We start from the raw sequence: 72,089 nt of genomic DNA on the forward strand, positions 1-72,089 counted from the left end.
TTTTATTACAACCCGTAAGACTGAGCTCTCTTTGACTGTCTTTTGTGAGACTTCAGTTTTCCTTTTCTTTTTTCTTGTTTTTCACTTTCACATACACTCTCACACAGAAGGTATATTTAAAGGAGTGTATTGATCTTAATGACCTCTCAAAATTTATCCCGGGGCTAATCAGAGGCTTGCTGTGTGGTGCTGGCTAAATCTATCATGGTGCTGAATAATTCACAGCCTGCCTTAAAGGCTCCAGACTAGGTGATTTACTCCATATTAATGTGATGCTTTTGCATTTTAATAGGCTTATGTTAATGTTTTACAAAATGATAAAGCATTCTTCTGAACTCTCCAGCGACAAGGGATGATGGTATGAACCACATAATTCTTGCAAAGGACAGCCAATAACATCAGATTTATGAGTGCTGCTACAGCATCTGTCACAAGCTCGAGCCAGACCAAACCATTTTGTCGAGACTTACCCCTGTACTGACTGCACAAGTGGCTTTTCCCAACCTGTCTGACACTTTAATGAAAGTAGTTAGGCACAGGAGAAAAGGTAGTGCGTTCTGAAAGCAGAACTAACCTTTCCAGAACTGTTTTAGCACGGAGGTTTTAATATCCCTTTGAGAAAAGACCTAGAGGAGAACAAGAGGGATTTCATCCCTCTAAGGCTGGAATTTCAGAGAGCAGTGCTCACAAGTGGGGTCGTATTTTTCCATTTGAAAGGGAGACTGTCAGCAGAGCTCAATGTGTTAGGCATATGTTGAATGCTGAGAACTGTAAAATGCGGGTCAGGTAACGAGAACACTCACACCACTTCCCTCCAGCTGTACTGCACCTTTACATCTCAGCTGCTACACAGATCACAGGAGTGCTTTCCCCAGCCTCTCAGGAGAAAAAACGAATGACATTTATCTCTTAAAACCTGCTTATGTGCTTATGTGAGAAGGGAGTTGAGGGTGGGGGGGAAGCCACAACGTCTCTTCAATAGCTGCTTGTAGTGGCATCCTTGTACTGACACAGGTTGGAAACAAAAGGGGAAAATACTCCAGCCCTTGGTCTTTTGGTAGATGGCAAGGCGGGAAATGAACTCCAGTTCTGCTAAATGGAGGCTAATGTATGTGAGAGGGTGGGGCAGGTGAACTGATTACCCTGCTGACACCAGTCAACTCAAGCCTTTGAGAATGGGACTTGCTGGCAGGTTGCATGGAAGATGGTGGCTTCCCATCTTCATGAAGGCTAGAGAAGAGGGAAAAAAAGGAAAAAAAAGACTGAGAAATGGGAATGAACAACAGCACAAAAACTCAGCATAAAACAAAGTGTGCGGCATTATCTGGAGTGGTGTACTATATCCTGCCACTGACAGGCAAAACAATTGCATTTATTGATTTAAAAACATTTTTTTTTGTTGCAAAAGGCAAAAAAGAATTTCTTACATGATTTCATGTTTCATTATTCCTCTTACAATACAGGGCAATACTTCACAGAGAAAGCCATGTAGAAATGCTAAGATATTGAAAGCTCAGGTTCTCATCTATCAAACAGAAAACACATTTTTAGCATGTGGTTTGCAGCAAAGACCTGTAATAAAAACCACTGTCCAAATTCAGTAAATCAAAATTTAGAATTTTATTTTGAGACTTGAACACAGTCTCCGATAGCCACAATTAAAAGGGACAGCGTCGAATCCCGGGATTTCGGCACTGGGTGAACACAGTAACCGACTCTGTCAGCCTGTTACCCACTCTGTTCACAAATTGGATCCAATGCTGCTGGTTTTTTTATACAGTCCTCTGCTGAGAGTGGACCGAGACCGTAAGACTCTTGCATCGGGGTAGCTTCATTAGGTATTCATGTTCGTGTCCGGGGTCTGTTGAATGGGTTCTCGAAGAAGAACAATATCCTGATTGCCGTGTCCGGAGAAGGTTTGGAAACGTTAACACCGGGCCGGAACAGATAAGATATCGATCTGATGTAATCATTTGATCGTCAGGGCACCCATCTCCTTTTCCCGTCTTTTTGTGTTTTTCCAAAACGGTTCCGGCAGGGATTCCTCGTGTCCCCAGCCCGTGCGGCTTTTCGTCTCAGTTAACCCTATACACACCGTTTTAGGTTTACTGATCTTACACCAAACTTAGAGTAGATGAATTTTACATGGTATATTATTACATTCAGCAGTGAATCAATTACATATCATATTGCTTAACATGAATTAACTTTAGTACATATACCACAGACCCAAGCCTTCACCTCACATACTCAATCCAGTTCCTCAAATGCCATGATGTAGAAAACTTCTCTACCACAATGAACATGCAATGCAGAGTGGAACATCTGCTGCTGGTTTTTAAATGGACTGCTAGCAATTATGAAATACACCTGAGGATTACAAAACCCAGGTTTTCATTCAGTGTTAATTTAGATAACCATGTTAGCCTCTGGCTTACTGGCTGCTATGAGGTGGGGCTGCTTGTTTCCAGAAAATTCAGTCCATACATGAGAGATTTTCATGACAGCTTGTAATAAATACGATAGACCAAATTCAATAAATCAAAATTTAGAATTTTATTTTGAGACAAAATAACAGTCTCCGATAGCCACAATTAAAAAGTCAGCGTCGAACCCTGGGGTTTCGGCGCTGGGTGAACATGGTAACACACTCTGTCAGTATGTCACCCCCCAAGTTCACATTTTTGGTCTGGGGCTGTCGACTTTTATACACTGGTTCGCGGAGAGAAAATCGGGATCCTAAGCCTCCCTCTTCTGAGGCAGCTTCATTAGATATTCATGTTTGGGATTTGAGCTGAAAAACAATGTCGTGATTGCTGTGTCCGGGGACGGTGTAGAGATGTTAATGTCGGGTGGGGACAGTTAAGATATTGATCTGATGTAATCATTCGGTCCTCCGGGTTCTCCATCTCCCTTTTCCGTCCTTTTGTGTTCTCCTCTAACGATTCCCGGCAGAAGTCTCCTCGTGTCCCTTTTCGTGTAATTCTTGGCATAGTTTTCTCGTGTCCCTCCCGTGCAATCTTTTAGCAAAAGAATTCCTTTTGCCCCTCTCTGTGCTGTTTCAGTCCCAGTTAACCTGTTGTGTACTCGATTAGAAATAAAACTTGCAGTTTACAGAGAACGAATTACATATTATAACATTTAACACGAATGAACTTTAGGACATATATCACAAGCTGGACAGTTTTGTTAAGATTGTGATAGATATTTTGGGATAAATTCATGTTCTATATGTTATAAACTATAAACTGTATTACAAGCAGAGGGATTCCACAGCTTGGTGGAAACTCTCCTGTTTGCCAAGACTGATTTGCAAATGTAGAGACTCCAGACAATAGCAGGGCGAAGCCCAGATTAGCAACCAAAAGGAATGGCCAAGCAGGAGATGTCCCATCCATCAAGGAAGAGCCACCTGCCTCCTCCGGTGATTAACACATGATACCAGTCTAGAAGAGGAAGACCCAGAAATGTCCCATCAGCATCCAAATACAGATTTCCCAGAACCCCATTCAGGCGTCCAACTCAGCCGGGAAGGAGCATTCAGGACGAAGCAGCCGGAGAAAGAAAACACATGAATAGGTATTTCAGATACAAACTAACAATAAAACTGCCTCAGGGGAGAAAAGCTGTATAAAACCTGACCACTGGATCTAGGCAATCGTGAACGAGGGAGAACTGGTTCATTCGTGACCGTCTCTACGTTCACCCAACTTCGATAACTCAGGATCAAGGTTGTCTCTTTAATTGTGGCTATTTCAGACTGTTATTATTTTAAAAATGGCAAAATAAAATTACTTTATATTAAATTGACTACTGACTTGTCCATAACAAGATTGTCAATGTTAACAATCGCCACTAAAGTATTCACCAGTTCTTCTGGACACTTCTAAAAAGATAATACAGAATTATTTTTCACACCACATGCAATATGTGGAGAGTGTGGTTACAGTTCAGAAAATTACACAAGAAGTGACTGAACATTTAAAAGGATAACAATACCATCTGGAATTTAAATTATTGCTATTAATACAGAAGCTAGAAGAAACACAACTGCATGCTTCAGATTTTAAGCCAATCTTAGCTACTAGATATTTGCAGCAGATAATCCTATCACTGCTCAATTTAGGGTCTCAGGAATCTGTACTGGAGCATCTGCTGCAGTCAGACGGGAAACTGAGGTACGAAGTCATGTTGGTATTCACATTCTTCTCTACCTATAGCATGTGCAAAACTTAAAAACAAGCTGTGAGAATCAAACCACGCAGGTGGCTGATGAGAACATTGTTACATATGCGCCTCAGATTAATACTTACATTTGAAAATGTTTGCCATAACATACATCTACCACTGTAACGAAGAACCCATAAGACCATTCAGGTACAATAACATCCTGAATCACAGAAAAGAACCTAAAGCAATCTCAGTGGAGGTCCTATTCCACCTCTTAGGCCCTGAGTGTGGAGTAGATCAGAAAGAGCAGCTGATGTGCCTTCTCAGGCAGGCTCCTTGTAAGCGGCACTAGAGCATTTTCCTTTTTTGCAACTGTTACCTCACGTTCAGCATGTGATCTACTGCATCTGCCAGGTCCTTTTCTGCAGAGCTGTACTAATGTTCAGATCTATCCTGTGCTTGTGTAGCTGATTCTTCTTATGTAAGAGCAGAATCTTTACTCATCCTTACTCCAACACAACCCACTCAGTTCTCCAAATTCTCATCTTCTCTCTCTGTTCTTCGTGGTTTCTCTTAGCGCTGCCTTATCTGCAAATGGAAAAGAAAAAAAAAAAAAAAAAAAAGCAGTTTCTATCCTAAAGGCCCATGACAAAATCATCTACACCAATATGGACACCTTATAAGTGCAAAGATGAACTAAAACTTCAAAGTTGAGTCATCACTTTCTTAGCAACTGCAGTCAAACCAGCTCAAACTTGCAATTTGGAAACACAGATTTTTTTTTGTTCTTCTGCTTGCTAAGCACTTGTTGCAGTTAAAAATCAAGCATTCACTTCATTCTAAAGTCAAATTGAGTTAATATCAGGAGCAAATGATGTATTTCTCTTTGAACACTAGCCAATTTAAACATCAGTCATACAAAAACAGATTTACAGCAGAAATGAGTTGCTTTCCCAGAATAAATGAAGCAGAAAGCCTGTTATTTCCTCACTCAATCTTTTGCATCCAACATATGTATTGTAAATATAACCCATGATTTTCAGGGTCTGCAAAATTTAAATGCATCCATATTTTGCAAAAGTATCCTTAAAACTTACTTTCAAGACAGATTGTTCTGGAGTAGGAATCATTTGGGAGTGTATTAGACAATAGGAGCCTGCAATGAGGAAGAAATTTTAGTCCATAGTTCAAAGATTTTTTTATCTTTTCTAACACCAAACTTTAAGGAAGTAGTTCTTCTCCTCATGGTAAACACATTTGACTTTGGAAATAAATAATTTTATTTCTTTACACTTATATAAAATTACAAATCCTCTCCACCAAGCTGGATAGAAAGAATGCTATATGTTTTAGATAGAGTTTCATAAAGTAGTAGAACAGCAACCATCATTCTGAAAGAAAAGTCAGAAAAATGGGAGTTTAAGAGTACAAGCAAAAAAACCTTCTTACTGGATCTTGTGTTCCTTGCTGATAAGAACATGATTAAGAATTTCTTTCTGTTCTATCTTTGCAAGTTCTCTTCAAGTGTAAGAATATATTTGGTGTCTCTGTACTTTTGCAGTCTTCTAGAATATTTTTTTCAGTATTACAAGGCTTAAATGAGAGATGCTGTAAAAGTGGAAAGCATGATGACAATAATTTTTGTTTTAATATCTCAAAAATGATGACTTAATACTATTACTTCACTCAATTTCTTCAAGCACTTGGTAACACTGTTCAATCATCTAAATAGTAAAATTCCTTATTTACAAAAATAAAACTTATCCAAATTGTCTTTCTTTAAACAAAGATGAACGATTTTCACTGTGGGTCTTCCACACTTTGCTGAAATATAACCAAGCAGACATCAAGAAATGGCAAGAAGCATCTGAAGAAGCTACTAAAGTTATGAGTGGGTTTGTGTAGTTTTAAATTTTGCATCTCTTCCATTCTGAGTGGCAACAGAGTGGAGACTTATTCCTGTTGCACGGATTATGCTGTAAGGAATCTATTTTTCATAGGGCCCTCCAAAGTAAAAGATGACTTCATTTAACACTTTATGTAAAACAAAGCCTAAATAGGATCACCAACTACTGCAATTACACTGCCCCATCATGAGCAATGGTTGCTTGAGAACCTGAAGAGACCTTGCTCTACAGCATTACCGAGCAGAAGGCCTTTTAGCTGTAATACCCTTGGATAGCTGTGCTGGCTTGTCTTGCACAGAGAACCTTTAAGTTATGCCTGGTGTTTTTTAAGTCCTACCACAGCAGAACATCAAAGATAGTGTTTTTTAATACTCTGAGTTGTCACTTCAGGGCAAGGACCATTTTTGTGTCACCTAATAAAACAGGACGATAATTGGATTAAAAGGTCAAAGAATTTTCAAAAACAAAATGATAAAAAATAACTGCTGTAGTAATGTGTTTCACAGAACCAGCCTACAGACCCTAAAGAACCTGGCTAGAATGGCTGAGCCAGTAGAGAGCAGGTGTTAATTGATTTCTTATGTATGCCAAGTTCACACTAGGACTTAGAGAAATCTTCTTGCTGCAGCTTTATCTCAGTATTCCTTTACTTAATCGCTGTGGCCAGGGAATGGATCATCCTTTTTCTTTCTGAAGCAGCCTTTAATGCTCTTGAAGATTGTTAATTCAAGTGTGTTCAGTCTTCTGTTTCTTGCTCTCAGCAATACCAATTCACTTGGTCTTTCTTTGAAGGTCATGCGTTGTAGACTTGTGCTTATTCTCATTGCTATCCCCCAAAAGACTTTTAAGTGTTCTTTTCCTTGAATTGCAATACTCTCTTCTTGACCTAGCAGGAACATTGCAGCATACTGTTAGCTATAAAAGGTTTCCAGAAAGCTGATAAAATACATCCTGTTAAAAGTTGAGCAGCAAAAGGAAAGCTAGAGGAAGGACAGTCCTTAGCAATGCTTAGAGTACTTTTTACTAATATTAACACAGCAATAGGAATATAGAACAATAAAATTTTTAAGGTTGGAAAATCTCTGTAAAATCATTGAGTCCAACCATTGACCCAGCACTGCCAGGTCCACCACTGGACTTGTCCAGTGTCCCCAAATGCCAGATCTACTCGTCCTTTACGTACCTCCAGGGATGGTGACTCCACCATTTCCCTGCGCATCTTGTTCCTATGCTTGATGACCCTTTCCATGGTGAAATTTTTCCTGATATCTAATCTAAACATCCCCTTGCACAACTTGAGGCCATTTCCTCTCTGTCACTTGTTACCAGGGAGAAGAGACCCCCAGTTCACTATCACCCTCCTTTCCAGGTGGTTGTGGAGAGTGATAAGGTGCCCCTAAGCCTCCTTTTCTCCAGGCTAAACATCCCCAGCTCCCTCAGCTGTTCCTCATCAGAAATGTGCTCCAGACCTTTTCTCAGCTCCGTTCCCCCTCTGTGGACATGCTCCATCCCTTCAGTGTCTTCGTTGTAGAGAGTGGACCAAATCTGAACACAGAATTGGAGGTGTGACCTCACCAGTGCTGAGTACAGGGGGACAATCACTGTCCTGGTCCTGCTGGCCACACTATTGCTGACACAGGCCAGGATGCCACTGGCCTACTTGGACACCTGGGCACAGCTGGCTCCTGTTCAGCCACTGTTGACCTCGCCCCCAGGTCCTTTTCTGCCAAAGATTGGCATGCTTGTGTGAGAACTGTCAGGTAAACACTCTGTCTACTCTGAATAATTTCAAGCCTCCTTGGGGGCAGTAAAGATAAGAAACCAACACTCCTACCCTAAAAGTAGACTCCAGCCAATTCAGTTTAATAGGTAGATCTCATCTCTCCAGTGCCTCCGTCAGGACTTGGTATAATGAAATGAGTCATCCCATAACCTACTTCTAATGCTGCCACCAAACTGCGAAAGCTTAGGTAGCTCAGAAGTTTCTTTCTGATGTTTTCCTAAATTTAACCATCTTGGAATTGCCTTTCAATGGGAAAAGAGTACAAACTGAAGGCTTCCTAGCAATATTTCAGTGAATAACAGAGGGAATTACTGTTATTTCCAAAAGAAGAAAAGTTTAATGAGATAAAATGAGTCTGGAAATTAAAAAAAAAAAAAAAAAAAAAAAAAAAAAAAAAAGCTGTTCCAGAGAGGCTACAAGTGAGTTTATAAATAGTATTGTTCATTGTATGCCTACTGGACAAGTTAATACAGCAAAAGATGTCTGAGGAGAGGAAAAGAGCAGAAGATTGAGATTGGTTGGCAGACATTTGAAAAAAACAGTGTCATAGCGAAAAGCCAGCATGACAGTCTGCTTTAAAATATGTAATCAGTGCATTTTTGTTTGTTGATGATAGTGATGTAAGTGGACAGCCAAGCTCACATTGGCTCAAGTGACTGTGAAGTTAATTAATACTTCAGATACCTGAGGCGGAGCAAAAAGAAAGGCAAGATGTAACTAAGAAAACAAAGAACACGAATAGTAATGCTTTTCATACCTGGTGAGAAAGCACGCATTGTTGACATAGTGTGATAGCTATAGATGGTACCTGGAGTAGGAAATGTGTGAGAGATAGTGCCAAAATGCAAGCATTTGTAGGACTCTTGTGGAGAAGACCTGATTTTCGAAGGTGCTTTCAACCCAGGAGTATTCAACCCTGTAAGTCAATTGGAGAAAGTGGGAGATGAAATTTTGGTCTTTAATTACAACTATGTTAATGACTACAAAAGGGAACTCACTAATTATTTAATCAGATTACCACTGCTCTAATATAAAGGTGTACTTTGAGATTATGTTAGGTAGTTCTCTTGTCTTAAAAATGAATTAGCAGTAAATTTCAATCTGTCTCATACTTTACTTCACAATTCCGGTAGATATTTAAGCATAGCTAAAAAAAATTGGAACAATGAGAACAATAATTAGGAACTTGAATTGTCTGAGAAATTATATTCTAATCTGCATAGAACACAAGCCAAACAGAGGGAAACAATTCATGTGTAACACCTATCAATGCACGCAATGACGCAATGTATATATCACTATGAGACAGCATTGGGGGTTCTATGCCTCTATGATCCCACTTCAGTTTTGTTTGCCTTGGAGTTAACAAAATATTAAATAAGAAGCTCAGTAAAAAAACTTGCATAAATACCTGCTCAAACTTTTATTCTAGAAAAAAAGGCCGTGATCTTTTTTGCCATTTAGAAAGGAATAAGGAACAACCTTGATAAAGCAGTAGCTTCTGCTTTCATGTTTGAGACCAGTGGCATTTAGCAGAGTCTCTAGATAGCAAACTAAAAAAAGAATTGTTGTTATAATTGCAGTCACCTTCAGCAGCACTTCCACCACCATCTCTTTTAGCCACCACCTCAGTTATCTCTCTCATGTATTCCAGCATCTGACAAGCAAGCAACCCCACAACACACATCACAGTCCATGCTTCCCATTTAATTTTCTGAATAACACTTAGATCTAGGTATGGTATAATAGGATGTTATGGATGTTGCCTCCTCAGGGAGGGAGTTACAGGCCTCAGAGGAGCAAAAATATCTGTGAGAAATAATTTAATTTGAATCTATGTTTTCCTGAAAAATGAACAGTTTGCTGTTTTAATGGACTACCAGCTTCTTTCCACAGGATCATTCTTAATACCAGTCTCTCAGCCTTGACAATACAGCAAATCAAGCTCCCTTTTGCTCCCTGCTTCACAGCAGCTCAGGGGCAAAAAGCATAATCTTCTTGAGCATTCAAAGGTGCTCCATTCCCACAGCACTTCTAACCTCTTATGAGAAAGAGGTTATTCCTCTTCCTCTATTTATTCCGATGACACCTTACATACACCACGTGCTCTAGTGTGGAGACAGGAACTAACCCATTAGGCTCTGATGCCCTTCTCAATAAATCAAAATGTTAGTATTCAGCCTTATTCCTTTTGCAATTCAGGATGAAATAAGTAATCCTGCAACAAAACCAAGCAAAGTTGTTGGAGTAAGAAAATTTCATGTGATTTTTTGCTCTCAAGAGCTGCTATATTGTGTGACTAGGGAAAGAAGAAGGGATTTTCAGGAAACAAAGGCTAAGTAAATATAAGCATAAATAACATAGCAAGCAAATGTCAGTATTTGTTGGCTTATTTCAACACAGGAATTTAAATTGATGACTTCCTGGGCTGCAGATTAAAAGGTTACAGAGGATGCAGATAATCCTTCATGCAGAGCATATTGGAGGCTGGGAATTTGACATACCAGAGTTAATCCTCATGTTAGCTCTTGGGAACTATCCAACCCAAGGTAAACAGCCTGCTTGTCTCTTAACGAGCATCTGGACAACAATTTACAGCAATCTCAGATTCCTGTAGGAGGGATGTTGCCTTAAGTAGGTGTGCTATTTTCTGGATGGAACACTGGAGCAGATTTAAATAAGTTTTACCAAATGAAATTAAACAAATGTTTTCAGCAAATTATAAAATTACTTAAGTAAGTTGAACGCCATCAGATAACTTCCCTAATTGATCATACACTATAAATTATTTTCATGCTTAGCCAAATCTGCATTTATACTTTCCAGGTATCACTCTCAGCAGTAAATACTTACTATATTCCTACACATAAATCACCATTTTTACTTTGCATGTTTCAAATTGCTTTGCATAATTTTTAGAACATTCTAGTGACATTTTTTCTTAACAGATACTTATTTCATACAAGAAACGTACCTTATGTGAGTGTCACTTATCCTGTAAATTCTGTAAACTAGTATGAACATCTAAAAATATTTAGTCCCTACTACTTCAAAACTAGCTCTTAAAATTACGCTGTTCATAAGAACCTTCAACATTGGATTCGGGTACATGGGTTAGAAAGGAAAGACCATTCTTTTCTCCCTTTCCTGGTGGATATATAGATCCTTTCCCTGATACTGCCTAGTTGGATTCTAGTTCTCTCAACTCATTTTATCTGGCTGCTATTGTCCCCAGAAACCAACATGCTCATAAACTCTCTGTTATTGTATCACTATTTTTTTTTTTTTAAGCAGGACTTGAAATAAGTTAGAATTTTAAAAATGGAGGTACTTTACTATTTAGCTGAAACTGGAAGGGATTTTCACCAGGCAGAGTTCATACCAGAATCCCCACTCACTTCAGGAAAATTAAATTCAGCAAGGACATAGTAAGATCTATGAGAAATCTGTATTTACACTCAAAACCACTGAAATTACATTCTTGCTGCCTTTATAGGAGGAATCAAGTAAACACAGAGAGAAACTCTAGATAAAAATACTCCTATGAATGCAAAAGTTGGTGACTATGATTCATAATTACTAATCACTTCTTTAACATATGCCTGTAATTCTTTTAAGGACTAAAGTTAACCATGGTTTGTAGCATTTCTTGTTTCCGGTTCTTTCATGAGATTAACAACTGAATAACATTTGTATCATTTTAATTGGCCAAAAAAGAAAACCATGAAGATTGCTCACCAAATACTTTTTTTCCCAGACTATAAGACAAGTAAGGTTCAAAAACAGGAGGAAAATTAAACAACAGGTGGAGGAGTATGAGGCACTGTTTAATGCCTTTGGCATTATTTCTTTCAGCAGTGAATGCTAAGCAATGCTTCAAACTGAGATTACAGTTGAGCAGACAGAAAAAGAAAATATCATTTTGTCTGTGAAGTTCTCAGAAGGATGAACCTGTCAAGAGATAGAGAAATAGGTCACATGAAAGTTAATGAAAAGTAATAAATGGAATACATTGTGCCACAACGCTTCATCTCAATTAAAAGTTCACTTGCTGACTGCCATTTAAATTGACAGATACCCAGCTCTTATCAACCTGCCTATTTATTGTCTTTGCATTTTTAAAGGCTGTTGTTTATTCCACTGGGTAGCCTCTGGAATCCTCCTGTTGCACTTCTTAGTCAAGAATAATTGAAGTGTAAAGAAGTGAAATGCCAGGATTCATAGGAAAATGCTTCATGTGAAAATGTTTTCTTATTACAGATGTTTGTGTGTGTCCTAGGTTACAATGTAAAATGTGCCCAAAGTATGTATTCTATCACCATCTACATGAAATGTTGTTGTGCACCACTGTTTCCCGTGCCCCCTCCCTCCAGACTATCTTCTGTTAATGGCCCATCAATACCGTCCTGCATGACTCATAGATAACTCTCCCCAGGAGCTATCTCTGTTTAATAGGCAATCAAGGACCCATTGCAAAACTGATAAAATGATATCAGTCCATTGTGAGATGCTCCGCCCAGGGGGAGGAGCCAAGCATTCCCACCTGGATATAATCGGGGCCTTGGGACAGCACAGGCAGCCTTACCCACTGGATTCCCAGAGGACAAGAGCTACCAGACCTTTCTGCAAGAACACTGCTTCAACAAGACCACCTCATCTGGACTGCCACCACCACGGTTTCAGGTTGTATTCTGACTCTGTCAGTGATCTTTTGTACCATTGCATGTGTTTTATTTTATTTTACTTTTTTTTTCCTCTCCTATTAAATTGTTTTTTCTGACTTGGAGTCTCTCGCTGGTTTTGCCTTCAAGCCAGCACATATATTTTGGCGCCCAACGTGGGGCAGGAGGTACTGAGAGAAGTCAGAATTACAATTTTGTAGTGAGGAAAAAAGAAACAGCTGTCCGCTATGATGCTCAACATGCTTTCATATATCTTATACCTAGCTCTCTACATTTTCCCGCACATGGGGCAGTATTTGCCGGTCTTAATGCTCATGTGTAGACCAGGGTATGGTACCAGAATTGCTGTATTGGTCTATTATGTTTATTGTATGATAACCTCTGAGGCAATGAGCATCATTCGGAATATATACTCTATTTTGTGTTCTTGTCCTGGTCCAGAATGCTACATCTGGGCTCTCAATAATCGCACCAAGCCCCTGTGGGGAGGGGTAAAGAATGATTTTTTCCAGTCTTTTAGGTATGGCACAGCAGTTTTCAAAAGTATTGAGTTCTCTCTAGGTGCCAAGGACAGCATAATATTGTTGTTAGTTCTGCTTTGCCTTCTCTGCACGGCCTGCACCATGCTCACCATGTTTAGAAATCAAACACTACATGGGGTGGTGCAGCGTCTCCTTGAGGAGGAGGGAAAAAGAAACAAATGCAAAACAACGGCATCCGTGTCTACACAAACTGTCGTAGAGGAAACAGGAACCGCATCTATGCAGACTGTCACAGAAGAGAAAAGAACCAAAAACAAGGCAACAGTTTCTGCATCTACTCAGACCATCACAGAAGAGAAAGGAACCAAAAACAAAGCAACAGTGTCAGTGTCTACACAAGCTGTCACAGAGGAGAAAGAAACCAAAGGTGCCATCAGCATCTCCACACAAACTGTCACCGAAGCAGAACAACCTAAACCAGTGGCAGTTGCCCCTGTTCAGAAGAAGAAATCAAAGAGCAAATCAGTCCGCATAATGACTGATGAGGATGTGGCAGGACCTTCACACTCAGCAGAAGAGACAGAGCCAGAGATCATCACCCGCTCTCTATCCCTGGGTGAACTGCGTGACCTGCGGAGGGAATTCACCCGCCAGACAAACGAGTCCATCCTGACCTGGCTGCTCCGCATCTGGGACGCTGCAGCCAATGACACCATTCTGGATGGAAGTGAGGCCAGGCAACTGGGATCGCTGTCTCGGGATGTGGTCATTGACCAGGGGATCGGGAGAACCCAACAAACTCTCAGCCTCTGGCGGCGACTGCTAACAAGTGTGAGGAACAGATACCTTTGTAAAGAAGACCTCCAGGTGCACCAAGGAAAATGGAGCACAATGGAACAAGGTACCCGATGCCTGAGGGAATTGGCTGTGCTAGAGATCATTTTCTCAGAAGACGAGAGATTTCCTAAAAGCCCAGATGATGTCCAGTGCACATCGCAGATGTGGTTGAGATTTGCACGGCTTGGACCAGAGATGTACTCCCGTTACCTGGCAACGCTGCAATGGAGGGAAGGTGAGGACAAGGTGGGCGTCTTGGTCAATAAACTAAGAATTTACGAGGATACTGTCACCGCCCCATTTCGTACCCATGTCTCATCCGTGGAAACAAGGCTGGCTGAGCAAGTCCGGAGCTTGATTGAAGAGGGCCATCAGAAACTAAAAAAGGAACTTAAGGAAGAAATTTACCACATCTCGCCAGAACCAACAAGAGTCTCTGCCATTAGGAGCAGGTACCCACCAGCCAGGGAGAGAGGATACACTCCACGGGGTAACCTCTGGTCTTTTCTTCGGGAACATGGAGAAGACATGAGGAATTGGGATGGAAAACCCACCTCCTCCTTAGCAGCCCGGGTACGTGAACTGAAGAGAGAGACACCTACCATGAAGAGCTCATCTAGAGCCAACACTGCTCCAGTCTCAAAGGCACAGAACCCCAGACAGTATAAGAAGAATGATATGACTGATCCACTTGAAGGGACCTCAGGAACATATTTACAAGAAGAAAACAACGTGTACCATGACCAGGAATAGGGGGGCCCTGCCTCTAGCCAGGTAGAGGAAAGGGACAATCGGATCTATTGGACTGTGTGGATCCGATGGCCTGGCACATCTGACCCACAAAAATATACGGCTTTGGTTGACACTGGTGCCCAATGTACCCTGATGCCATCAAGGTATGTAGGAACAGAATCCATTTCTATTTCTGGAGTGACAGGAGGGTCCCAGCAGCTGACTGTATTGGAGGCCGAAGTGAGTTTAACCGGGAATGGGTGGCAAAAACACCCCATCGTGACTGGCCCAGAGGCCCCATGCATCCTTGGCATAGACTACCTCAGAAATGGATACTTCAAAGATCCAAAAGGATATCGCTGGGCTTTTGGGATAGCTGCTGTAGAGACAGAAGACATCAGACAACTGAGTACCTTGCCTGGTCTCTCAGATGACTCCTGTGCTGTGGGACTACTAAGAGTTGAAGAACAACAGGTACCAATCGCCACAACAACAGTACACCGACGGCAATACCGCACCGACAGAGACTCTGTGACTCCTATCCATGAGATGATTCGGAAACTGGAGAGCCAAGGGGTGGTCAGCAAGGCTCGTTCACCTTTCAACAGCCCTATATGGCCAGTGCGTAAGTCCAGTGGAGAATGGAGACTGACTGTGGATTACCGTGCTCTGAATGAAGTCACCCCACCACTAAGTGCTGCTGTGCCAGACATGTTGGAGCTTCAGTACGAGCTAGAGTCCAAGGCAGCAAAGTGGTATGCGACCATTGATATTGCCAATGCCTTTTTCTCCATTCCTTTGGCAGCAGAGTGCAGGGCCCAGTTTGCCTTCACCTGGAAGGGCGTACAGTACACCTGGAACCGACTGCCCCAGGGGTGGAAACACAGCCCCACCATCTGCCATGGACTGATCCAGACTGCACTGGAAAAAGGTAAGGCTCCTGAACATTTACAGTACATTGATGACATCATTGTATGGGGGAACACAGCAGGGGAAGTTTTTGAGAAAGGAGAAAAGATCATCCAGATTCTGCTGAAAGCTGGTTTTGCCATTAAGCGAAGTAAAGTGAAGGGACCGGCCCAAGAAATCCAGTTCCTGGGAGTAAAGTGGCAAGATGGACGGCGGCAGATTCCCACTGAGGTCATCAATAAGATCATCGCCATGTCCCCACCGACCAGCAAGAAGGAGACACAAGCTTTCCTAGGCGCCATAGGTTTCTGGAGGATGCACATTCCTGAGTACAGCCAGATTGTGAGCCCTCTCTACCTGGTCACCCGCAAGAAGAACGATTTCCACTGGGGCCCTGAACAGCAGCAAGCCTTTGCCCAGATCAAGCAGGAGATCGCTCATGCGGTAGCCCTTGGCCCAGTGAGGACGGGACCAGATGTGAAGAACGTGCTCTACTCAGCAGCCGGGAACAATGGCCTGTCTTGGAGTCTTTGGCAGAAGGTGCCTGGGGAGACTCGGGGACGACCACTGGGATTCTGGAGCCGAAGCTACAGAGGATCTGAAGCCAACTACACTCCCACAGAGAAGGAAATCTTAGCCGCCTATGAAGGACTTCAAGCTGCCTCAGAAGTAATTGGCACTGAAACGCAGCTGCTTTTGGCACCTCGACTACCAGTGCTGGGATGGATGTTCAAGGGAAAGGTTCCTTCCACGCATCATGCCACTGACACCACATGGAGCAAATGGATTGCCCTCATCACACAGCGCGCCCGTATTGGAAACCCGAATCGCCCTGGGATTCTAGAAATTATAACTAACTGGCCTGAAGGTGAGACTTTTGGATTATCTTTTGAAGAAGAAGAAGAACAAGTGACACGTGCCGAAGAAGCCCCACCATATAACGAGCTACCGGAGACTGAAAGACAATATGCCCTTTTCACTGATGGTTCCTGCCGAATTGTAGGCGCTAACCGGAAATGGAAGGCTGCAGTATGGAGCCCCACACGACGAGTTGCACAAGCTACTGAAGGACAAGGTGGATCAAGTCAAATTGCAGAACTTAAAGCCATCCAGTTAGCTTTAGATATTGCCGAACGAGAGAAGTGGCCAAGACTCTATCTCTACACCGACTCGTGGATGGTAGCTAATGCTCTGTGGGGATGGCTGAACCGCTGGAAAAAGGCCAATTGGCAGCGCAGAGGGAAACCCATCTGGGCTGCTGAGATTTGGCAAGACATCGCCGCCCGAGTAGAGAAGCTGACCGTTAAGGTTCGACACGTGGACGCACATGTGTCCAAGAGTCAGGCTAATGAAGAGCATCACAACAACGAGCAGGTGGACAAAGCCGCCAAGGTGAAAGTATCACAGGTGGATCTAGACTGGCAACACAAGGGAGAAGTATTCTTAGCCCGTTGGGCCCATGATGCGTCTGGTCATCAGGGGAGAGATGCAACATACCGATGGGCCCGTGACCGAGGGGTGGACCTTACTATGGACAACATCTCACAGGTCATCCACAACTGTGAGACCTGCGCTGCAATCAAACAGGCCAAGCGGGTAAAGCCTCTGTGGTACGGTGGACGATGGTTGAAGTACAGGTATGGGGAGGCCTGGCAGATTGACTACATCACCCTTCCCCAAACCCGCCAAGGCAAGCGCTATGTGCTAACTATGGTGGAAGCCACCACTGGATGGTTGGAGACCTACCCTGTACCTCATGCTACTGCTCGGAATACTATCTTAGGCCTTGAAAAGCAGGTCTTGTGGAGACATGGCACTCCTGAGAGAATCGAGTCAGACAATGGGACCCATTTCAAGAACGGCCTTATAAATACCTGGGCTAGAGAACATGGCATTGAATGGATATATCACATCCCTTATCATGCACCAGCTGCCGGGAAAGTTGAACGGTGCAATGGGTTACTTAAGACTACCCTGAAGGCGCTTGGTGGGGGGACTTTCAAAAATTGGGAACTGAACTTAGCAAAGGCCACCTGGATGGTCAACACTCGAGGGTCAATCAATCGAGCTGGTCCTGCCCAGTCTGAACCCTTGCACACAGTGGATGGAGATAAAGTCCCTGTGGTACACATGAAAGGCATCTTAGGAAAAACTGTTTGGATTAATCCCACATCAAGCAAAGGCAGACCCATCCGTGGGATTGTTTTTGCTCAAGGACCTGGTTCCACTTGGTGGGTAATGCAGAAAGATGGGGAAACCCGTTGTGTACCACAGGGAGACCTAATTTTAAGTGAGAACGGAGTGTAGGGTTTCATTCTGTATATGTGTATATTTATCTATCTAGCTGTAAGAATGTATTAATTTAGGTATAATGTAGATGGTCATAGAATAAGGGGTGGATTATGTCCTAGGTTACAATGTAAAATGTGCCCAAAGTATGTATTCTATCACCATCTACATGAAATGTTGTTGTGCACCACTGTTTCCCGTGCCCCCTCCCTCCAGACTATCTTCTGTTAATGGCCCATCAATACCGTCCTGCATGACTCATAGATAACTCTCCCCAGGAGCTATCTCTGTTTAATAGGCAATCAAGGACCCATTGCAAAACTGATAAAATGATATCAGTCCATTGTGAGATGCTCCGCCCAGGGGGAGGAGCCAAGCATTCCCACCTGGATATAATCGGGGCCTTGGGACAGCACAGGCAGCCTTACCCACTGGATTCCCAGAGGACAAGAGCTACCAGACCTTTCTGCAAGAACACTGCTTCAACAAGACCACCTCATCTGGACTGCCACCACCACGGTTTCAGGTTGTATTCTGACTCTGTCAGTGATCTTTTGTACCATTGCATGTGTTTTATTTTATTTTACTTTTTTTTTCCTCTCCTATTAAATTGTTTTTTCTGACTTGGAGTCTCTCGCTGGTTTTGCCTTCAAGCCAGCACATATATTTTGGCGCCCAACGTGGGGCAGGAGGTACTGAGAGAAGTCAGAATTACAATTTTGTAGTGAGGAAAAAAGAAACAGCTGTCCGCTATGATGCTCAACATGCTTTCATATATCTTATACCTAGCTCTCTACATTTTCCCGCACATGGGGCAGTATTTGCCGGTCTTAATGCTCATGTGTAGACCAGGGTATGGTACCAGAATTGCTGTATTGGTCTATTATGTTTATTGTATGATAACCTCTGAGGCAATGAGCATCATTCGGAATATATACTCTATTTTGTGTTCTTGTCCTGGTCCAGAATGCTACATCTGGGCTCTCAATAATCGCACCAAGCCCCTGTGGGGAGGGGTAAAGAATGATTTTTTCCAGTCTTTTAGGTATGGCACAGCAGTTTTCAAAAGTATTGAGTTCTCTCTAGGTGCCAAGGACAGCATAATATTGTTGTTAGTTCTGCTTTGCCTTCTCTGCACGGCCTGCACCATGCTCACCATGTTTAGAAATCAAACACTACATGGGGTGGTGCAGCGTCTCCTTGAGGAGGAGGGAAAAAGAAACAAATGCAAAACAACGGCATCCGTGTCTACACAAACTGTCGTAGAGGAAACAGGAACCGCATCTATGCAGACTGTCACAGAAGAGAAAAGAACCAAAAACAAGGCAACAGTTTCTGCATCTACTCAGACCATCACAGAAGAGAAAGGAACCAAAAACAAAGCAACAGTGTCAGTGTCTACACAAGCTGTCACAGAGGAGAAAGAAACCAAAGGTGCCATCAGCATCTCCACACAAACTGTCACCGAAGCAGAACAACCTAAACCAGTGGCAGTTGCCCCTGTTCAGAAGAAGAAATCAAAGAGCAAATCAGTCCGCATAATGACTGATGAGGATGTGGCAGGACCTTCACACTCAGCAGAAGAGACAGAGCCAGAGATCATCACCCGCTCTCTATCCCTGGGTGAACTGCGTGACCTGCGGAGGGAATTCACCCGCCAGACAAACGAGTCCATCCTGACCTGGCTGCTCCGCATCTGGGACGCTGCAGCCAATGACACCATTCTGGATGGAAGTGAGGCCAGGCAACTGGGATCGCTGTCTCGGGATGTGGTCATTGACCAGGGGATCGGGAGAACCCAACAAACTCTCAGCCTCTGGCGGCGACTGCTAACAAGTGTGAGGAACAGATACCTTTGTAAAGAAGACCTCCAGGTGCACCAAGGAAAATGGAGCACAATGGAACAAGGTACCCGATGCCTGAGGGAATTGGCTGTGCTAGAGATCATTTTCTCAGAAGACGAGAGATTTCCTAAAAGCCCAGATGATGTCCAGTGCACATCGCAGATGTGGTTGAGATTTGCACGGCTTGGACCAGAGATGTACTCCCGTTACCTGGCAACGCTGCAATGGAGGGAAGGTGAGGACAAGGTGGGCGTCTTGGTCAATAAACTAAGAATTTACGAGGATACTGTCACCGCCCCATTTCGTACCCATGTCTCATCCGTGGAAACAAGGCTGGCTGAGCAAGTCCGGAGCTTGATTGAAGAGGGCCATCAGAAACTAAAAAAGGAACTTAAGGAAGAAATTTACCACATCTCGCCAGAACCAACAAGAGTCTCTGCCATTAGGAGCAGGTACCCACCAGCCAGGGAGAGAGGATACACTCCACGGGGTAACCTCTGGTCTTTTCTTCGGGAACATGGAGAAGACATGAGGAATTGGGATGGAAAACCCACCTCCTCCTTAGCAGCCCGGGTACGTGAACTGAAGAGAGAGACACCTACCATGAAGAGCTCATCTAGAGCCAACACTGCTCCAGTCTCAAAGGCACAGAACCCCAGACAGTATAAGAAGAATGATATGACTGATCCACTTGAAGGGACCTCAGGAACATATTTACAAGAAGAAAACAACGTGTACCATGACCAGGAATAGGGGGGCCCTGCCTCTAGCCAGGTAGAGGAAAGGGACAATCGGATCTATTGGACTGTGTGGATCCGATGGCCTGGCACATCTGACCCACAAAAATATACGGCTTTGGTTGACACTGGTGCCCAATGTACCCTGATGCCATCAAGGTATGTAGGAACAGAATCCATTTCTATTTCTGGAGTGACAGGAGGGTCCCAGCAGCTGACTGTATTGGAGGCCGAAGTGAGTTTAACCGGGAATGGGTGGCAAAAACACCCCATCGTGACTGGCCCAGAGGCCCCATGCATCCTTGGCATAGACTACCTCAGAAATGGATACTTCAAAGATCCAAAAGGATATCGCTGGGCTTTTGGGATAGCTGCTGTAGAGACAGAAGACATCAGACAACTGAGTACCTTGCCTGGTCTCTCAGATGACTCCTGTGCTGTGGGACTACTAAGAGTTGAAGAACAACAGGTACCAATCGCCACAACAACAGTACACCGACGGCAATACCGCACCGACAGAGACTCTGTGACTCCTATCCATGAGATGATTCGGAAACTGGAGAGCCAAGGGGTGGTCAGCAAGGCTCGTTCACCTTTCAACAGCCCTATATGGCCAGTGCGTAAGTCCAGTGGAGAATGGAGACTGACTGTGGATTACCGTGCTCTGAATGAAGTCACCCCACCACTAAGTGCTGCTGTGCCAGACATGTTGGAGCTTCAGTACGAGCTAGAGTCCAAGGCAGCAAAGTGGTATGCGACCATTGATATTGCCAATGCCTTTTTCTCCATTCCTTTGGCAGCAGAGTGCAGGGCCCAGTTTGCCTTCACCTGGAAGGGCGTACAGTACACCTGGAACCGACTGCCCCAGGGGTGGAAACACAGCCCCACCATCTGCCATGGACTGATCCAGACTGCACTGGAAAAAGGTAAGGCTCCTGAACATTTACAGTACATTGATGACATCATTGTATGGGGGAACACAGCAGGGGAAGTTTTTGAGAAAGGAGAAAAGATCATCCAGATTCTGCTGAAAGCTGGTTTTGCCATTAAGCGAAGTAAAGTGAAGGGACCGGCCCAAGAAATCCAGTTCCTGGGAGTAAAGTGGCAAGATGGACGGCGGCAGATTCCCACTGAGGTCATCAATAAGATCATCGCCATGTCCCCACCGACCAGCAAGAAGGAGACACAAGCTTTCCTAGGCGCCATAGGTTTCTGGAGGATGCACATTCCTGAGTACAGCCAGATTGTGAGCCCTCTCTACCTGGTCACCCGCAAGAAGAACGATTTCCACTGGGGCCCTGAACAGCAGCAAGCCTTTGCCCAGATCAAGCAGGAGATCGCTCATGCGGTAGCCCTTGGCCCAGTGAGGACGGGACCAGATGTGAAGAACGTGCTCTACTCAGCAGCCGGGAACAATGGCCTGTCTTGGAGTCTTTGGCAGAAGGTGCCTGGGGAGACTCGGGGACGACCACTGGGATTCTGGAGCCGAAGCTACAGAGGATCTGAAGCCAACTACACTCCCACAGAGAAGGAAATCTTAGCCGCCTATGAAGGACTTCAAGCTGCCTCAGAAGTAATTGGCACTGAAACGCAGCTGCTTTTGGCACCTCGACTACCAGTGCTGGGATGGATGTTCAAGGGAAAGGTTCCTTCCACGCATCATGCCACTGACACCACATGGAGCAAATGGATTGCCCTCATCACACAGCGCGCCCGTATTGGAAACCCGAATCGCCCTGGGATTCTAGAAATTATAACTAACTGGCCTGAAGGTGAGACTTTTGGATTATCTTTTGAAGAAGAAGAAGAACAAGTGACACGTGCCGAAGAAGCCCCACCATATAACGAGCTACCGGAGACTGAAAGACAATATGCCCTTTTCACTGATGGTTCCTGCCGAATTGTAGGCGCTAACCGGAAATGGAAGGCTGCAGTATGGAGCCCCACACGACGAGTTGCACAAGCTACTGAAGGACAAGGTGGATCAAGTCAAATTGCAGAACTTAAAGCCATCCAGTTAGCTTTAGATATTGCCGAACGAGAGAAGTGGCCAAGACTCTATCTCTACACCGACTCGTGGATGGTAGCTAATGCTCTGTGGGGATGGCTGAACCGCTGGAAAAAGGCCAATTGGCAGCGCAGAGGGAAACCCATCTGGGCTGCTGAGATTTGGCAAGACATCGCCGCCCGAGTAGAGAAGCTGACCGTTAAGGTTCGACACGTGGACGCACATGTGTCCAAGAGTCAGGCTAATGAAGAGCATCACAACAACGAGCAGGTGGACAAAGCCGCCAAGGTGAAAGTATCACAGGTGGATCTAGACTGGCAACACAAGGGAGAAGTATTCTTAGCCCGTTGGGCCCATGATGCGTCTGGTCATCAGGGGAGAGATGCAACATACCGATGGGCCCGTGACCGAGGGGTGGACCTTACTATGGACAACATCTCACAGGTCATCCACAACTGTGAGACCTGCGCTGCAATCAAACAGGCCAAGCGGGTAAAGCCTCTGTGGTACGGTGGACGATGGTTGAAGTACAGGTATGGGGAGGCCTGGCAGATTGACTACATCACCCTTCCCCAAACCCGCCAAGGCAAGCGCTATGTGCTAACTATGGTGGAAGCCACCACTGGATGGTTGGAGACCTACCCTGTACCTCATGCTACTGCTCGGAATACTATCTTAGGCCTTGAAAAGCAGGTCTTGTGGAGACATGGCACTCCTGAGAGAATCGAGTCAGACAATGGGACCCATTTCAAGAACGGCCTTATAAATACCTGGGCTAGAGAACATGGCATTGAATGGATATATCACATCCCTTATCATGCACCAGCTGCCGGGAAAGTTGAACGGTGCAATGGGTTACTTAAGACTACCCTGAAGGCGCTTGGTGGGGGGACTTTCAAAAATTGGGAACTGAACTTAGCAAAGGCCACCTGGATGGTCAACACTCGAGGGTCAATCAATCGAGCTGGTCCTGCCCAGTCTGAACCCTTGCACACAGTGGATGGAGATAAAGTCCCTGTGGTACACATGAAAGGCATCTTAGGAAAAACTGTTTGGATTAATCCCACATCAAGCAAAGGCAGACCCATCCGTGGGATTGTTTTTGCTCAAGGACCTGGTTCCACTTGGTGGGTAATGCAGAAAGATGGGGAAACCCGTTGTGTACCACAGGGAGACCTAATTTTAAGTGAGAACGGAGTGTAGGGTTTCATTCTGTATATGTGTATATTTATCTATCTAGCTGTAAGAATGTATTAATTTAGGTATAATGTAGATGGTCATAGAATAAGGGGTGGATTATGTCCTAGGTTACAATGTAAAATGTGCCCAAAGTATGTATTCTATCACCATCTACATGAAATGTTGTTGTGCACCACTGTTTCCCGTGCCCCCTCCCTCCAGACTATCTTCTGTTAATGGCCCATCAATACCGTCCTGCATGACTCATAGATAACTCTCCCCAGGAGCTATCTCTGTTTAATAGGCAATCAAGGACCCATTGCAAAACTGATAAAATGATATCAGTCCATTGTGAGATGCTCCGCCCAGGGGGAGGAGCCAAGCATTCCCACCTGGATATAATCGGGGCCTTGGGACAGCACAGGCAGCCTTACCCACTGGATTCCCAGAGGACAAGAGCTACCAGACCTTTCTGCAAGAACACTGCTTCAACAAGACCACCTCATCTGGACTGCCACCACCACGGTTTCAGGTTGTATTCTGACTCTGTCAGTGATCTTTTGTACCATTGCATGTGTTTTATTTTATTTTACTTTTTTTTTCCTCTCCTATTAAATTGTTTTTTCTGACTTGGAGTCTCTCGCTGGTTTTGCCTTCAAGCCAGCACAGTGTGCTTCAGAATAAACTGATATTAGAGGAAGGTTGGATTTTAACTTCTGGCAGTGTCTGGCATTACACTGACATGAACTAATGATTGCTTTTTGACCACAGCAGCGCCATCACTTCAAGAGGCAGCTCCAACACCCCTTTTTAAGAATTCAAGACCAAAAAAAAAGCGGTTTGGAAGGCAAGATAGGGAACATGTCATATCTGTATGACATTCCACACTGCTGGACAGAATCACAGAATGTCTAGGTTGGAAGAGACCTTCAAGATGATCGAGTCCAACCCATGCCTAACACCTCAACTAGATCATGGCATCAAGTGACACATCCAATCTTTTTTTAAACACATTCAGGGATGGTGACTTCAACCACCTCCCCAGGCAGACTATTCCAGTACCTTATCACTCTTTCTGTGAAAAACTTTTTCCTAATGTCTAACACATATTTCCCTTGACACAGCCTGAGACTGTGTCCTCTCGTTCTATCAGTTGCTGTCTGGAGAAAGAAACCAACCCCCAGCTGTCTACAACCATCCTTCAGGGAGCTGTAGAGAGTGATAAGGTCACCTCTGAGTCTCCTTTTCTCCAGGCTAAACAACCCCAGCTCCCTCAGTCGTTCTTCATACGGCTTGTGTTTCCAAGCCTTGTTGCCCTCCTCTGGATGCGCCAAGCATCTCAAGGTCCTTCCTAAACTGAGGGCCCAGAACTGGACACAGCACTCAAGGTGTGGCCTCACCAGTGCCAAGTACAGGGGGAGAATGATCTCCCTGCTCCCGCTGGCCACACTATTCCTGATACAGACCAGGATGCCATTGGCCCTCTTGGCCACCTGGGCACACTGCTGGCTCACGTTCAGCTGCTGTCAGCAGTACCCCCAGGTCCCTTTCCTCCTGGGCACTGTCCAGCCACACCGTCCCCAGCCTATAACGCTGCAGGGAGTTATTGTGGCCAAAGCGCAGGACACAGCACTTGGACTTACTAAACCTCATCTTGTTAGACTCTGCCCATCTGTCCAACCGTTCCAGGTCTTTCTGCAAAGCCCTTCGTCCTTCCAATAGGTCAACACACACTCCCAGCTTAGTGTCATCTGCAAATTTACTAATGAAAGTCTCCATGCCTTTATCCGTGTCATCAATAAAAATATTGACCCGAGCTGGCCCCAGCACAGACCCCTGAGGGACACCACTGGTGCCTGGCCACCAGCTGGATGCAGCACCGTTCACCACCACCTCTGGGCCTGGCCATCCACCCAGTTCCTAACCCAGCCAAGAGTGCTCCTGTCCAAGTCACAGGCTGCCAGCTTTTCAGGAGTGGGAGACAGTGTCAAAGGCCTTACTGAAGTCCAAATAGACACCATCCACAGCCCTTCCTGCATCCAGCAGGCGGATCACCTGGTCATAAAAGGAGATCAGGTTAGTCGAACATGACCTACCTCTCCTAAACCCATGCTGGCTGGGCCTGAGACCCTGGCCATCCTGAAAATTCTGCATGATGAGACTCAGTATAAACTGTTCATTATCTTGCCAGGTACTGAGTTCAGGATGACTGGTCTATAACTACCAGGATCTTCCCTACCACCCTTTCTGTGAATGGGTATCACATTGTCCAGTTTCCAGTCATCTGGAACCTCACCAGTGAGCCAGGACTGTTGGTAAATGATGGAGAGCAGCTTTGCAAGCTCATCGGTCTGCTCCCTCATCACCCTGGGATGGATCCCATCTGGGCCCATAGATTTATGGATATCCAAGCATCTCAGCAGTTTTCTGACTGCCTTCTCGTGGATAATGGGGGGACCATTCTGTTCACTAGCACCATCAACCCACCCAGGAGGACAGTTGTCTTGAAGGCAAGTTGTCTTCCCACTGAAAACTGAGGCAAAGAAGGCATTAAGCACTTCTGCCTTCTCCTCATCTGCAGTTACTAAGTTCCCTCCCTCATCCAATGGAGAACAAAGACTGGTCTGACCTTTCCCTTTACCATTAATATATTTGTAGAAACATTTTTTATTATCCTTTACAGAAATCTCTATTTTAAGTTCAAACTGAGCTTTGGCCTTCCTAATTTTTTCCCTACATGCTCTAGAAGCCCCCTTAAATACTTCCTGGGAGACCTGACCCTCCTTCCAAAACCGATACATCCTCCTTCTATTCCTAAGTTCCTCCAAAACCTCCTTGCCCATCCAGGCTGGAGGTTTACCTCATTGACTCATCTTTCGGCACACAGGGACAGTCTGTTCCTGTGACCTCAAAATCTCTGTTTTGAAGCACTCCCAGCTTTTCTGAACTCCTTTGTTTTTAAGGGCTGCTTCCCAAGGAACTCTCTGAATAAGTCTCCTAAATAGGCCAAAGTCTGCCCTCCAGAAGCCCAATGTAAGAGTCTTATTGATGTTCCTCCTGATTTCACCAAATATCGAGAACCCTATAATTTCATGATCACTCTGCCCCAATCGGCCTCCAGCCACCACATCTCCCACCAGCCCATCTCTATTTGTAAACAACAGATCTAACATACTCCTTTCCCTGGTGGGCTCACCCACCACCTGCTACAAAAAGTTGTCCTCCATGCACTCCAAAAATTTCTTGGACTGCCTCTTTTCTGCTGTATTAAGTTCCCAGCAGATGTCTGGCAGGTTGAAGTCACCTACAAGAACAAGGGCTGATGATCCTGAAACATTCTCCAGCTGCTTATAGAATAAGTTGTCCACCTCTTCCTCCTGGTTGAGTGGATGATAACAGACTCCCAGTTGGACGTCAGCCTTGTTGGCTTTCCCCTTAATTCTTACCCATAGGCATTCAACTCCATATTCATTACTTTCAATACCTATGCCATCAAAAGCCTTATTAATATAAAAGGCCACTCTTCTCCCTTTCCTGTCTCTTCTGAAGAGCTTGTAGCCATCTAGTGCAGTGCTCCAGCCATGTGACTCATCCCACCACATTTCCATGATGGTGACTACATCACAGCTTTGCTGTTGCACCATGGCCTCCATCTCTTCCTGTTTGTTACCCATGCTGTGTGCATTGGTATACACGCACTTCAGCTGGGCTACTGATTTCACCCCTAACTCAGGCTTACCACCCTTGGGCCTGCTTCCAGAGAGCCCAGCTGCATGCCCTTCCCCCTTCAAACCTAGTTTAAAGCCCTTTCAATGAGGTCTGCCAGTTCATGAGCTAAAATCCTTCTGCCCTTAACAGAGAGATGTATCCCATCTGGTTCTAACAGAGCAGGTGCCATAAAAGTTGCCCCATGATCAAGGAATCCGAAATTTTGTCGATGACACCAACCCTTAAGCTACTTGTTAACGATGTGAGTTCTCCTATTTCTTTCATCATTTTTCTCAGCCACCAAAGGGACTGAGCAGAACACTACCTGGGCATCTGTCTTATCAACCACTTGACCCAGTGCCCTAAAGTCTCTTTTAATCACCTTGACATTCCTCTTTTCAATCTCATCACTGCCAGCTTGGAGTATGAGCAGTGGGTAATAATCAGAGGGCTGAATCTGTCCAGGGAGTCCCTCAGTGATATTTTGTACCCAGGCCCCAGGGAGGCAGCAGACCTCCCTGTGGGATGGGTCTGGGTGACATATGGGGCCTTCTGTTCCTCTCAGAAGGGAGTCACCTACCATGATTACCCTTCTTTTCTTCTTGATGTTAGAGGTGGAGATTCGTCTTATAGACAAATCATAATTGGAAGGCTCACTGGGCAGATAATTTTCCTCTAAATCATCTAAATCATCTGGCTGGCTCTCTAGATTCAGGCCCTCATACCTATTCTGAAGTGTCACCTGGCTAGGGGATGGAAGTCGGGAGGAATTTTTATTATTACCTCCCCAAGCAGGGACCCATTTCCACTCCCCTTCATCTACCAGGTGCTCTTCTATTTCCTGGGAGGGGGATGCATATGAGTCCTCTGAATCTTGATGGGCCTCCCTTAAATATGGAAGGGCTGAACTCCACCAGTCTGTTTCCCTTTCACTTGCCCTGATACTTCTTAATCTTTCAACTTCCTCCCTAAGTCTGGCCACCAGTGAAAGGTCATTCACCTGTTCACACCGCAGGCACGCCTCCTCCACAACACTCCTGAGACAACGGATAAGCTCAAACACTCCAGGCAGGAATGGCTCTGTACAGACGCATCCCTTTTGGAGGGCTCCACTTGGCCACATACACTTGTATCGACCACAGTTTTCGACCGTGTTGAAACCATTCCTAACAGAAACCCCAAGACCAACCAGCCAGCAGAAACACCTCAAACAACACACAGCACACCTTGCTAGCAAGAGAACTTGCAACCCTGCCTGTTTGCCCTGTGTAGGAGTTTTAGTATTTATTCTCTTTTTGTGGGAGGGAGAGAATAGGAGAAAAAAAACTAAAGCAGGCTTAAGCTTAAAAATGAACAAAACTAGTTTTATTAACATACACTAAAAGAATGAAAGAAAAAAAATGAGAAAAAAAGAAAACTTAAACTAAAACAATGACACGTGGAAACACGCTTCTCTCCTCTTACAAACTCTTAACTTTCTTACTGAACAACATAGAAAGACACAACTTGGGATTTTCAGTCAGTTTCACTATTTAGACATAATCACTCATTACTTTAGTAGAAGAGTCTTTCTAAGATCTTTTCATGAAGACGTTTGCTACAAGACAAAATAGTCCAGTGCTCCCAATGTCACGCATCTGCTGCTGCCTGGAGTTTTCGCAGACTGTGATGTTCTATCAGCAAAGCTTCTCAGTGTATCTGGGGTAATATTTATGAATACTTCTTCTAGTCTAAAATCATCTTTGTCTCAAAGGCTGAGACTTCCTTTTAACTCAGGAGCGGGGGCTTTAAAGTTCTCAGTTATATCTCAATTACATCAGTCTTCAGTTTTGATTAGAATAGCATTCTACCCAACGACACTAAGATGCTGCAAAGAACAGGTAATTTCTCCATAATTTACCTTAAAAAAGTCCATTTCTTCAATCCTATTCCAATGTTATTAGTTCTTTTACTTCTAATCTAACTGACTTCATGTGGTGTCTGTTCCATGTACCCTCTGTTTTCCTTTCTTCTTTCTCTCAAGGAAGAATTGTGCTTTGAAAGTTCTGTGTTGCTAATGTGATATATGTCCTAAAGTTAATTCGTGTTAAAAAGATGTAAGATGTAATTCAACCCCTACAAATATGTTTTGTTTCTAATCCAGTATACCAAGAGTTAACTCAGACGAAAGCTGCACAGAGAAGGGTGCAGGAATTTCTTTTGCCAGAAAAGACACAGGAGGGACACAAGAAAACTATGATAGGAATTACCCGAAAAAGGGACACGGGGATACCTCTGCCGGGAATCGTTAAAGGGAGAACAAAGACAATGGAAAAGGGAAATGGAAGCCCGAAGAACCAGATGATTACATCAGATCGATATCTCATCCGTCTCCTCCTGAAATTAACATCTCCACACCACACCTGGACACAAAGATTAAAGGCATTGTCTTCTCGAGCAACTCTATTCAGAACCCCAGAACTGGAACATGAATGTCTAATGAGGCTGCTTCAGAAGGAGGAACCTCGGAGTCCCAAGTTTCTCTTAGCGATCCAGTGTATAAAAAGAGACTGCTCCAAGCCAGAAATGTGAACTTGGGGGGTGACATACTGACTGAGTGTGTTGCCGCATTCACCCAGCGCCGATCCCAGGCTCGACGCTGTCCTTTTAATTGTGGCTGTCTGAGACTGTCATTTTGTCTCTCAATAAAATTGCAAAATTTTGATTTATTGAATTTGGTGAATCGTATTTATTAGACTAAGAAAGGGTTAAATCCGCCCGGGCTTGCAAGGGCCACGTGCACACACGCCAGGCTGCATGAGGCTGATGGAGGAAGCTGGTAGATGTCCTTTTTTCCACCCCTCGATCTTATCCAGGGTGGTCCAGTTCGGAGCTACCACTTAGCTGTAAAAACACTTCACCCGGGCTGCTCCCATGTGGGCAGCAGCTCTTGGAGTCCCAGTGGGGCCCAGCCCGGCTGCCCACGATGTTACCTCATGGCTGATTCCAAAGCGAGAGAGAGCGATCAGCAGCAGATTAGTTTTAAATGTCCCCTCCAAAGTCCCATCAACATTTCCCATTGGTCAATTTAGCTGCCAATATCCCGGCCAGCTTTTTGATAGGTCCCTGTCCTCCCCCCCACAAACCACTACACAGTCAGGGCAGGGAGAAAACATTTCACATTTCCCCATAACCAGAAAGCAAAACTGTGCCAACCCATGATACCCCGTCTGCCATGGTCACGCCCCAGAGATGTGCCACACCCCTGTTTGCCTGCTCCTCTTCTCCACACTCCAAGTTGCCGCGCTCCCTAGAGGGCTCTTATAATCAGTCACTCAGCAACTAAGGAAGCTCCACCCCTCATGCCTGAGTGACTCACAAATGGGCACCACAGCTTCCCACACAGAGGTGTGATGAGAATAATGAACTTGCTGAAAGGGCTATGATGTGCTCACTGCTGGGTTACAGCTTCAACACTGCATTACCCTGTTGCAAGAGGTGGGTTATAGTTTACAGAGATTACTTGAGCCACTTGTAGATGAGACAAAGTTTTGTAGCTTTTTTATGGGAGAGATGTCTTAAGGCTGAAGGTGAAACAGAGAAGAATACCATAGGTACTACTAAAACTGGGAATACAACTGCAGCATGCTGAAGAGAAAAGGTGAGGCATCAGAAGGATGCACTTTTCGAGTTGCATGTGAACTCTCATTCTCTCCAGGTCAGGTGTCTGTCTTAGATCTCCATGTTTAAGTACTTCATCCCTCTTAGGTTAAGAGTTCACAAAACTCACTTTTCTCTCAGTGGGAGGCAGTGTCTCCATAACTGATTGCCTGTAAGTCCTTGACCTTGCTCAGGAAATGAGAGCTCTGGTGTGTAGCTCTCCTTCAGTGCCAGGATCTCAACTGTATTTCCTTCAACTCCACAGTAAATGCCTGCATTGTGTAAGAGTTGTGGAGCACATTTCACTTCCCAAGTTAGAGCTATGCCACTGAGCTGCCTAAACTGCCAGCTACCAAGAAGGAGGCTGACATTGTAGGAAGGGGCCTCCACTACAAGGTGGGAAGGAGGAATATGGATCTCTGTTTTGTGATACAAGGATGGATGAAGAGTGCCACAAGCACACCAAATACAACAGAAACACACTGGGTGTTTGGGAGTTTTACTGACTAGGAGCAGAGCTGTGGCAGACACTGATTATTTTTTTGCATAGGATGGGAAACTAGTGCGCATGTGCAGAAGTCTAAATGTGAGCACCAGACACTTCCACTGCCAAAGTGTTAATAGGATGCTTCATTTTAGGCAAGTGTGCAAGGGTTTCAGGCATGGTGAGAGGCTGGAATACATGAGAGACTTTCAGAGTAGCCTCACCTGGGGGGAAACAATGCACCTCAGTGGCTAAGAACAAAGCATATCTCAAGAGATTCATCAGTGAAAGAAAAACAAGCTCACACTTCCATGGCTCCAGTTAATAGCAGATCCAAGACAGGTGCTGCTCTGACAGTCAGGCTGGCAAATATCAATCAAATCCAGGAATACCCCTCACAACTTGTACAATTGCACAAGTATGCAGACATATTTTCAGAGAGATTATATATGAAAAGGAGAGCTGTTTATCCTTACCTCACAAACAAATGTGCAATGCTACCAGGCAAACTAAAATATCTGTTTGGGATTTAAAAAAAAAAAAATAAATTATACCTGTGTCTGAAGGTCTGAACCTGAATTAGCTGCTTACATTTAACTGTCCCAATGTCTTTATATTTTAAGGACTTGAGCAATAAGGATTTTGTACTGAATTCTTGCTGATTCTTACTTGTTCAACATAGTTGAGAAATTGAGCGCTTCAGGTAGCTGTCTCCTCTTCTTACCCAAAGCCTCAGACTGTTAAAAGTGTGGAAAAAAAAAAAAAAAAAAGCATCAAGGGTTATTTTTAAAATGCTTCTAAGTGGAATTTGTGCTCAGTTAATATTTAAGTACTTCCTACAATGCACATAATAAAATGGGAGCATGCTTTAGAAAGCCCTGATTGAATGTGTATGTCGGCTGGTGCTCTGCTAGCCTAATGCAATTTGATTTTGACATAATGTAATGGAGCACAGTGATGAAAAACAGCAACTCTAATAAGGCTTCTCTTTTCACAGCTTATTTATTTTTGGCCACTGAAGCAGTGTGCTTCTCTATCCCTCTCTTTCTCTCAGAGCATGTAATCTCAAAATAATTAGCTAAGATGACTTCTCTTTGTGTCTTAATTAAATGAAATCTAAGTAACAGACTATTACTTTTATATTGCAAAATCATAGGGGAATTTTTTCAACTCATATATACTGGCAGCACAGAATTCAGCTGAACAATGGGAAAATCTACAGCGGCAGCAACTTTACTGAAGGGAAAGCATTGGACCAACAGAACCTGACTGCCCTGTAGGTGCTCAGAAGAGAGCTAGCTGTGTTCATTGTTTCAGTTGCCTGCTCTTTAGCATCCAGGCAGATCAGACTGTGCTGTGACTGGTATAAGGTGAATTAATGTTCAAAAGATAATTGTATCAGGTTAACAAATTAATTTCTGCTTGCTTCTGGTTTTGAACACAGGTTTCTAGGGTGAAAGGCTAATGCATTAACTCAACACATCAAGCACATCTCATTATGCAGAAGTTAATGTTTCCTACATTTCCTACTCAATTTCCTACATTTTTAAGGATCTGATGCTTTTGGGGACTTTTTTTCTTCTCATGCTGATTGTATGATCTGCATCTTTTATATAACATGTAGTTTGTGTCAAAAAACTCCTTTCAACAAAACAACCATCAGGCACTCATGAGATTTCAGATCATCTAGGAAGCAAGGGAAGTAAGTTGTGGCAGAATAGAAGAGGATGCTATTCTCAGTCCCAGTGGGCAGCAAAGCTAAGCAAATGAGAGTTACCTGCTGAATTGTGTGCATTCACTCTTGGAAGAAAACTGCTTTTTCACTTTAGACATGGATGTAACCATCCTCTTTCTCTCCCATCCACATGCATACACACCTGGCGATAACCCTGGCCTTTACAGGATGCTTTTTATGTCACAGGGGGGAAAAAAATTAAGGAAAAAACCCTGTAAATGTCCTGAAAAAGCATTCCTGGTTTAAAAGTGTTAAGCCACCAGTATAGTGAATAGTCTGTGACACTCAAGCCTCAAAGACTTCAAAGGATGCTTCCAAGGCCATGTCTGAATTACAGTGTGCTGAACCAACTAAGATGGCTGGCAGCAATAACTTCACATCAGGTATAGAGATGTAGGATGAAGTATAGGGAACCTTGATGAAGTCTTTTGCTGACATTTAAATAAATTAATGATGTACTCTGTATACAAACAAGAAGCTGATATTTCAGCAGTGATGGGCCTGATTAGTTTTTAATTATGATGAAGCCAGCACTTTAATGGTTTGTGCTAAGCTTTTAAAACCAAATTTTCAGTAAGCCAGTTCATGTGGAAGCATAATGCTTTTATTAGCATGTTCAGCTATGTGAAGGTATGTAGAAATCGGTTAAATTTAAATTGTTTATCAAAAACATGCTCCTGGACTGTCCCACCAGCAGGCTTCATTCAGGCAGCAAATGTGACCCTTCACACCTACACACCTGCTTTCTTCACAAATAAACCACAAATATGAAGGAGGACAGGAAATGTGTATGGGTCTCTCATGGACATGTCACAAAATGTCTAGCAGCTTAATACACACAAACTGCGAACTGCCTCTGGCTCAGTTAATCTAGACACAGCCAGTGCCATTTTCCTGTCTGCTGCACTTGCAATGAAGGGTAGTTTCTGTCCTTCTGTGATGGTAGCTGTGAGGCAACTGCTATTTTATGAGAGCAATTGATGCAATGTATTAAGAGAGCAATTTTAACATGGATACATTACTGTTGCTCTTTTTTTATTTATCGCTTTTATAGATTTTGATATTGACAGTCTGAAAAAGAATGGGTATTTTTTGTGTTTAGAAAAACCCATCTATTTCCATATAGCAAAAGGAAAACAGGAATGTTAACCCTGTCTGGTAGATTCAAGAAACTCATTGAAATTTGTATTATTTTACAATGCTGTGTTGCTAGGAAAGCATCAGTCTTGACCAAGACTGCAGAGAATTGATCCCCATGTCATTTTTAAGTGACTATTAAAATGCAGATAATTTGTCTTGTTGGTGAAGTAATCTCAAAAGCTCAAATGGAATAAGTTAGGCCAAATAAGGGAACAGGTATTAAGTTGCTAAAAAGGCAACAAAATAAAATAATGTTCTTCTATTTACTTCCCTTGCCTCTCAAGTGTTGCTTTTAGCCCCTAAAAGCTGGTACAGACAGAAATAAATTAGATGGTTTGTCATTAATCAGAGAATCATGGAAGCATTGAACGGTTTGGACTGGAAGGGACACTAAAGACCATCTAGTTCCAACTGCCCTGCCATGGGCTGGGACACCTTCCCCCAGACTGGATTGCTCAGAGCCTCTTCAAGCCTGGCCTAGAACACTTCCAGGGATGGGGCATCCAGAGCTTCTTTGTGAAACCTGTTCTCACCAGAGTCTCACCACCCTCCCAGTGAAAAATTTGTTCCTGATGTCTAATCTAAATCTCTCCTCTTTTAGTTTAAAACCATTCCCCCTTGTCCTAACACTACCTGCCTGTGTAAAAAGTTAGTCTCTCTATTTTGTATAAGGCTGCCTTAAGTACTGAAAGGCTGCAGTGTTGAGAAGCTCCCCAGAGCCTCCTCTTCTCCAGGCTGAACAATCTCAGCTCTCTTAGCCTGACAGAAAATATTAATATACCATTTGTGCTTATTTGCAATAAACTGCTGTATTAAGGTGATAATGTGGAATTTTAGTGTTATATTTCTATATTACAGCAAACAAAGGTTCTGCGATAGGAAAATTGCCAATTTACCTTCCTGTCTGGAGGTTGGTCAGAAATAATTTTTCTCTCTTACTCAATAGCAAAAGTCACAAAGTTGTTCCCATACCCCAAAAAATACATCTAAAAACCTCACATTAAGACATTGTGACAGGACAGAGGCATGTTACACTGTGATCCACTTTAAATAAAAAAGGTATTTATGCTTTGAACATACAGGTTTTTGCAGCATAACATTTATAAATGCTGAGATAAGGATAAATGTCATTCTTGGAGGCCACTCCCACAGGGGATGTTGGTTAGAACCTGACACAAAACATATTTTGCATTTTGTAGGTAGTGAAATATCCCCCTAATTTAAAGGCTATATTGAAACATGCCACGTTTGGAATCAGGATCTTGAGTTTTGTCCATCTGAGAAACATAATTGTTTTTTTACAAAATTCAAAAGTGACAAGAACTATGAAACTGGACTTTATAAGGATGTCTCTTGTGACTGGATTTGCCAGCACCTCACACAGGGTCAGTTCCATCTGAAAGTCTTCCCAGCTGATGTGCTTCCAACATATAGACTGTCTCATACAGACTCCCCTGTGCCCCATAAGGGTAGAGTTCCTGTTACAGTGGGCACTCCTTTTACGAGTGCCTCTTCTCTGCCTGCTGGAAACTGTGTAGAGCATAATGCATTTGAGACAACTACCTCTTCCAAATTTTTAATCATTCAGACAACTTCTGCTAAAGTCAGTAGGCTCAGATCAGACAGACACAGAGAGGGACACTGTATAAGTCTTGTTATCTTCTGAAACTAGTTAAAAAGAAGCTGCCATGCCCCAGTAGGATTCTGACAGGACAGACTCAGTTTTGTGCTCCTCTGATCAGCTGCAGCACATATGTCACTCGTTCCTGACAGACACTACAGCAATGCCATGAGATGGTTAATTAAAGAACGTGCAAGACAAAAAACAAAAAAACCCAAACAATCAAACAAACAAAACCAAAAAACCCCAGCAAAACACAAAAAAACCCAACCAAAAAAACCAAACAAAAACCACCCTAAAACAAACAAACAAACAACCAATCCCCCCAAAAACAACAAACAAAAAACCCAAACCAACCAACCAACCAACCAACCAACCAACCAAAAAAAAAAACAAAAAAAAAAAAAAAAAACAAAAAAAAAAAAAAAGAAAAAAAAAGAAAAAAAAGAAAAAGAAAAGAAAAAAAGAAAAAAAAAGAAAAAAAAAGAAAAAAAAGAAAAAAGTATCTTTAGATCTCAATAGCACCATTCCCCTTTTCCCTGTCTCTAGCAGTAGAAGCGTACATTGCTAGCTCACACTCAGTCCCACTCTCAAACCGTACAGGACAAAACACTGGTGTTTTGAATGGTGTTATCTTCTTCTGTTCTTTCCTGGTGTACCATGTTACCTACCCAGCCAAAAGAAGGATCCCTTTACTTCCTGCTCTCAGGTACATACAAAGCATTTAAAATGTATTAATTTGCGTGGTTGCAGATTGCAGCACATTTAGTACACAAAGAGAATTGCACCTGTGTGAGTAAATCACAAATGTGGTGACAGATACTTTTTAAAAGAACCATGTAAGAGTGTGTCAAAGTATTCTTCTTTTACGGTGCATTAAAAGAAATCCTAGCCTGGAAGTGCTGAGAAAATAATTTATCCTGATTTTTTTAAAGCCTGATTCAGTCCTCTTAACATAATTTTCTGAGCTTTGAACTCATTGAGTCTTCTAATAGTGTCCTTAAATGAGAGAAGGAGGTAATTTTCTCTCTCGCTGCCTTTAGGAGATCATCAATCATGCATTACTCATAAGTGTTAGCATTGCACCATTCTGACTTTTTTTTTCTTCTAAAGAAGCCTAATCATGCATGGAGAAAGTGCTGTAGTGTAAAAGTTTGCATTTATAAATTGCACAGCCTTTGTGCAGAATTGCTGTACCTCCTACAAGGCAATTTTAGTATAAAACCTGACAATGATTCAAATCTCTAGCTATAATACATTTTTTTTATAACCTTTCCATCACCTGCTGCCACAACACATTTCTGTAACAAGCAAATTCCATGGATGTTATCATGACAGATTTGTAAATGAGTTGTGCTGTGATCGTGTCACAGAAGATGAGCTTATTAAGCCAAGGGGTGATGCAAGTATTGAGCTATTTGAAACACTACGCCACTTCTATTTAAATCCCAAGAAACAGGCTCCAAGATATTAAGAACTGGTTTGACTGAGCAGTTTTCAAATTTGTATATTCAGTAAATTTCAGTATTAAAACAATGTCTTTCCACTTGAAAAGCGGAGTACATCACATGAAATGTGATGGTCATTGTCGAAGTTCTCAACTGACTGTCCCTATATTAGAAAAATCAATATTTACTTTTCCAATAAGAATTGTAATTGACAGTAGGTGATTAGGAGAAATGAAGTCTGAATTCTAACTGTTTCCAGGGGCAGTAAATGTCCGTGAGGAAAGCATGAAATAATTTCTGAATCTCACTGTTCATTGAAAATGAAAAGCATTTCCATGTTAGACATTAGTTATTAGTTGTTTTTAGTTATTCAGGAGAATAAATCAGAGCTGGAACACAATACCCCTGGCGCGTTCCTCCTTATTTACAAAGTTCTGTTTCCTGAATACACCATTGCACAGCGAGAGACAGCATCTATTTTCGCCATTCCAAGGCCCCAGAGCACAGAGTTACTGGTTCAGGATCCTGCTCCCAAGAAATTCCCACTTTCTCCTTCCATTACTTCCACGTACCTTTCCACTCAAACAACACCCTCTGAGCTCCATTCACTCCTGTACTACCCATTTCTAAATGGCCTTAGCTGTGGGCAGTTGCATGTCTATCTTTTGCCAGGGAAGATATTACTGTTTCAAAAGATGCTTATTTGTTTCCAAATACTTGTGGAAAAGGAACACATCTTTTCCCACTGTGGTTTCATTATGCTTTAAACCACTTTCATGGGGTATATATAGCAGCAGCAGCAGGGAGCAGCCTACACTTGAGGCTAGCAGTCTCACAGAATTACTGTGCAAATACAACTTAGTGCTTTCTCCTCTTTCATCCAAGACTTGAGTAACTGGCACTGCCTCGTGCCTGTCAAAAGACTGCTCTGTAAATCCATTCTGTGCAAAAAAAGGAAAATATAAGAAAAATGCACATGTTCACCAAGTCTGTTTTTTAACCTTTTGAACTCTAGAGAAGCTTTTTAAAGCAATCAGCTCCGAGTGCAAATGATACCCTGCTGCCGTTTATCCTCCTTTCCCAAGAAACCCATTTGCAAAGTATTATTTGTTTATTTCTCTCAGGATAGAAATAAGCACTGAACATGGGAATGCTAATACACTTCATGATGGTAAACCAGGGGTTTAAATGAGCACAAAAATTTGCTGAGGCAAAGCAAATGATTTTAAAGCTCTAATAGGATTCCTTGCATGAATTTGAAACATATGGACATAAAGCACTGACCCAGGACATTGTCACTCCCTTTTCTATTATCATTATGACTTTGCAAGTTGTGTCTTATTAATGAGCATTCACTGCAGTGTTTTCTTATTGTGAGAGTTGCTGTACCTTCCACATCCCCCCTTTCTCTGAGAACTATCCCCTATTAAATATAAAACTTCTGTAAAATAAAGTAATACCACACAGAAGAGAGCAAAAGATCTGCCTATTGACAGGACAGTGCATCATAACACAGAGACACCTGTGCTGCCTGAATGATCAGTAGCAATCCAGCATGGGCCAGGTGTGGTACCTCCCTAGGCAAAGAAGCGACACTGAATTACCCCTGCCAGCATTGCATAAGAGGACTCACCTCAGGCAGCTGGAAAACAAGAGAAGTAAAGAGTCACTGTATATAAGCACGCAGGTATTTGGTGTTCTTTCCCTTTACAGCCAGCCACCCAAATATGTACATGGAGAGCACACACAAAAATCTTCCTCCTTGCAGAAGAGAATGGAGAGGATATACTGGTCACTGCACCAGGCTAATGATATGTAAGCACTCAGGCTGCCCAGGGAGGAAGGTAGAGGAGAGCGAGCAAACAAGTTTTGATTCTGTAAATAGATGCCACAAAATCTCATGTACACAGAGTACATCTCAGTTAAAGTTTAGATGACAAACATTAGATGACAAACAGCAGATAGTTCGGCTTCCTACTTAAAACTTGCAAATTCAACTTAATTCCTGGGGTCCCTGAGGACAGGACAACTTCCATGACTCTCTCTTTTCTTACTCCAGAGGCATGTATCATGCAAGGCTGTATGCATGAACAGTCCAAACTGGGCTGTGCTTTCAGCTGCACAGGTATTTTCTCTCTCCTGCAGTGCCGTCAGTCTCCCACAGGACGGCTGATGCCACCGGCACTATTAATGCAGTATCTTGCCCAAATATGTGTCACTTCTATCTGAAAGTACAAGTCAGAGAGATTTCCTGGAAATATTAGTGTATCTATGCAGAGACTCATGTGCCTGGTCCCATGGAGGGAAACAATTTACAACAGTACACAGGATCCTTATCATGAACACCTCAGATCCACAACTTTTTTTCATGGAACTTTCTCAGTTCTTCAGATCAAGAGACAGTGTAATTGACCCTGCCAGTCAGAATTCCAATATTTCAGGTTTCTTCCTTCAGCTTTTGTTTGGCTCCAAATTCATATGTCAGGCAAACAAGGATGAAAAGAAAAATAATAAGAACTGCTTAGCAGTAAATTTTATCCATTTAAACCAAATCTTCAAATAGTTATTAATATGAAAGCTTAGCTTTTCTTTCTTTCTGTGGCACAGAAGCAGCCTCAGTGAGAAAGTGATTATTGCCTACTTATAGAGCATATTTTTTCCAATTCTCATGTTAATTTGCTGTTCCAAGTGCAGCATATAATCAGTGAGCAGTTAAATTTTGTGCCTGTTATAGAACTCTTAAGTGTTAAAATCCCACAGCACATTTACTGCTAAGGAGCATACTGTTTCTAGCCTCCATCCAAACTGATAATCTTTGTTTTCCACATCCATATTCTCCATCACACATAAGACTTTGAAGTTTTCTATTTATATAAATGTTAATTGACTCTGCCTCACTCAAAACTTAACGCACAATTTCAATGCAAAGGCTTCCACTGACCACATGGATCAGAACTGTGATGTACAAAAAAGACTCGTAATGGTAGATGTACCTGAATAAAACCTCTGTTTAAGTGAAGTGAATAAGCCATCTGCCAACCAACTTTACTAAAAAACTCCAAGTGTGCAGGATGATAGCTTTATGGACCTATTCTTTAGCCACAAGGTTTCAGGCTGACAGAGGCCACAATTACTTATCTGCCAATCTCCAAAACATTTTTCCCAAGAAAATGAAATAGATAAAAAAGGCTGACTGCATACCTCACAAAGTTTTTCAGATACAGGAACCCATAAAAGCATGGATATTTATTATGGGAACCTGAACAATGAAGTGGTTTTACCATCTAGTAAGGTGGTAGTACTTGAGAGAACTCCTACTGCTCCATTTACTAGTTTATAGGCAAACAGAGACTGCTGGCTGTTGCAGGAAATGTGAAACCTATTTGATTTACAGGTTTTTTCTGTTTCTAGGAGTTGTGAGAAGTTTGCAAAATTGGAAGCTGTTTTTCTACCTCTCTTGTTGCCATGAGTCCCTAGTGTAGGGGAAACCTGCAGTTCTCAGAAAGAACAGGTGCCAATGGTACATTTTTATTCTTCTGACTTTTGCACGGCAATTTTCTTTAATTGGAATAAGCGAGAGCACCACTGAGAAATATTCTAATCAATCTGTGTTACAAGGGCCCTTCTCTTTTTTATGTGTTCGCTGAAGTTTAGGGAAAAAAATACGGAGCCATCCAGCAATATAAATGTTCTGAATTTAAAATTTAAATAATTGTTAAAAAAAAGTTGAAAGAAATGCTGTAAATGAGATCTTTAGGAGAATAAAAGCCAAATTGGGATCAGACTAGGAGTTGTGCTCATGTAGAGTCTCATCCCATTAAGAATTAAGAAGTTTTGACTTCCAGAGAGAACGTGACATAAATGACTTTTTGTTGCTAGAGGACACGAAGATAAAATGATACACACTCTCTGACTCTAAGAAGATGGCTGAAGATCAACTTTTATTATTTACAAAAACTTCGTTTATATAGGTTGTGAACAATGAGCAGGGATTAAGAACAAGGTTACCACCTCTCCATCCCACTGGCCAGACTAGAAGTCAATCAGTTGACTCTCATCAGAAAGGAATGTGGAAAACATGATGTTTACAGAGAGTGACTGTGAGAATTCAGTTACAGAGCAGTAAACATCTCACAAAAGCTCACATAATATGACAACTTCTTATGTGTCTACTTTCATTAATTTGTAATTGACTGACTGACTGGTCCTGCTTGGCCTCTCTCATTCCATCAAAATTTTTAACTACTGATTATTTGAGCTAATTTATTTGTAACCAGTTTTCTCTTTCTGAAAATGTACACAAGTAGCATACCCATACCATTTTTCAGCATTTTATTCAAAGACACAGTACTCACACCCAGAAATAACACACTTATGTGGAAATCTGTTCCAGTACATGTGGCTATGCTAGCAGGAGCTTTTGGTTTGCGTTTTTCTTTTTTTTTTTTCTTTTTTTTTTTTTTTTAAACACAGATTAAGTCATTCTTCTTGAAAAGTATCCTAACTTTCTTTGCTAAAGCTTCATAAACATAAAGACAGAATATTTTCAGACAATGTTAATTCCTTTACTGCCCTGCAGGAATCAACCTCTGCAAACATATTACCTAAAAATACAGTGTTGGATGAGAGGCTGGATATGAGTCAGCAATGTGCACTTCCAGCCCAGGAAGCAGACTGTATTCTGGGCTGCATGAAAAGCACTGTGGCCAGCAGGGTCAGGGAGGGCATTCTGCCCCTCTGCTCTGCTCTGCTCAGACCCCACCTGCAGTGCTGCACCCAGCTCTGGGGTCTCCAGCACAGGAAGGACATGGACCTGTTGAAGGGAGTCCAGAGAAGGCCACCATGTTGTTTAGAGGGGTGGAGCATCTCTCCCATGAGTAAAGACTGAGAGAATTGGGATTGTCCAGCCTGGAAAAGAGAATTGCAGCCTTCCAGTACCTGAAGGGAGTCTATGAGAAACACAGACAGAGCAACCTGATCTAGTGGGAGGTGTCCCAGCCCATAGCAGAAGGGCTGAAATTAGATGATCTCTAAAGTCTCTTCCAACTCAATCTATTCTATGATTCTGTGGTCATGGCATGACTTGGTGTGGTGTGCAACTACCCTGCTGATCTGTTGGGGAGAACTTTCACTCCCTTAGTGAAAATCCTGAATCTTGTAATCTACTACCTCCCTCTTCCAAGTATCCCAGCACTTTATCCTAGTCCTTTCTTGGGAGACAGTCTAAGAGACAGAAAAGACATCACTGCACGCATCCAGATCTTTATGTATCAGGGAAGGAGGAGTGTTCCACTGCATGCTACAAGTGCAGCATTCAGCGTGAGGAAGGAGGAGAACAATGGCAGAGCAGGGCTCTCTGCCTATTGCCTGGTTACTACTGACAGACAATTGCACCTTACATACAGTGAACAAGTTCTGTGCTGGTCAGTCTCCCCAGCCAGGATGTTACTGAGCAATAAGAAAATATTCTACTCAGTTGCCTATGTGCCTATGTTATAAAGATAGTTGAAAGCATAGACTGGGCAGCCTTTTGCTGTTGATCTGCAATAACACAACACATGACAGGATTCAATTTCCAGCACACAAACCTGCATATCATTGCCCCACAAGCACACCTTTGAATGTCATTCTTTTGCAATAGACCCTTTGCAGACTTATCTCATCTTCTATTCTTTTCAACTACTTTAATTCTTCAAGTTTGGCTCAGCTCAGCTTTCCATGCAGTACATGATCCAGACAGATGCCTTCTCTTGTTCTTATTTCCAAACCCTTGGATTTTCTCTAGTTCAACAGACTTCTTTTCCCTCTTCTCTTTCTTTTGCAGTTTAGAGCCAGGCTTCTTTCTGTTCCTTCACACTTACTGCGCTTGCTGTAAACACCTTCTCATCTGTAACCTGCCATCTGAAACAGATTGCCTCTTTCTCTCTGCTTCATCAATTCATTCTCTCTTTTCAAATCTCAATCAAAAGCATAGATTTTCTCACTATGCTGTATCTTTTAATTTTTTTTTTCATTGTGTTATCAGCTTTATGCCTGAATGCCTTAATTATCTCACTGTAGAATGCCCTAACACAAAGACTTTCTGTAATTTATAGCTCTCTGTATGTATGAGGGACATTTCAGGCTGTATTATTTATGACATTTTCTGTAAACAGAGCACAGTAGTAATCCTGTGGTCTGCCAATAAATCAGTCTTACCTATAACAAAGTTATGAGCTAAAAAGAAAGACTGCATATCACGCCTGTACAATAGAATTAATGAATCAACTGCTTGAAAGCATACCAAATTTTCTTTTGTCTTTATTCAAGTATTTGGGTCATGTGAAGGGTAGAACTCATTTCACGTAATAGCAAGATATTTTTACCAAATTAAATGAGTAAGACTTGTGAAGTTAATATAAGGGCTCTCTGCTTAATTTCATGAGCTATTGGTAAATTTACTGTAGGTGCAATTCCAATTCCTACTGAACAACCGACAGCCTCACAAGCAGTGCCTTTGCAGAGACAATCAAAGGACAAAAAGCCAATCACAATCCAAAGCTAAAGATGAAAAAGATCAGCTGTATCCCTTAGGGAGCCACTGGTACCTGCTGCACACTGACAAATTCATGGTCAATCCCAATACGTCAGTAAATTGCACAGACTATGAAAGTACCATCCCAGAAAAAGTGTAGACACTGCTTTCCCCCCCCACTCAAATTGAAATGGGAATACATTTTTACTCACTAGTTTCTGAATTAATAAATCCAATTTATTTTTTTCAGAGAAAGCTTAAGAATTACAAAAATTTTGAATAACTGCATTTATATTTTATTGAATTTAATCATGCCTGTAGCATAGTAACTGATAAACTAAGTACTACTATTCTAGGTCATATTCCCTGGCAGTAATCTTTCAGGAATACATTCTCAGAGAAGGAAGCAGGAGAGAGAAGATAAGAAAATCAAAGCAGGAAAAAAAAGAAACCAGGCCACAGCATACTTAATAGAGACAATAAGGTCAGACAGCTGAGCAAAAGACAGGGAAAAGGAAAAGCAGACATCAGTGTAAGTGCAGTGTGGAAAAATGATAGGTGAGAGAAGAAAACCTAACAGGTCCTGAAAACTACTGTAAATATTTCTCAAAACGAAGGAAAATAATCCCTACTCACCTTGTGTTAGATAAATGAGGTAGCTATGATTTAGATAATGCCCTTAGACAAGCTTTTTAGAAATGCTTTAGACAAAATAGATAAATGTATTTGCTTTCCTTCTAGTCTTAGTTTACCATATCACCCATTGCTGTGGCTGACATATGAATGATGTGTCTGTAACAGCAAATAGCTTCTCTACTAACTTTTGATCAAAAACCTGAAAATGTGAGAGGCCCTATTTTATGAACACATTCCCACACAACTCCTTTCTCTCTGTTGGATGACTATGATGTCTCTTTTATAATACAAAAAATTTAAAAGAACTTAAAAATGGTTTGCTGCCCAGTTTGGTAACAGAGTCTCAGAGTCATAAAATGATCAGGGTTGGAAGAGACTTTAGAGACCTTCTCATTCCAAGTCCATTGCTGTGGGAAGGGACAGCTTCCACTAGATAAGGTTGCTCAGCAGTAAACAGAATGTTTGAGTTTCTATCAAATATGTAACACACATTACCATCACATAAAGTTAAAATAAAGATAACTATACATTTAGCAGTGTTTCATACCACATAGCTCAAAGCACACACAGGACTGGGTACAGCAAAACCACCTGCAGCTGTTGGGGTGACAGAAAATGCCTATGGCTGTGGGAGAAATCTATTTGGCAACTGACAAAAACTTGTCTTGACCTGTTTTGCTCATTTTCTTCTAAAGACAACATTTATTGTCATAGAAACTCAGAAGAATTATGTTTCTACGATCTTTAAGCAAACAAGACTTGAGGAAGGAGGGAGAGGAGTATGGCTCCCACAGCGTGAGAAGGCAGCTCCCTGTCTTTGGGTGATAGAGGAAGGAGAGCAGGGCAAGTTTGAAGGCTCCCAAAGAACAGGAGCTGTTCCTGCCAGTGCCTTGCAAGGGAACTGTCCAGTTGAGTTAGGAATGACAGCCCTGTCCTTCTCATTAAAAAAGCCCACTTTTTTCTGCTCATTAGAAAAAAGCACAATGTACAGACATTGAGCAGTGGTAAATAAGTAAAAGTGAGGAAACTCTGTTCTGCAGAAATTGAAATCCGCTGCATCTCCGTTGCCTTCCCTATCAGTTATTCCTCAGGATCCAATTCCTCTTCTAAAAGGCCATTTCAATCATAAATTTTCTGACCTTAAATCAGGTAGCCTCCCTGACCCTGTCTCACAGTTTTCTTTCATGATGATTCTTGGCCATGTAAAATACAGACTTCAAAAACTGTTTTCCCTGTAGCAATAGCCCATATTTTGTCTTCCGTCATTTGAATTAATCTTTAAGGCCTAACAAACTCAGTGATGGCATTCTGCAGAGCATATAAATTTATCCTGGCATTCCCAGCTGACATCTGTAAAGGTAAAGCTGTAATATGTGCATTTAATGCTTAGTATACAAAATGGAGTCTGTAATTTAATACAGATTTTAATAGCAAAGAGAATTCATGGTTTTAGATCAGGGTTTTCTGAGATGCCACAGAAACTTTGAGGCAAAGTTATGCAGTTTTGCCACAGAATCCATATGAGAAATGTACACAGAACTTAAACCATGTGATTTCACTTTCATTTTTTATTTTTATAGGAACTACGTGTATTCACTGGGAGTAGCTTTACCCTGAAGTCCTGTCTTTTATAGAAGAAAGACTGAGGCTGATTTAACAAGGTTTATTAACAAGGATCTGTGCATGTTTGCACATAATTAAGTTCAGAACAAGTCTTCTAGATGAGGACTCTCTGTTAGCACTTGCAAAATGCCCACACCATGTTTGTAGTGCTTGTGTTTGGTTTTAGTTTACAGTTTTCTTAATTCACTGGCATCAATTACTATTTCCAGGGACACAATTTTTAATAGATGAGCTCAAAATAATAATTTTTGCTTGCCTTTTCAGTTCTATTCTCCCATCTACTCCCACCCTCACTCCCAGAGATGCATGATTCCACATCCCTGGTGGGAGAGCTGTGGCTCACAGAGAATGTTAACCAACATGGCACGATGGACACTGACAAATATGGACTGTTTGGTGTCTGGAAGAGCTCAACAGAGAGACAGCCATTTCACTTCATGAATTATCTCTTCTGAAGACATAGCAGACTCACTTTTTATCATTCACACCATCATGTGTTTTTCTTCTGCTTGCAAATCTATCATATTATAACACAATACATCATATGCCAGAAGACATTTCAGGGTAGTTTGATTTATTTGGATGAAATACATGTTCATGAAGAGAGCTGGAACTCTTTAGAAAGGCACTTTTTTTTCATGGTTTTGTTTTCAGAAGACAAAACAATTAAGTGATTGTTGAATTTCCTGCAGGCAGACAGCTATATATTTTAGACTTTCCCAGCTTTTGGAACTTAATAAAAATTCAATGGCCAGAGAGGCTGGAAAATGGTGAGACATTTTTCTTTCACATTTCTTCCAGCCTTCAGAATGGTTCAAAATATATTTTGAATATATAGCTTAGGGAAAGCTGTTGGCTATGGACTAATTTCTGCAAGTACACTCTTCGTCTGGTTTCCATGTTGTGAACGGCAAGTGAAATGCAAGCTTTCTCTCTGCCTCCTTATGGCAGGTACTAAAACAGGAGAGAAGAATAGGAAAGCAAGCATATGAACAAAGATGGTCGGGTTTTTCCACACAGAAATACAAAACATGCTAGAGGACATCCGCCCTTGGTCCTCCAAATAAACACCCATCAACACAATCAGGAAGTCAAAAATAAAGCATGCAAACAATCTCATAATATTTAGACCAGAAGGTACTTTTGAAAAGTCGTTGCACTTCCTCAGATTTTTAATTGGCTGAGAATTTTCTACTTCACTATTTCTAAGTATTTGCACCTGGGGGATGGGAATAGGTGAATGCAGAACCACACTCCTAATGCAATGGGGGAAGAAAGTGGTGAAACAAGAGTAAGGAGAAAGGAATACCACGACCCTATTCCTGTAGCAGTGGGTTATACCAAGTGCATGTATCTATGTATGTTATCCCAAATTACTAGACAGTGGAGAACATCCTGAAGTTTCTTTAATATTCTTCCAAAATTGTACATTATCCCATCTTTTTAGCACATACCTGCAGACTACTCATCTCAGCCTAACAGTTTCTCAGAAACAGAGAGAGGAGGGGTGGAAACAGTCTGCAGCAAAAAAAGAAATTCTGGAGTTACTACTATTACTGAGATAAAGGGATGGAAACATAATGTAAACAAATTGTAAGAGTTTTGAAAGCAAGCTCCCATCTGTTCTAGGCACACAAAAATACTACAGAAGGGACTATAATTTATAGCATAAATGTCAGTATTGTTAACCTCAATTTAACAGGAGAAGGAAAACTGCTATTCATGTCAAACACCATAGCATTATATAAATGATCCACACAGAGCTGGAAGTTTGAGACACAGAAAGAAGACAGTATGATCTATTTTACAAGGAAACCAGGGGCAGAAGCTCACATATACAGGTATGCCTGATACACTTTGTCAAACCAGTGCTGAAACATACACTGTGGTAAATAAATAATAAAAATTCCCCAAGTTCTTCACATCTTCTAAAAAAAAACCAACAAAACCAAACAAAAAACAACCAACCAACCAACTAACCAAAAAACCCAAGAAAACAAACACAACCCAAAAAACCCCCTTTCAAGTATCTAGTAATTATTTTGTCAATAACCCATATTCACTCTATAGAAGCTGCTGTGATTTACTGTGTTTCGCTCCAAAACCAAAATGGCAAATAAGGCTGTTTGGGAACAGAGGTCCCTTCCAGCAGAGTTGTGAGTGGTGTGGCATTTGTAACGGCACTTTAGATGATTTGGGAGCACAAGCCCTCCTCAAAGTCATGGCACAGACAAATGAATTTAATCCACCATCACAGATGCAGGATTCCTTTTCTAAGTGGATTGGTGAGGAGAGCAGCTGGAATTATAGGCATCAGAAAAAGTCATTCTGTTCTGCTAGTTGAGAGGAAAGAACATTTTCCAGTTCTTTAGCAGAAATCATTTGCTGAAGTCATTAGGATGAAATCGGTCTTACCCTTAGGAAACTGCACCAACTACAGGGATGTTCATTTGGCCTGTTTCACAGAGGTGTCTTTTCCTGCAGTTACCTAGGAAGAGGAAAGAAAGGGAGGCTTTGATGTACTGGGAAGAACCACGAATATTATTGACTGATTTGCTGAATAAAGTTTGATATTATACCTAAAAAATATTAATTTTCCTTCTTTATAAAACAATTATTTTTGTTCCAGTGCAGTTGATGCAGTTTTCCTATTGATTGGATTACTGTTAAGTTTAACAGGTTTGCCCAAAGAATATTCCCTGTGAGGTTATACAAAAATCTTCAAAAGGTACAAAGGCATTTACACAGGTAGAAAAGTTGGAAACACATTGCAGCTAGAATAAAATACCTCCCCATCAATGACAAGCAATGGTTTTGCAGCAATAGGGCTCATTTGCAAGGACTGAGGTTGAATTTGGTACTATCTCCACACTGCCAAAAGTTACAAGTCAAAGTTACAAAACCCATTACTTTAAAAAGAGACATTTTCTCCTGTGTTTAAAGCAAGAAATTGGAACTGAGGAACTTCCACAGAGTTGAGGGGGGTTTTGTAAGTATTTTAAAGACTTTTTTTCTTGCATGATACCCCTGTTATATCATACCTGTTATGATATTCTCCACCATGTGCTAGAAACTGGCACAGGCTGCCAGGGAAGTTGTGAGCTCTCCCTCCTTGGAGATATTCAAAAGTCACTAGGATAAGGTTCTGTGCAAGTGGCTCTATGCAGTCCTGCTTGAGTGGGGATGCTGGACCAGATTTCCCTGATCTTAACAATCAGTGATTCTATATTTATCTCTCACCAGGAAAGGCTGGTACTAGCTTTCTTCCCACAGGTGATGTTCACTCACACCAGAAGACTCTTTATCATGACAGTACCATATACAAGACTTCCAACTTCTAAATTATTTCAATTTCCATGTGTACTGCCATTTCAGCAGAGCAGATTTGTGTTTTCAGAACCTTACATATTTTGACACATGTTGCTTCTAATCCCAATGTGCAAAAATTTGTTGAAAAACAAATACTGCTGGAGTTTCCTTAGGTTACTACATTTAATCTTAAATTATGTTGCTTTACAGAGACATCTAGCATTGCAATGAGCAATAATAGATGTGACTGGTTTGGCTAAGTACCAGTCATCAGACAAATACAAATTCCCAGAGGATGCTTTCACCATAACAAACTTCTTGTTGTTTAACAGAAGATAGTCAGTGACAGTAACAGGCTGCTGATAACTGCCCATTAAATCTTTTGACGTACAGGATGCAGACACAGCTGCTGAGTGCTGGACAACTTCATGCGTGACAACTAACTCCTGGAAGTCACTGCAGGACCATGTTTCTGCCACAACATAGATACACACGCACATACTGTGTGTAGGATAGGAGGATGCCTGAGATAACTTATTATATGAGACCAAACTTCAAGTCAGACTTAAAAAGTTCCTTCAAAAGCATTTTCAAATATACTTGCTGAAATCATTAGGATGAAATAGGTCCCACCCTTAGGAAACCACACTTGACTGCAGGGATGTGCATGTGGTTTGTTTCATAGTTTAGAAGCGTCAACGAAAACAGAGAAGGAAACTGGCTTATAAAGGGTGATGCATAAGGGAAAATACTGGGAATGACCAAGGGATAGTAGTACCAGAGAAGCCAGGTGATCCCTGTTCCAAGCAGGGAGGATGGGGAAGGTGCCTGGGGTAGCCTCCACTCACAAGACAGACACAGGGCACTGCAAAGAGGAGCTATGAGAGGATATAGCTCAAACTCTGAAAGATGTCAGCCAAAATCTGCCATGAGTAACTGCTGGCAACCTTACCAGTGGAAACTGGTACACTCACAACATGCACATGACACTAGAAGACCATCTCATATTACTGAGAAATGTAAGAATTTCTGAAAGTCATTCCTGTATATCAACTAACGGAGACTGGATACTCCTTTCTATATGAGATGCCATTTCTCCCAGATTTCTTGACAGTGATAAATAATCACCTGACAGTGAAATCACCAGAGCAGTCCCAATGCTTTCTTATCAGCAGCAGAAAGTTTGTGTGCTAGATTATGAAAAACCTGATTTAGAGAAACAGTGATATCAAGGAATCAAAACAGCAGCTAGAGAATAGACCAGGGAAAATTAGGTGCAGGTATTTCTCCATTGTTCCTTTCTTTTAAGAACAAAGCAAGTTCTTTATCAGAAGACATGTAAGGCCTTATTTAAGAGGCCATGGTGATGGCATCAACAAAGTGCATTACTACAGCTAATTTATATGCATAAGAATTACTATACCTGCACAGACCAGAATTTGAATATTCAAATATTTATATATCTGTTTAAACTATCTTAGACCTCTAACACTGTCAGAATGGAATAAGTTGACATAAATAAAAGATAACCCACTACTGTGCAATTTGCTTAGGCAAGAGAGATGGGCCACAGATACTATCTATGCAATTAAGAAGAACTGTACACATTTTTGTCAAGAAATGCAACAACTCTTCTATCAGAAACAAAAAGTAGAAGTAAAGTAAAAACCACATAGAAAGAATTGTTCTGCATTGCAGCTCGATCCTAAAACTTCAGCACTTTGGTGCAGTATTTACTATATATCTTTTATGGTTTCTACAATATAAAGCAGTCATATTTGGAGGCAGTCCCTAGCTTTCGAGGCCTGATTCTCTGCTCTGTGAAATTAGAAGTACCTCAGTTGAAAGAAAAATCAGTCACATAAAACCTGAATCTAAATTATATTGAAACCTTGGAGCTATGCTCTTGGCTCCCCTAAAATAAACATAGAAATGCATGCTCAGATTCCTGCAAGCATATCAGGAACATTATTTAGGTTACATGGCAAACAAAGTACACTGAAGATAAGACCCACAAGATCCCAGAAATTTTATTGCTGCAGACCTTATTCTCTGGGGAAAAAACCCAGAGAATTCTACTGACACACACTTAAAAAAAGTAAACACAGTATTTTATGCTGGGTATGTGGAAAAGGGAGTAAAGTTGATGGTGTGAAAAAAACAAGTGCAATATCTCATAACAAGCGAGTTTCTTATTATCACAGCCAGCAAGAAAAGGCTATTATGTGTGGGCATTTAGGATACAAGCAAGCACAGCATCAGAGGGAGATCATACGAGGGCAAGATGATTGTGATATTACCCTAAAAGAACTTCACAACGCAATCTCTCGCCATGACAAAAGAGTTCAATGAACCGCTTGATCACAGAAAATAATAGAAGAATGTGCATCTGGACAGAACAATCTATGTCATAATTCACAAAGAACAGCATCTAGGAACAAATGGAGCAAACCGGAAAAAAAAATGCAGTTCCCGCTTTGCATTCCCTTCAGCCAGATGATGTTTTCTTGTTACAGTTCCACTGGCAAGGTAATACTGGGAAGCTGTTATTACACTGCCCACCTTACAACACATGGCTGCAGTTTTACCACCACACTGCTGCTCATAAGCTCTTTTCTTCACAAATCTGGTATGAGGAGGCTAAAACATGACACATTAGCAAACAGTGAGGTGCAGCCGGGGCAGATCTAAACAGCCAAGTAGTGAGACTGACACCCTGCAGTATGTGCATCTGGTTTATCTGTGACGTGATTCCAAGGGCCAATGCTCACTGGTGCCTGGAATAATTTGAAATCTTTATGTACAATCTCAAATTTGACCCAGAAAGCACAGACAGGATTTGGGGTTTGTCTCCATTAATCCCATCCAATTTGGGAAAGTTTTGTAGTTTTGCTCCTTTGTTGGTAAGGCCAGAAAATGATCCAACCAAATGGATCACTCAAACCAGAACAAGAAACAAACATAAACAACTACTGAGTAATAACCTCTCAATAAAGCAGTCCATTAATGCCAGTTTTCTCTCTGGGAGGAGGCGTGATATTATATTGTGCCACTTTGATAAAAAAAAAAATATAGCTAATATCCTTCAGGAATACATTCAAACGTGTGATGTTTGATCACAGTAACATGGTGATCCTTCGTGATGCTAGGGAAATAATCACATATGCATTTATAAGATCTCTCCATTCCTGCCAGCAAGCAGATACCCAATGCCTGACTAAAAAGTTCGTTTTCTAATTAGTGAACATGTGTTTTTACTATGCCTTGAGTCGGCCTAATTATTCTTAATTAATTCTTGCCTTGATCCTGTTGTTAAACAGAGTAGGTATTTGCAGAAACTTTTTGTGCTGATTTTAAGGAAAGAGAGCAAAAAATATTAAAAAAACCTTTAAAATTGGTTTTCTGGCATAGATACATAATTTCTGGTTATTATGGCAGCTGCATTTTAACATCTAACTTTTGATACTTGAAAAAGTAAGGAAGATCTTGTTTAATTTTAGGACGGAATTTTTCTCTCATCATTGACACCTAAAGAGAACTTCAGAACCGTGTCATTAATACAATTCCATGGTTGTGGGGAAAACACATTTAGATCTTCCCCTGCAGCACAAAGCCAAGCTTGGAAAAAGCTGCCCCAGCAGGCACTTCAGTAAAGGCTTGTACGTTGACAGTTGGCTTTTCCTTCTTTTTTTTGAGACTCAGACTGTCTGAGACACTCAGACAGACAAACATACAGTGTCTGAAGATGACTGTACACTGGGTGGGAAGCATTTTCTAGAAACCAAAGCCAAAGCCAGGTTATCAATTTAAAACTATAACAGTTAGATTACTGAGATTTGTTTGTGTTTTCTAATTATGATGGGCAGAATAAAAAGTAATTCTATCTATAAAATATTAACCACATTTAATTCCTTCAGGCAAGAACACAGTAATAATTGGCATTTCTTTTTTGTAGATTGTTGTAATACTATTGCCTTCCAGTTATTTCACTCTATGTTGAGACCATCCCCCTGTTATTAAATCACAGCCAGCATTCAAATTACCATTTGCATAAACTTTGCCTGCCTCTGGCAAGAAGATAGGAGAAATGCCTTTTATGAAATTATCAAACAAGTACTTTTCCAAAAATAAATTGAAGATTGTAGCCATTTTTTAGTTTCTGAAATAAATGCAGCTTTCAGCCAATGTATCAAACTATTATAAGTAGGGAAAACTTCAAGGAGAGCAAACTGCATTATAAATACAGTACTTTTTAAAGTGTTGTTAAAGGGCATTTGAATTGGCACGTTAAACTGAATTAAAATGCAACAACATCCGGACATAGGACTAATTCTTGTAAAGGTGTTCTCTAAGGACTGATGTAGGAAGTCAGCCAACAAAATTGCTGATCTCGATACTGCATTTTATTCTATCTCCATTTTTTGCTTCATGTTAACTATTCATTATTGCCAGACAGAGCTCATTCTTAAAATTATGAGCTGCAATGAGGGAAAAGTAGAATTACAGTAAAACTGCTTCAGTGTATACACCTTGATAAAAGAACTTTGAAAAATAAATATATAGCTGTGTTTTGCCCCATACCTTCATCCCCATTCTACTCCTATATAATATTTTGTACAGTATTTTACATGTCTCAAAAGCCAATGACATTTTTCTCCATTTCTCTTCATGTTTGCCTGTTACCATTTAACAAGAGGTATCTTTCATATAATAATAATAACAGTAAAAGCTCTTACTTGTTCTGGACTGAAATAAAATGTTAAAGCGTTTCTAGATTATGGAACATTTTCACAGGCAAATGTCTAAACTGAAAAAAAATACATTTCTCTGGATTTACACTGATATAATTGAGATGGGAAGCAGATGCTGTTCTGTAACCAAAAGCCCAATTATGTCAATCAAATGTATCTTCAGGAAGTTATAAAACTACATAAAACTTGAATCTTCCTGCTAATATATGATTAGTTAATAAGCCCCTACAGAGGGGAAGTAATTTAAAAAATTGTTGTGCTCACTGTATTGCATTTTAAAGACTAATGTCACTCGTGAAAAGGTACACAACTGTTTTTTCAATTTACATTTCACTACCACTTTATTTTGTAGCCAGCTTAGTAATTCATTTAGAGCTCTAAAAAGATGAGTTCAGCGAAAGAAATCACAAGTCCATTATATATATTAAGTAATTTGTCATCATGGATATTTTATGAGAATTTTGTGAAGCTGTAACAGATGGTGAAACTTTTACTTGGGCTAGAAATAATTTTTAAAAGTAGCTCTATTTGATTTCATCAGATATATTTTACACACATGAAGAGATTACAAAACATCTTTAGTCTCTTGACTTTCTGAAGCTCTTGGACATGTAATATTTTGTCAGAAAATTTTGACACAGAGTGAAAGCCAGCTGAGTAGAATCAGCTTATGCAGAAAATGATGCATGGAATCTTAAGCTATAAGAAACTCTGGACAATGTTGTAGAGGGTAATAAAATAAAAGATAGAATAAACCCATGGAAATCAGGATTTGTATCTAATTACAAAAGAAATGCATTTCTCTTGTAAAAGGGAGAATAATCAGTTCTCAGTGAACACTTTTAGGCTTTGGATGTAGTACTCTATCTCTAGTAACATGGATATTAACATAACATGATTTAGTCAATCAGTGGATCTGCTATTCTTTAAAGATCACTGTGTGCATTCACGAGCTTCCACCAACAGAAGTTTTTTGTCTAAAGAATTCTTTTAGGAGACTTGAAACATTTTTTCCAGTGATGCTGTGTTTGTTTCAATAACTTTGCTCATACTTTCCCCAACTCTAACAGCTGATAGACTGACTGGTGAAGAAGACGTGAAATGGGAGACTTAGAAGTACCAAAACTGTTCAACATCACTTACCAGACTGACTCTACCATGGGCTTACTTTTTTATATTTACTCTTCTTTAAAAGATGTGCTTCCTCCTTTCATATCAAACACCTTGAATTTTGAAGACACAGAGAAAGAAACCTTTCCAATTGTCCTGTGAAGACACATAGAATTGAAGTCTTTAACATCTTTGGTGTTAAAGGCTTCAACATCGGATTTGACAACTGCTTTTAGTGACAAAACCTGGATAAATGAATGCACCCTCTAGAAAGAAATTAATTAAAACCATGACACAATAAGGGAAAAAAAAAAAACAAACCCAAAACTGGAGGACTGAGGTAGGGAACAGGTAGATAAAATAAAATAAAGGAATCCCTAATACACTGTCAATAGCAATAACATCTTCTCCAAAGCAGCTATACTACTGCTTTGTGTCACAAATAGTCCACTGATGTGAAGCCACCCAAAAGTAGTTTCTTTGGTGCATGAATCACAGGAAAGCAGAAACCTGACCTAGCTCAAAATACTGTTAAATACATAAAGCAACCCTGAAACTTCTGAACTTTGCAAAGAGGAGAATAACTTTGTAACTATTAAATCCTAGAAACTTCTAGAAATAGCATGTGTGTTTTTAGTAGAATGAGAAAAAGATATTTTTTTCCCTAGAACATGCCTTTGTCCACACTATTTTAGCTTCATCCAATGCAGCTTAGCAATTAAATCAAAACACAAACTTTGATTTGGCAAACACTTGAAGTAAAATCAATTTGATTGCACATGTTCCTTCTACTTCTCCCAATAGAGATTACAGTGTAGAAAAACTGCTTTCCTTAGGACTTGTGTGCACACAATGTGATGTTATGGCATAGAGAGAGAATCACCTTAGAGGTGAAAGTAACCACATTAGAGTCTTTTGAATGCCCAGCACCACTCAGGCCAAGGCACTCCAGGAATATTCCTGGGCTGCTGTTCTCTGCTATACTCTGAGAGAACACAGCAGCTGCTCAGAGCCAGGTCAGGCACTTCAGCCTCATGCTGTGCGGTACAGGAAAGGTAGGCGTTTCACTATTTTAGCCTTTTGTTTAAAGCTCTTCCTGATTGAATTCTCTTGCAAAGAGACTGTCACAGTCTCTTTGCAAGAGGATTCAGCAAGACATTATACTTCTAATCTCTTTGTCAAAGCGTTCAGCAGGTTGTAATATTTCTAGTCCTTCTGTTTTGCAAGTCTAAAAGATCCAAGGAATTATTTTCAGTTCAGCTCAGTTGTCTCATTGCCATGTAAACCTATACAGTTTGGAATTTTGCATCGCAGTTCACATATCCAGTGAGACACCACAAACACTCAAGTATCTCCATAAACTTGTCTCCTGGTCCTTTTTCAAAAGAAATCTCTACGGACAGTGAAATCTTGCAAGAGAAAGAGAGCTAATTCCCACACAGGCTAGAATATATCCAGCTGTCCTTTTAAAACTGCTAAAATCACAGTCATTTCAGATGTTTTAAATTTTTGTTGCTTTATTCTATTGCTATTAAATGATAGTGTTGAATTTACAATAGGCTTGTAAAACTATTTTGCTTTACAATTGCTCTAGGGTAGAGAAAAACATTATTAGTCTAGATTAAACAAGTGGATGGAATCCATGTCTCCACAGAAACTTGAAAAAACATTATTAATTATTGTGAGCCAGGAAAATTGACCTAAAAGATGAGATAGAATAAAATCCATATTAAAGGGCTAATCATTGCCTTCCTTATTCATATAAAGATAGATCCTTCGAACTTTCTAAAAACAATCATGTGGGTAAAATTGAAAGTAAAAGTGCGCAGTTTCTAGGACACTTAATTTTATGAAATTTGGAGTGCTATTTTCTATTTACCCTTGGTAGTTGCTCTCTCTGTGTAACTCCAACAATGCAAGGAGAAAAAAATACTTGATATGGGATGCAGGAGTCTAAAGAGTACTGTTTACAATGACATGTGAAGAAAAGTGAACCAGCCAAACCTTCACATGTTCTTGCACTGCCTAAATTTCACGTTGGCAAACTGTCTATGAAGGTTACTCTCTCAATACAACGGCCACGATTTTGAAACACTGCTCCACCTGCTTTAGATCATGCTTATTAATGAGATCAGAAAGGATGTATCACATAAAGAAAAAATCAACATTTATTTAGATGCTCTTCCAATCCCCATATGAAGTTCCTTTTCAGATCTTCTCCTATTTTAACAGTGTTTATTTTGTCTGGGTCTATTATTTACTCTCTGTTTGTAGATTTTCAAGTTTGTCATCTGGGAGCTGGACTTCGATGATCCTTGTGAGTCTCTCCCAATCAGAATACTGTAGGATTCTATGACTTTATAATTCTGTGTTTCTAGTCAGAGATGCAAGCCTTTGTTTCTGCATGGGACTAACAGAAAACCACTATAAAAACCTTGTGAACTCTTTATCTCTGTGTTAATCTTATCTGAAACAGAAAGTATGTTTTATATTATTTTCCTTCTTATTCCTCTAATTGTTTATGGGACTGAAACATTTCTTTTGTTCTGTTTTATGAAGGCATTAATACCTGGATTATGATCATGTTCTCTTTTCTGATCCTATCGTCTCTCACACTGTACAAGTTCCTCCTCAGATGGAAATAGGAAACGCCCTCAGGAGATTTTGTGGTAGGCATATTCCTGTATACTGCCGGATGGTTTGAAGAAGATCCTTTCTTTGTAATATCCTTAATTCACACATTTTATATTTTTCCTCCACCTCCTAATCCCGTTCTTGCTCTTCACTCTCATCTTCATTTTTACAATCCTCCTAGGATAACCTAACCTGGATGTTTAATAGAAAAATTCTCTTTGCATTGTAAAACTGCCACGTCATCTGCAGCCACACCTTGGCTTGTCGTAAATGTACTAATTCCTTCTCATCCTTTCTTTTTGTTTTGTGTTTCTAGTGTGAGATCATCAGCTAAAAAGTCTACTGTGTCACCTTTGCACAATGTCTGACAGTGTGGCCCTGCTTTGAACTGTCCACACTAATTGATCTTTCGGTATCTACCTGCTAAGTCCACAAGAATCAACAGACATACTGATAACATACTTGGGAGAGGAAAGCACTTTACCCTGTGCCTTTAGAATGGAGAGAGGCAATGTCCCAGATATTCTCTTTCCTTTTGCAGCAGTTCCTGAGTTTGCTTGCTTTGAGGCTGCTTTCCTGAAGCTACCTGAGCAGTCTTAACTTTAGCAGGTGGTGATAGATAAAACATGGAAATACATTATATTTCTGATTTCTTTGACCTGCTGCCCTGAGACACCACCTTACCCTATGAGGTCTGATGTCATTAACCTCTCCCCAACCTAGGTCTGACAAATTCTTTGCAAATTCTGCTTACTGAGAAGTCCACTGATCGTGGAGTTTTTACATGCTGCATACTTGGCATCTTCCACTACCATCTGTTTTAGTTTGTCATCATACCAGTCAGCCCTTCAAAACTTCATGGACAACTTTTTTTAACATTAAAATGCAAAGACCTCCATGCAGCAATAAGGAGGAAGGGAGAATAAATTAGGCAGTGCTTAGAATAGGAAAGACAGCAACCCTTAGATAAGCTATAGATACATTCTCATTTGAATGTTAGCATGTTGCTAAGGAGATGGGCAAGGAAGAGAATTTGCAAGGGGTATCTACCTTAAGGAGCAGGGTGAGAGAAGTAAGTTGCCAGCTTGCCATCAGCTAGACGTCAGTTCAGAGCTGAGAACAACATCCACTGTACAAGATATTGCTCTTTATCCCAATCTTCAGCTCAAAGCACCTGGGATACATTCTGGGAATCCTAAGCGAAAGAGACTGAAGATCTGTAACAAAATGTCAATTTCACACACATTAAGACAAAGAGAAATGAAAAATCTGCTTCAGGTCACCCACCAGACCATGACATGTAGCAATGCCTTTCTTATTCAAATAAACTATCATATTGAAACAAATCTAAATAGTGGCAGCATTAAAAACATGTGGGATTTGGTCCACAGATTACAGCCATAGGAGTGGAGTTATACCACAGATATTCTACCGAGAGTCTCTGTTACTAGACTGTGATATTTCTGTTAGAGACAGAAATTAAGACAAAAAGAAAGCAAATGCCAGCTACAATAAAAGCTGCTGACCATTCCAAACTAATTTAATCTCTTGAAACACAATTCTTTCAAAATAAAGATGTTTAGAAACAGCAGTTCAGCAGTTCTAAGCATGCTACCGCCATTACCAGAGAGATTCATCCTCTGGGGAAATGGAAATACTTGTCTATGCTCCCTGCATTATAATCAGCCAATCTCGTTATGCCTTCCTGCTTTATAATTATAGATCTTATTAACAAAGATGAATTAAATGAAAAATAGGCATTACAAATTGCATGGTTTTCAAAAGAAGAGGGAATAATTTAGTTTTGGATGCCAGTGAGATTGTTTCTTCATTTAGATAGAAAGTTTAGGTTTGGCCTCAAGTTCCTTTTTAGCTGCTCTTTTTTGTGTTAAGTAGGATTGTCAGGATGTCAATTATGGCATGGGGTGGCCAGAGCATGTGGCATTTAAGGTGTCACTACTGCAATAGCACACTGAACAGCTCATCTCTGCCCAGAAACCCCACAGGCTTTTTGTGCAAGCTATAGTAAGCTGGGAGGTTTGGAACCACATAAGCTCCCACTGCATGTACAGAACCAAGATATGACCACTGTCAAACAGCGAAGTGGGTTGGGGGAGCAAGTACAGTTTATCAAATCTCTGAGAATCGGGCATTGGTCTGATGGTTTTTCACTACCACAGTTCTCCTAGAAGACAGCTATGACTGTGACTGTGAGAGTATAATCTCCCTGAACCCCTCAAAGAATTCTTTGAGTCTGTGGGAGGGAAAGGGATCACTTACATAGTGACTAATCAGTTGGTTTTAAACTTGCTAAAGACATGAACTGGTAGAGCAGGGAATGGACCACAGCTTGTGTTTGGGTTCCATCTTTAAAAAGGAATCTCACACTAAGTTCTCCAGAGGAGAGACCAGGAACTAGGAATCCTTTTTATGTCAGTTGTGAGTGTCAACCTTTAATGATAAAAACTGAGTCTTAGCAATACCCTGTATCACGCTGAGATTATTCTCTTAAAGCTACTATTCTTACATAGTGTTCAATTATCAGTATTTTAGTATTAGAGGATGAAAGATAATAAGAAACTGGATTTAATGTAAAGTTTTTAGCATGAGCTGTTGGGATAGTACAAAAGGTAATGTTTTTAAACTAAAATAGAGCTTTAGATTAGGTACACAGAAGAAATTCTTTACTGTGAAGGTGGTGAGACACTGGAACAGGTTGCCCAGAGTGGTGGCAAATGGAAGTATTCAAGGTCAGGTTGGATGGGGCTCTGAGCAATTTGAAGTTGAAGATGTCCCTGCTCATTGCATGGGAATTGGACCAGATGACCTCTAATGGTCTTTTCTAACGCAAACTTCTCTATGATTCCATGGTTTGATGAATGGCAAAGAGAAATAACTGTATACTGGCTGTAATGCACACATCCATCCTCACTTGTGCCCCTCCAGGACAGAGGAGTTTGGTATAAGGGAGAGAAGATCAGCCTGGGAAAAGTGGGAGGAAAGGTGTTGTAACATTTCTTTCTCACTAGCCAAATATATTTTAATTTGGAATAAATCAGATTAACTTTCACCAAGTCTATTTTGCCCACAACAGTAAATGGTAAGTAATCTTCCTGTCTTTATCTTGACCCATGAACTTTCCTGTGCCTGTTGCTCTTCTTATTTTCTCCCTCTGTCCTGCTGAGGAGCAGGAACCAAGAGAGAAGCTGAGTACAAATTTGGTCCTTAGCTACAATTAACCCACCACAGAATCACATTATTAAACCTCTTTAATCCCAAAAATCAGCAGGAGTCTGTCACTTCAGCTCCAGTGTATTTCTGAAAATCTTTTGTAATAGTTACTGCACCTTAATATTGCTTTGATGAAAGCAGTCTTTAGGCAAGACAATGCATAATTTTCCCACTATCAACAGGGAGTCCTTTTTCAGTATGCCACAGATCACTGCTACAGTTTATAGGCAATAAAGTAAATTTGTTCATTTGAGAGTTTCTTACATCAAATAACTTTTAAGTTGATAAATGGAATGAACTTAACCAAGCTGTAAGCTGGATGAAGAGGAGAAAGTGAAAAATTCATTTCTTAAAAGAAGGCACCACGACAAATAAGCAAATTAAGGAGTGTTAATATTCAGCTCCACACTTTCTTTTTGCAAGAGCTGGCTTGAAAAATTCTTGAAAAACAGGTTTCAAATGATAAATGCCAATTTGACAGAAGATAATTGATGGAAGAATGCATCTATTCACTGAAATGGCTCAGCAGGAACCTTGTTCACCTGTCAGACTCTGCAGGCTGATGAATTTCTGTTAGACATGCTCCAGGGAAGATGAGGAAGACTTCCATGTACTTCCACGTCTGAAGTCTTTGAGCTTTGGACTTCCAGGCCACTGAGGCAACGAGAAATCCTTTTGCAATGTCTGGAATGTATCGCCTTGAAATCACTTAACACAGATGCTGTACTGTGAAAATAAAAGTCGGGCCTTACAGATATAAAGGCTCTCTAGATGCAAGCTGGCCTTAGACAAAAACGTGTACTGCTTTGGCATTTCAGGTCATAGTATCCTTAAAGAAAAGAGTCCTGTTCAGAAAAATAGGAGAGTCTGCCTTGTGCCTGTATATCAGTGGATCTGATCATCTACCACCAAGGTTTTAACCTCATGAGACTGCAAAAGTAGTTTTAGAGATATAGCTGTCATTTTATAATCTGAGCATTTTGCTTTCCTGCATCTTTTCACTTGTTCTGGAAGAGACAGCATAATAGTATTTAAAAACTTTAAAAAAATTCCATTAAGTTACACTCATGTAATCTCCTGCAAATGGTTCTCCCTCTAACAACACTACAAAATTAAAAGACATTCTGTTTCCTTGAGTAATTTTAGCTAGATCTAACCATTCTGATAATTTTATTAAGTTTGACAGACTTTGAGATTCTTTTTTTCTGAGATGTGAGCATTATGGGACAGTAACTTTGGACCTTTTTTCCCAAGGAAGTGAAGAAGGAAGTTCACAAGGCCTCCCCTTCCTAAACCTGTGACTCCATTGAGCATTTCAAACTTCAGAGAGATACACAGTTCTCAAAGACAGCAAATTCCCATACATTTTGTGTAAACTGATTGCTGGAGACGGATTGGAATTAGTGCTCCCACTAAGGAAAAGCCAGTTGCAGTTCAGCCAGTTGGCCAATCACCATGGATATAATGAACAGGCAATCGGCACACGCTTATTTCAGCCGCGGCATATGTTGCCACATTCTCAGCCAAACTGGCAAAAGACATGAGAAGGAGCTGGAAGAAGTACTTGAACACTGAGAATGGAAAGGACTAAGGAATGTGGGAGACAAAAATAGTTTTTAAAACTTCATTAGTTCCACTGTTCACAGAAAAACTTAACTTTGGTATCTTAAAACTGCAGATTTTTTTCTTGAATAAAGGAATGTATGAATCTCTTATGCAAAAGACATATGGATTCTGCCTTTTAGTCTGTATTTCTTTAAGTGATGCTATATTTATAATAAGGTGCATTTTATTAAAGCCTATGTTTCACTTGTGAATAGCATGAAAACCAGGTTGTTCTCTTCTATAGTACAAAGGAAATGTAAAGTGAGAGCTGTTGAAAAGGATTTTCTAACAGGAGAATGAAGGTGATGCATTCTTATTCTGCTAATGACAGAATGGACTAATGGAATCATCAATACCTGTATGTAAACTCAAATCATATGAACTCAATAGAATCACTAAATTTTAGTTTCAAAAAGCTGGATTGCTTTTCATTTTTCAATGGCTGTTCTTCAGCCTAGCTTACAATTTGAAGATACTGAATTGTCTATTTAAAATAAAGTAACTTTTCTAAAACAATAAAATGGTCTGATACAAATTAGATATCTAGTATTTTCCTCTGTTACTGCAAAAATGAAAGTATTACAGCCATTACATGAAATCAAAAAAGTACACACATGTATACCTACATACATAAAACATTATGTATATTACATTTCTTTTTCTTAGTCATATTTAGATTTGTCATAGTAAAAAAAAAGTGCAGGGAGTCTCATGCTGAAATGAATTGCTGGACTAACACAAATATATAAGGCTAAGAATCTTGATGAGACCTGATTTCTAGTTATACGACAATTCCATAAGTAACTGCTGCATTTTTAAATCTCGTATGTTTGTATATAATTGAATCCTCATTTACTGATATACAGAAAGCATCTTCAGAACTCTCAGTATCAAATGAGCTAATTTGAAATTACTGAATCACTCCTAGACTGATGATTAATTGGAAGCAAAAAACATATTACTGGCTGATTAAAGCAATACAGTAAAGTCATCACAGCAAGAATCAAAGAATTGCCATTTTAGCCTTCCCTATAAAATCTAGGGAAACCTCTACTTTCAAAGTATAGGTGTATAGGTTACTTCCAAAAGTTGTATGTATGAGTAAAAAGGAAGTACCAATGAATCAATAAACAGTCATAAACTGAAAACTTAGTATGGTATTTCAAGAAAACAAGATTTTACAGAGATCAGTGAATCACAGAAGGGTTGGTTTGGGCAGGGACCTCTGGAGTCCATCCGGCCCAAGCCCCTCTACCCATGCAGGGTCACCTGGAGCCAGTCACCCAGGAACATGTCCACATGACTTTTGAGTATCTCCAAGGAGGGAGAGTCCAACACCTCTCTGGGCAACCTTTGCCAGTGTTTGGTCACTCTCATAGCAAAAAAGTGTTTCCTGATGTTTAGAGGGTATCTCCTGTGTTTCAGTTTATGCCTGTTGTCTTTGGTCCTGTCACTGGGCACCAGTGAAAAGAGTTGGGCTCTTCTCACTCTTCCTTCAGGTATTTGATACCTGCCTGATAAGATCTTGATAACATCTTCTATGAACCTTATCTTTTCTAGGTGAAACAGCCCCAGCTCTTTCAGCCTTTCTCCACTGGAAGGATTCCCCAGTTCCCTGATCATCTCTGTGGTCGTTCACTGGACTCTCTCCCCTATGGCCATATCTCCCTTGTACCAGGGAGCCCAGAACTGGACACAGCACTCCAGGTGTGGCACCACCAGTGCTAAGAAGAGGGGACAGATCACTTCCTTTGACCTACTGTGACTACTCTCAGTGTGTCTTCCTAGTGCAGTACAAGGTTCCATTAACTTCCTTTGACATAAGCGCACACTGTTGGCTCAGGACCCGCCACATGCAGTTATATTCATAAAATATATTTTCTTCCTGTTCAACATACTGTTTAAACACATAGGGTGATTTTGCAACATCAGGGCAGAGGTGAGCAAAGTCTTTAATACGTACAGACAGTGCCAAGATGAACAGCAGCATTTGGATCTGTTTACTGCTTACTCAGTAAAAACAATTTCCTAGTGGAAGCTATGGCATGCAGGATATAGCTAGGAAAAGAATAAATAAAAACTTGATATTTTATGAACCTAATAGAGATTCAGAGATGGAAGAGCAAAAGGCTCTAAGCTAGACTTAAAGCTAGATCTTGAATACATATCTTTGGAATGAAATCAAAGTATTTTTAGTTTAAAACCTGAGAGCAGTTCAGAGTTCTTGTATCACCCTGTCATACTGCTTGAGTACACAATGAATGTATACAATTAAAACCATGCTGAATGGCACAGAATTGCTCTAAGAGAACAACTGGATGTTTGGCTAGTAGACATGAATATTATTGCTATGTAAACAATAGTATAGCAATATTAACATTAAAAAGTTGAAAGCTGAATGCATGAATTACTGAAACAATGTTTGATACACCGTACTGAAAGAACTTAAATCACTCCTGAATGTTGCAAGGGCATGCTGGAAATACTCTAGGTTTATTTTTATTGTCATTTCCCAATAGAAAGATGCATCAACATATGATACATTTGAAGGCCTCTGACTACCTTAGAAAAGTATATATAGTAGGAAAGCTTTCTGGTTATGAACAACATTTATAATGTTTATACTCTTCTGAGAATAAAATATTCTTACATGTTACCTAGTTCCCTTACTCTGCTACTGGGAAAAGGCAAGGTTTCAGATGCATTTCTCAAGGCAATGTATTTCCTCTTTCCCACCTTAGTACACATATTTTGCTGAAGGTCCTTTAAGCCTCCCATGCTGACATTCCATGTCAGAGTCAGTCCTGGACATTCCAGGAATAAGAAAGTGTGAGGTTACTGTTGGTCTGAACAACATTAACCTCACACTCTCTCATTCCTGGAAAATCCATACAATGAAGAAAGCCAAAACTATATCTCACAGCAGGATAGCATCAACAGACAGGTCCAATCCAGTTTTTTCATTTCGTGTGCTGGGTTATGCAGGTCAGAATGACAAAACCAAGTAGCTTAAATTTGGCACTGAAATGTTTTTATTTTCAGATGTTGCAGAATGGATACATCCCACTTTAAATGATCTCAAAAGCATGTCATAAATCAGGCACATAAATATGAGCATTTGGTGTCTTTGTCTCAGTGTTTTTCATACGAACAATATTTGTCTATGTCTAATGGACCTTGATATTCAGCAATGATAGCTACTTCCCAAGTGAAAAGCACACCCAAAAAAAAAAAAAAAAAAAAAAAAAAAAAAAAAAAAAAAAAAAGAAAAGAAAAGGAAACTGAGAGAGAGGAGAGAGCCAACAGACAACATTTTAAATCAAAACTCGCCTGTACAATTCACAGGTCCAGCTTGAAGCCATGTAATTTGAAAGATGGAGTACTTTCCAGGAGGATGAGATACTTTTGCTGTAGCTAGTAAAGCAACTCTGGATTGTCATAACAACTGTAAATAGAGAGATAAAATAAATCAAACTGAAAAAATGTACTGTGATAAGAAAGTTCTGCAGAAGTACAAGAACCATTCTAACTATTTCATTTCACTTCATTTCATTCAAACTGAATTATGTTCAATAAATAAAATACAACATGATGATAAAAACCCCCCCCGGCTCTATCTCCAGGCTACTTACAGCATAAGTGGATTAGATTCTATGCATAATGAACTAGTAAACAGCAGATCCATATAAAATGAGGAAAGAGAATTTGATTTCAAACACTGAAAAAGTAGGAAGTTGACAATTGCACAGAGTTATTAGCCAAATGCTAGGCAGTCAGCCAGAAGGCTTCAACAAAAATTGCCTTAAGCAAGAGCAGCAAACAAGGGGAGGAGTTAACAGGAGAAAAAAATAAAGGAGGAAAAAATCCATTAAAATCACTCATGGGATGATATTTGTCACCAGAAAGACCAGAATGACAGATGATTAAGATCTTGATGATGGAAAAAAAGTGCAAAAAACAAGAGCAGATTTAATATAAGAGGAAGTCAGTGAAGTAAGCAGTATATTACTAAATACAAATCTAGAAAATGCCTCCATTAACAGCAAAAGGACAGCCATTTTATTCTGTTAGTCTGTTGTAATTCCCTTTAGAGTTCACTCGGATAATGAGTGATTAATGTCTATGTGCCTAAAACTAAAACTGTGTCCTAATTGGGTTTGGCTGAGCTAATTGCCTCTGATCAATAAAACTGACACATAATACGCTTGTCCTTCAAGAATCTCAGTCTGGGTATCATTCCACTTCCCTCAAACCACGCTTCTGACATCCAGGGGAACGGAAATTGGTCATGTTAATAGAAAATTGGAAGTAACACAGAAGAACTTAGAGCAGTAAGCACTGGGGAAATGTATATTTTATTTGACTAAAAGCCCCTTGTGCTTCATGACACATCCCACCCACTTGCAGCAGTTTCCTACATATTTGCAACCCCTTCTCTCCCATCAGCATTTCTGTGCCTCCCTTACACCTTACACAGCTCCAGCAGAGCTCCTTAGTGCAGACTGGGAATACAGCAATGGAAGGGGGGGGTCCCTCCCAGAACACCTCCGAAACATACAGGTTCTGCCAAGGTTCTTTCACACCCCAGTGTCCCTGTAATCGTGCTCCTATAGCCACAACAGCATTTTCTGGAACTGCAGTGACACAGAAAACACACAACTTTTTCCTCAAACCAACCAATTATGCTTTATAGCCATGGGGAACATCTAATCATAGGATACAATGCCTACTCTAGCAAAATTACTCACAAGTGCAATAAAAACAGCAGACACGATGTAACTACTTAATACTACTCCAAATACCATTGTAAGGTATTCATTCATGCTTAACACATCTTTTTAATTTCCTTGACATCAGGGTCAAGGTTAGTTACACAAGCTATGCAATCTACACAAGAATGATTTCTTAAGCCAGTTCCTACCAAGTGCAGCCCCTCAGACCATTTCCACTGAAATGCCAGTGTGAGAGTCATTTGAAATGGCATAAACTAGTATTCCGCTAGGAGGCAGGGACAGGAGATCGCCTTCTGCTTTGGTTCACGAGGATTGTCTACATAGTCCTTAAAATACCAAGGGAAACAGCGTAACAGAGATCTCCCCACCTGGCTTAACCAGCAGAAAGGAGCTAATGTAAACAACCCTGCAACTATGTCAAATACCAGCCCGCCACTACACACCTGAGCTTTGTGCCACTCAAACCAGTGGTGGTTTTTCAAGTGCCCTTCTGAGATGAAACAAGCCATGAACTGTACATAATACATCATCAGTAAAATTTTGCTCATCTGAGACACATGCCCTTGCAGAGAAATAAGTATTACCACATCTCTGTTTTGCTTTTCTATACGCAGCCGTGCCCTCTAGTGGAACTGGCTGGTTCACTGAGCACACTCTAAACTACATTCACCAGTGGGAACTATGCTCCTCACCTTATTTTTGGAAGCTGCTGTACTCTTAAATTTGAAGAATTTAGTTGTACAGAAGTTTCAAGATACAGAGAGAATCCAAATTATAAAGTTTCAAATGAAGTCCTCATTTTTGAGGTGGCCTTCCTATTAGTTGTTTGTTTGACAGAAGAAAATCCTGCTTTGTGGTCTTTTACACAATGACAAAGTCAAGTCAACTAATTTAGGAAGAGACAAAAGGAACTGAAGTAATCTGGGACCACTGCTGACCTATTCCAATACTTTCACAGCAAAAGCACATGAAAATGACAGAAGACTGCAGTAACAGTAGAAATTACAGTTTGAGGCTCAACTTCCACTTGCGAGTTCACTTGAGGAGAAACACCTAGAGCTCACAATCTCAAGCAGAAAAAAATATTAAAGACTAGGAAAAAAGTGAAGGCAGAAAAGAAGATGAGGAGAAAGATAACAGGAGCCTATATCCTGCTTTCTAAACAGTTTTCAGGGTCTGCCAGCTTCAATGGTGACAGCAGAATTTTTATCAATATCTCCATGACTGCACACAGCTGTGACTGAAGATTAAGAAAATAAAAAGACATCCCACTGAATTAGGAAAGGAGAGTTACAGCAGCTATGTTGAGATGGTCACTCCCATCACATCAGGACATTACCACCTCATCCAATCAGGTATAACTGTAGGCTGCCCTTGGAACCGTCTGTCCCAAGGTATGTGCTCTTGTCCTCTCCCCAACAGCAATTAAGGTCCTGCAGAAGGGGGATCCTAATTCCTGTTTAGATTCATAACTCTGTTTAGCCACTGATTCCCTCCACCCCCAGTTTCTCCCTACAGTTCAGAAATGTAGGAATTCATCATGTCTTGATTCACTAGACACAATGTAAGGAGAGTGGCAGGTGAGGAGCAAGGAATTTCACCATTACTTTTACCTATCACTACAATGATAGGTAAAAGTAATGATCTATTTCATAGAAACAGTGTGAAACTGAAGCAAGATATGATTTGACTGTTATTTGAGAATTACAATTCACTTTCATGCTGTCAAAAAGGTAGTTCGTCCAAAAGGTAGTTCATCAAAAAGTAAACATCTTTGAACATATATTAGCCTGGAGATTAAGTCCCATAGCGGTTCTTGTGTGAACTGAATTAAGAATATTTTTACTTGGTATGCAGAAATTATTCTTCCAGTTCTCTTTAGGATTGGTAACGATTACTGTTTCTTCTTCTGCTAGTTACAGGGGGAAAAAAATTAAATTCCCAACCACACAAACAAACAAACAAACAATCAAAACCGTCTCCCTCCCAATCTCCTTTGTTGAGGTTAAAAAAAAAAAAAATCTCTATTCATGTAACATAAAAACTTCATGTCAGCTGCAGAAACTATTACATAGCTAAATCCCCAAGAATTAGTACAGGCAAGAGCAGAAATTAACTCTTATTAGAAAGCTATAAAGGTTAATTTGGAAATGGAAGCTCTTAGAAGCTGCTAGAAGTGGTAATGAGGCCTCAGGATAAGTGAGACTATGGCAGAGAGTTCTTAGAATGTAATGCTTAAATTTAGTTTCCAGTGATATAATGTAACCCTGCTGAAGCTTTGGGCATATAAAACTTTTTGATACGTGCCAATCTTTCTTTTCAGCATGCAGTGGAATTCCTGCAAGAAATGCTGAATCAGAACTTCAGACACACTTTCATAAAGTCTTTATCAATTACAATGGTAGTAGCAGATTTTTAGTATTAAGGTTTGTCTCAGATATTTCTAACAATAAACTTTATATCAGTACAGGCCCAGCTAGCTAAACAAAGTATGTATAGAACTGAAGAGCTATAATATCCACTAGTCAAGTTTTAAACATATTCTACAGATTATTAAAACCAAAAAGTTTTAAATTTCCACCCAAAATATAAAGATTGTTAAACCATACTATCAGCAAGACTTAAGGAGAAGAGGACAAAAATTAATTCCACAAACCTGAGAGATTCTGAAAGGGCTGAGAGTTTTGTTTAATATTTCTAGTCAGTTTGAGAATGTAATATTGGAGGTTATCAAGCTAACTGCACTCAGAAGAAGAGATCAAGACATAAACCAGACAGATATCTAAACAAACTACATTTCACATCATATCAGCATAATGGGAAACTATTTAAAATCATCTTTCACTGAAAAGCTCAACAGGCCTGAGCCTGGTGTCTGCAGTATCACTCTTTCAGAGCAGACTTCATCTAAAGTCAATCTAAATGGGGGTCACTAAAGCCTAGGAAAAGGTAGAAATATGGAAAGGCACAACAGAGATGACTTTGTGTCGCATAATCTATTACAGAAATGTAGCCTAATTTTTGCCTCTAAGGGACGCTGATAAAGAAAAAGAAAAGAAAAAGAAAAAGAAAAAGAAAAAGAAAAAGAAAAAGAAAAAGAAAAAGAAAAAGAAAAAGAAAAAGAAAAAGAAAAAGAAAAAGAGAAAGAGAAAGAAAAAGAAAAAGAAAAAAGAAATCTTCATTTGACACAAGGGTTATACAGTCAAATACATTTCTGTGCTTTTTGCTCTAAAGATTTATTGCTACTGACTTATATCACTGTTCTTTACAGATGTACAAAGCACAGAATACCTATGCATTTTTTGTACAGACCAGTATAGCCAGTTACAGAGAATTTGCAGAAGATATTACATGTGCTTGTATCAGAGAAGCAGAAGAATAAACTAGGAAGTCCTCACTCAAATTCATGTCAAAATTAATATCAAATAACCAGCCCTGAACTACTAAATTACTAAAAGAGCAGAACAGGTCATTGATACTAAAAAGTTATTTAGCATTAATTTTATCTCTAGAAAACTTGACCCAAAGCCCTTGGCAGAATATTAGGTGGCACCGTGCTGAATTATCACCTGCAGAATCTGTTCATGTCTCAGAGCTAGCTGTTTGTTAAATTAATTCCTATTGTACATAGATATTAAAAAATTAGTGTATATGTGTAACTTGTGCTCAAAATGAAGCCTTGTAATTCAGCTTTAGTGATGGAAATGCTATAGCTCTGCACTTTCTGGACAAACTGGGGAATGTCCAGATCAACTGAACACATATAAAAGCTTGGCAGATGACTACAAGGGGAAAAAAAAAGAAACCAGGCCTATTCACTCTAGAAAGAAAAAAGATCAAGCTAAACATGTGAACTGATAAGAAGCTTGCAGAATCTCCTCAATTTTAAATTCCTAAGAACCAGTTAAACAAAAGTTTACAAAGTGTGTTTTTAATTCATCACAGCCCTTGAGCAGGGCATGTGCTTTTAGACGTTTCTTTGAGTCTTGTACTTCTAGAATTAGTGACTGTTAATACTATCTCAACACATTTCTTCTCCCAAATTCTACACAGACATGGGAAACAAAACTGTACAGCAGTTTATGAATGTTTTTTCTAACTGTAAAAGAAGCAATGGAGTCTAAAAGTGCTTATTCATTGCAAATTAGCAGGGCCACCACTGACAAAAAGTACTCACAAGAAAATTGAAAATATGTAACACTGAAGAAATTAATATGATTTCTCAAAGGAAAGCTGAAAGTTAAAGGTTAAAACCCCTCCCTTGTCTTCTGAACACTTTAATTCCTGTAACATCATATATTACATGAGGTCAGATTGCACAGCTTTTGTCAGCATTTGTAATGCATGCTTGTGAATACATCAGAAAACACTCGATTCAAGGCCTTCCCCACCTTGTCTGAAGAATTAACTATCCCGGCAAGTGGGAATTCTCTATTTTCAGATATTGTTGTTAGGTCAAGCATGAGAAAAATACCTTCTAAATGTCATACATTTTTTTACAGAACTCTATATTCAGTCTGCCATGAATGTTGTTATTCTGACCTCAAGATAAGGCAAGCTACATCAAACTCAATGTTTGGAATATCACCCCAACCATTTTTCTTTTAGC

The 72,089-nt window shown here is 40.8% G+C and overlaps 1 long non-coding RNA gene across 2 annotated transcripts; it reads right to left on the reverse strand.

The window, feature by feature from the left end:
* Positions 1 to 32,058: 32,058 nt before the first annotated feature.
* Positions 32,059 to 59,123, reverse strand: LOC131378638 (uncharacterized). 2 transcript variants are annotated; one of them, XR_009208289.1, is made up of 5 exons: positions 58,962 to 59,123; positions 55,311 to 55,433; positions 48,523 to 48,595; positions 47,562 to 47,625; positions 32,059 to 32,127 (listed from the first exon to the last, which is right to left on the reverse strand). It is a non-coding gene; the product is annotated as an uncharacterized LOC131378638 (long non-coding RNA). The 2 variants fall into 2 exon arrangements; XR_009208288.1 differs by lacking the exon at positions 32,059 to 32,127 and adding an exon at positions 46,707 to 47,061.
* Between the last annotated feature and the right edge of the window lie 12,966 nt (positions 59,124 to 72,089).

This window comes from Hirundo rustica, chromosome 1 (assembly GCF_015227805.2).
Source record: "Hirundo rustica isolate bHirRus1 chromosome 1, bHirRus1.pri.v3, whole genome shotgun sequence".
In the NCBI taxonomy this organism is placed as follows: Eukaryota; Metazoa; Chordata; class Aves; order Passeriformes; family Hirundinidae; genus Hirundo; species Hirundo rustica.